Here is a 72089-nt window from a genome sequence, read left to right on the forward strand (position 1 = left end):
GGGTATCGACGTACTCAGGAGAAATTGCACAACAACTTTTGTGGTCTAATTTCTCCTGTTACCCTTGTGAAAATAAAAATTTGGGGGCAAAAAGATCATTTTTGTAGAAAAAATGAGATTTTTTATTTTCACGGCTCTACGTTATAAACTTCTGTGAAGCACTTGGGGGTTCAAAGTGCTCACCACACATCTAGATAAGTTCCTTAAGGGGTCTAGTTTCCAAAATGGTATCACTTGTGGGGGGTTTCCACTGTTTAGGCACATCAGGGACTCTCCAAACGCGACATGGCATCCGATCTCAATTCCAGCCAATTCTGCATTGAAAAAGTCAAACGGTGCTCCTTCACTTCCAAGCTCTGTGTTGCGCCCAAACAGTGGTTTACCTCCACATATGGGGTATCGACGTACTCAGGAGAAATTGCACAACAACTTTTGTGGTTTAATTTCTCCTGTTACCCTTGTTAAAATAAGAATTTGTGGGCGAAAAAATCATTTTTGTGAAAACAAATGCGATTTTTTATTTTCACGGCTCTACGTTATAAACTTCTGTGAAGCACTTGGGGGTTCAAAGTGCTCACCGCACATCTAGATAAGTTCCTTGGGGGGTCTAGTTTCCAAAATGGTGTCACTTGTGGGGGGTTTCCACTGTTTCGGCACATTAGGGGCTCTCCAAACGCGACATGGCGTCCGATCTCAATTCCAGCCAATTCTGCATTGAAACAGTCAAACGGTGCTCCTTCACTTCCAAGCTCTGCGGTGCGCCCAAACAGTGGTTTACCTCCACATATGGGGTATCGGCGTACTCAGGAAAAATTGCACAACAAAATTTGTGGTTAAATTTCTGTTTTTACACTTGTGAAAATTAAAAAAAATGGTTCTGAAGTAAAATGTTTGCAAAAAAAAGTTAAATGTTCATTTTTTTCTTCCACATTGTTTCAGTTCCTGTGAAGTACGTAAAGGGTTAATAAACTTCTTGAATGTGGTTTTGAGCAGCTTGAGGGGTGCAGTTTTTAGAATGGTGTCACACTTGGTTATTTTCTATCATATAGACCCCTCAAAATCACTTCAAAGGTGATGTGGTCCCTAAAAAAAACATGGTGTTGTAAAAATGAGAAATTGCTGGTCAACTTTTAACCCATATAACTCCCTAACAAAAAAAAAAATTGTTTCCAAAATTGTGCTGATGTAAAGTAGACATGTGATAAATGTTATTTATTAACTATTTTTTGTGACATATCTCTCTGATTTAAGGGCATAAAAATACAAAGTTTGAAAATTGCAAAATTTTAAAAATTTTCGCCATATTTCCATTTTTTTCATAAATAATTGCAAGTAATATCTAAGAAATGTTACCATTAACTTGAAGTACAACATGTCACGAAAAAACAGTCTCAGAATCAGCGGGATCCGATAAAGCGTTCCAGAGTTATAACCTCTTAAAGTGACACTGGTCAGAATTGTAAAAATTGGCTCGGTCAGTAAGTACCAAATTGGCTCTGTCACTAAGGGGTTAATGACCTGAACTCAGCACTTGTAAATACATGCGAAATGTTTCTGTGTGGTGGTGCGGTATGTTAGTTTCATAGTAAATATTAAGATCTCTGAAGCCACTAGTAAGGGGGGCATTCACCCCCTCCCTCCTCCTCTGTTTTGCAGTATGACAAGAGCTTGCAATCGAAGCTGCCTTGAAATAGAATTACCCAGTTGACAGAGGAAATTACATAATGTTGTGAAGTGACAATCCTAATTAAAATGCAGGCAACCTCTTTCAAACCAAAGGACCCCTGCAGTGCCAAAGAGGAAGTCTATTTTAGTAGGTGAATTACACAGTTTAACATATGGGAAATGAGGAAGACAGAGAATTATAGATTGGAGAGGAAGAGAAGTGACAGAACAAATTAAAATTCCTTTAGAAGTCCAGGCTCCCATGTGGGGACATGGTGAAGTCCATGTTCGGAGTCTGTGCCCGAACAGTAGGTGTCCGGTACAGACACCGAACTTTACTGTTCGGGTTCGCCCATCTCTATATATAACATAGTAACATAGTTAGCCAGGCCGAAAAAAGTCATGTGTCCATCCAGTTCAGCCTATATTCCGTCACAGATCTACGTCCTTCTACAGAACCTAATAACTGTAAGATACAATATCGTTACGCTCCAGGAAGACGTCCAGGCCTCCCCTGACCCCTTGACTGAGTTTGCCATCACTACCTCCTCAGGCAAGGAATTCCAGATTCTCACTGCCCTAACAGTAAAGAATCCTCTTCTATGTTGGTGGTAAAACCTTCTCTCCTCCAGACGCAAAGAATGCCCCCTTGTGACCGTCCCCTTGGTATAAACAGATCCTCGGAGAGATATTTGTATTGTCCCCTTATATACTTATACATGGTTATTAGGTTGCCCCTCAGTCGTCTTTTTTCTAGACTAAATAATCCTAATTTTTCTAATCTCTCTGGGTATTGTAGTTCCCCCATTCCCTTTATTAATTTTGTTGCCCTCCTTTGTACTCGCTCTAGTTCCATTATATCCTTCCTGAGCACCAGTGACCAAAACTATACACAGTACTCCATGTGCAGTCTAACCAGGGATTTGTACAGCCTGTTAAACAAAGTACATTGCTTCTGTAATTGACTTTAAAGCTAATCTCATCGCCTCTATAAGGGCCTGTAACATCAAGCTCATTGCCTTTATAAGAGCCTGTCACGATAATGTGAATATGCCATGTTTGAGTATCTACCTAAAAGTACATTGGCTTTTCAGGCACACGCTGTGGGCCTTTCAGACCCCCACTTCCCACTCTGCCTGTGTGTGTAACCCAAAACCCCTCATTTCTCCCCCTCCCTCAAGAATTTATATGGCTTCAAAGTGAAAGTACAAGTAGAAGCACATGGGAAAAAAAGTTTCTTTGTCTTTGCTAATGTAAATATCATAGCATCAATTATTGATAGAAGTGAGACAAATACATTTTTGACATGGGCTTCGGTAGAACTATCAGCCAGTGAGTTTTCTAGGTTCCAGAACCAGCACAATTGAGAAACGGATTACTACGTAACTAGGTCACCCAGCCACCCCATGTCTATACGTAAACGAATCCCTATAGCACGCTGAGCATAACGACAAGGGTGTCGTCTTTCTACGAGGTTCCTACGCCAAGATATGTGGGATGATGATTTTTCATACTGCTAAGACGGGAGTATCCAGCCTCTAAATGAGGTCACCACAGGGGCAGGGCTTTGGTTTTAGGCTAGAAAATAACTGAGTGAAGCAGCAGTCTTCACGTGTCTTTGTCTGGGGTCTAGCTGCTATACAGATGTTCTATGCATCTAGATGTGTCCCCTTCCCCACAGCACACGGTCAGCCATAAGATAAGATGACATTACAAAATGCAAGTGATTTTTCAACGTTAATCCCATTTTATTTGTAATTGTACTGTACATACGATATTCAACTTTATAATATCTTTTTATACCTCTGTAAATACTGCCTACCTTTTTTGGAGTAAAATATTTTAAATTACTAGCTTGTCTCTCCTTACTCTATTACATACGGTCACGTCCTCTGAAGTGAACTACGCTACTAATCTGGGTTGGCTCCGGACCCATTAATAATTATGAAATCAGAGCTGGTTGGAGCAGAATTTGACCTGTGCAATTGCGAGGTTTGGCAGCAACCGGCGGCGTTGATAATTATTGTTCCTGCCTGAGTGTGAGTATTTATATCGCCCTAGCTGCAGCGTGCCTAATAGACAGTACATAGCAGGCAGCCTTTCTGGCGTCTACTTACCCTAGGTGCAGTACCCTGACTGACCTGAGGGTAAGAGCCAGAGAGCTGCAAGTTCCAAACAGGGAAGTGGGATATAGATAAATCCCCTTCAGAAAGAACCAGGGGCAACCAAACAACCCCGGTTCATTAGAAATTGGTGTGAGTGGTGGGGATGATAAAGGTATCCTCCCAGTGAACTGTGACATATTGGTGACAGCACGGTGGGATTCCTGACAGAGCCTGTAACACCAAGCTCATCACCTCTGTAAGAGACTGTAACATCAAGCTCATCGCCTCTATAAGAGACTGTAACATCAAGCTCATTGCTTCTATAAGAACCTGTGAAACAAAGCTCATTACCTCTATAAAAGACTATAACACCAAGCTCATTGCCTCTATAAGAACCTGTTAAACAAAGCACATTGCCTCTGTAAGAGACTGTAACATCAAGCTCATCACTTCTATAACAGACTGTATCAGCAAACTCATTCCCTCTATATCAAGCTCATCGCCTCTGTAAGAGGCTGTAACACCAAGTTCATTGCCTCTATAAAAGACTATAACATCAAACTCATTGCCTCTGATAGCCTGTTAAACAAACCACATTGCCTCTGTAACAGACTGTAAAGCTAAGTTCATTGCCTCTATGAGAGCTTGTAACACCAAGTTCATCGCCTCTATAAGAGACTGTGACATCAAACTCATGGCTCCTATAAGAGACTGTAACATCAAGCTCATTGCCTCTATAAGAGACTGTAACACCAAGCTCATCGCCTCTATAAGAACCTGTGAAACAAAGCTCATTGCCTCTATAAAAGACTATAACATCAAGCCTCTGTAAGAGACTATAATGCCAAGCTGATCGCATCTATGAGACTGTAACATTAAGCTCATCCCTTCTATAAGAGGCTGTAACACCAAGCTCATCGCCTCTATAAGAGACTAATATCAAACTCATTGCCTCTGATAGCCTGTTAAACAAACCACATTGCCTCTGTAACAGACTGTAAAGCTAAGTTCATTGCCTCTATGAACGCCTGTAACACCAAGCTCATCGTCTCTATAATGGACTGCAACACCAAGTTCATCGCCTCTATAGGAGACTGTAACATCAAGCTCATAGCCTCTATAAGAGACTGTAACACCAAGCTCATTGCCTCCAGGAGAGCCTGTAATATCAAACTCATTGCCTCTATAATGGACTGCAACACCAAGCTCATCGCATCTATAAGAGACAGTAACATCAAACTTATCGCCCCTATAAGACACTGTAACATCAAGCTCATTGCCTCTGAGAGCCTGTAACATCAAGCTCTTCGCCTTTGTAAGGGATTGTAACACCAAACTCATTGCCTCTATGATAGCCTGTTAAACAAAGCACATCACTTCTTTAACAGACTGTATCAGCAAGCTGATTGCCTCTATAAGAGACTATAACATCAAGGTCATCACCCTATAAGAGACTGTAACATCAAGCTCATCGCTTCTATAAGAGACTGTAACACCAAGCTCGTCACCTCTACAAGAAACTGTAATATCAAGCTCATAACCTCTATAAGAGACTGTAACACCAAGCTCATCGCCTCTATAAGAGACTGTAACATCAAGCTGATCGTCTCTATAAGAGACAGTAACATCAAGCTCATTGCCTCTATAAGGGACTGTAACACCAAGCTCATTGCCTCTACAAGAGACTGTAACATCAAGATCATCGCCTCTATAAGAGACTGTAACACTAAACTCATTGCCTCTACAAGAGACTGTAACATCAAGCTCATCGCCTCTATAAGAGACTAACATCAAGCTCATTGCCTCTATAAGAGACTGTAACATCAAGCTCATCGCCTCTATAAGAGACTGTAACACCAAGCTCATTGCCTCTATAAGAGACTGTAACACCAAGCTCTTTGCCTCTATGAGAGCCTGTAACATCAAGCTCATCGCCTCTATAAGAGACTGTAACATCAAGCTCATCGCCTCTATAAGAGACTGTAACATCGAGCTCATCGCCTCTATAAGAGACTGTAACACCAGACTCATTGCCTCTATAAGAGACTGTTTCAGCAAGCTCATTGCCTCTTTAAGAGACTGTAACACCAAGCTTGTCCCCTCTATAAGAGACTGTAACACCAAGCTCATTGCCTCTATAAGAGACTGTAACATCAAGCTCATCGCCTCTATAAGAGACTGTAACACCAAGCTCATCGTCTCTATAAGAGACTGCAACATCAATCTCATCGCCTCTATAAGAGACTGTAACATCAAGCTCATCGCCTCTATAAGAGACTGTAACACCAAGCTCATCGCCTCTATAAGAGACTGTAACACCAAGCTCTTTGCCTCTATAAGAGACTGTAACATCAAGCTCATCGCCTCTATAAGAGACTGTAACACCAGACTTATTGCCTCTATAAGAGACAGTATCAGCAAGCTCATTGCTTCTTTAAGAGACTGTAACACCAAGCTCGTCACCTCTATAAGTGACTGTAACACCAAGCTCATTGCCTCTATAAGAGACTGTAACATCAAGCTCATCGCCTCTATAAGAGACTGTAACACCAGACTCATTGCCTCTATAAGAGACAGTATCAGCAAGCTCATTGCCTCTTTAAGAGACTGTAACACCAAGCTCGTCACCTCTATAAGAGACTGTAACACCAAGCTCATTGCCTCTATAAAAGACTATAACATCAAGCTCATCGCCTCTGTAAGAGACTATAATGCCAAGCTGATCGCATCTATGAGACTGTAGCATCAAGCTCATCCCTTCTATAAGAGGCTGTAACACCAAGCTCATCGCCTCTATAAGAGACTAATATCAAACTCATTGCCTCTGATAGCCTGTTAAACAAACCACATTGCCTCTGTAACAGACTGTAAAGCTAAGTTCATTGCCTCTATGAGCGCCTGTAACACCAAGCTCATCGTCTCTATAATGGACTGCAACACCAAGTTCATCGCCTCTATAGGAGACTGTAACATCAAGCTCATAGCCTCTATAAGAGACTGTAACACCAAGCTCATTGCCTCTAGGAGAGCCTGTAATATCAAACTCATTTCCTCTATAATGGACTGCAACACCAAGCTCATCGCATCTATAAAAGACAGTAACATCAAACTCATCGCCCCTATAAGACACTGTAACATCAAGCTCATTGCCTCTGAGAGCCTGTAACATCAAGCTCATCGCCTCTGTAGGGGATTGTAACACCAAACTGATTGCCTCTATGATAGCCTGTTAAACAAAGCACATCACTTCTTTAACAGACTGTATCAGCAAGCTGATTGCCTCTATAAGAGACTATAACATCAAGGTCATCACCCTATAAGAGACTGTAACATCAAGCTCATCGCTTCTATAAGAGACTGTAACACCAAGCTCGTCACCTCTACAAGAGACTGTAATATCAAGCTCATAACCTCTATAAGAGACTGTAACACCAAGCTGATCGTCTCTATAAGAGACAGTAACGTCAAGCTCATTGCCTCTATAAGGGACTGTAACACCAAGCTCATTGCCTCTACAAGAGACTGTAACATCAAGCTCATCGCCTCTATAAGAGACTGTAACACCAAACTCATTGCCTCTACAAGAGACCGTAACATCAAGCTCATCGCCTCTATAAGAGACTAACATCAAGCTCATTGCCTCTATAAGAGACTGTAACATCAAGCTCATCGCCTCTATAAGAGACTGTAACACCAAGCTCATTGCCTCTATAAGAGACTGTAACACCAAGCTCTTTGCCTCTATGAGAGCCTGTAACATCAAGCTCATCGCCTCTATAAGAGACTGTAACATCAAGCTCATCGCCTCTATAAGAGACTGTAACATCGAGCTCATCGCCTCTATAAGAGACTGTAACACCAGACTCATTGCCTCTATAAGAGACTGTTTCAGCAAGCTCATTGCCTCTATAAGAGACTGTAACACCAAGCTCTTTGCCTCTATGAGAGCCTGTAACATCAAGCTCATCGCCTCTATAAGAGACTGTAACATCAAGCTCATCGCCTCTATAAGAGACTGTAACATCGAGCTCATCGCCTCTATAAGAGACTGTAACACCAGACTCATTGCCTCTATAAGAGACTGTTTCAGCAAGCTCATTGCCTCTTTAAGAGACTGTAACACCAAGCTTGTCAGCTCTATAAGAGACTGTAACACCAAGCTCATTGCCTCTATAAGAGACTGTAACATCAAGCTCATCGCCTCTATAAGAGACTGTAACACCAAGCTCATCGTCTCTATAAGAGACTGTAGCATCAAGCTCATCGCCTCTATAAGAGACTGTAACACCAAGCTCATCGTCTCTATAAGAGACTGTAACACCAAGCTCATCGCCTCTATAAGAGACTGTAACACCAAGCTCTTTGCCTCTATAAGAGACTGTAACATCAAGCTCATCGCCTCTATAAGAGACTGTAACACCAGACTTATTGCCTCTATAAGAGACAGTATCAGCAAGCTCATTGCTTCTTTAAGAGACTGTAACACCAAGCTCGTCACCTCTATAAGTGACTGTAACACCAAGCTCATTGCCTCTATAAGAGACTGTAACATCAAGCTCATCGCCTCTATAAGAGACTGTAACACCAGACTCATTGCCTCTATAAGAGACAGTATCAGCAAGCTCATTGCCGCTTTAAGAGACTGTAACACCAAGCTCGTCACCTCTATAAGAGACTGTAACACCAAGCTCATTGCCTCTATAAGAGACTGTAACATCAAGCTCATCGCCTCTATAAGAGACTGTAACACCAAGCTCATCGCCTCTATAAGAGACTGTAACATAAAGCTCATCGCCTCTATAAGAGACTGTAACATCAAGCTCATCGCCTCTATAAGAGACTGTAACACCAAGCTCATCGCCTCAATAAGAGACTGTAACACCAAGCTCTTTGCCTCTATAAGAGACTGTAACATCAAGCTCATCGCCTCTATAAGAGACTGTAACATCGAGCTCATCGCCTCTATAAGAGACTGTAACACCAAGCTCATTGCCTCTTTAAGAAACTGTAACACCAAGCTCGTCACCTCTATAAGAGACTGTAACACCAAGCTCATCGCCTCTATAAGAGACTGTAATATCAAGCTCATAACCTCTATAAGGGATTGTAACACCAAGCACATCACCTCTATAAGGGATTGTAACACCAAGCTCATCACCTCTAAAAGGTATTGTAACACCAAGCTCATCGCCTCTATAAGAGACTGTAACATCAAGCTCACCACCTCTATAAGAGACTGTAACACCAAGCTCATCGCCTCTATAAGAGACTGCAACATCAAGCTCATCGCCTCTATAAGAGACTGTAACATCAAGCTCATCGCCTCTATAAGAGACTGTAACACCAAGCTCATCGCCTCTATAACAGACTGTAACACCAAGCTCTTTGCCTCTATAAGAGACTGTAACATCAAGCTCATCGCCTCTATAAGAGACTGTAACACCAGACTCATTGCCTCTATAAGAGACTGTATCAGCAAGCTCATTGTCTCTTTAAGAAACTGTAACACCAAGCTCGTCACCTCTATAAGAGACTGTAACACCAAGCTCATTGCCTCTATAAGAGACTGTAACATCAAGCTCATCGCCTCTATAAGAGACTGTAACGCCAAGCTCATCACCTCTATAAGGGACTGTAACATCAAGCTCATCACCTCTATAAGAGACTGTAACATCAAGCTCATCGCCTCTATAAGAGACTGTAACACCAAGCTCATCGCCTCTATAAGAGACTGTAACATAAAGCTCATCGCCTCTATAAGAGACTGTAACATCAAGCTCATCGCCTCTATAAGAGACTGTAACACCAAGCTCATCGCCTCAATAAGAGACTGTAACACCAAGCTCTTTGCCTCTATAAGAGACTGTAACATCAAGCTCATCGCCTCTATAAGAGACTGTAACATCGAGCTCATCGCCTCTATAAGAGACTGTAACACCAGACTCATTGCCTCTATAAGAGACTGTATCAGCAAGCTCATTGCCTCTTTAAGAGACTGTAACACCAAGCTCGTCACCTCTATAAGAGACTGTAACACCAAGCTCATCGCCTCTATAAGAGACTGTAATATCAAGCTCATAACCTCTATAAGGGATTGTAACACCAAGCTCATCACCTCTATAAGGGATTGTAACACCAAGCTCATCACCTCTATAAGGTATTGTAACACCAAGCTCATCGCCTCTATAAGAGACTGTAACATCAAGCTCACCACCTCTATAAGAGACTGTAACACCAAGCTCATCGCCTCTATAAGAGACTGCAACATCAAGCTCATCGCCTCTATAAGAGACTGTAACATCAAGCTCATCGCCTCTATAAGAGACTGTAACACCAAGCTCATCGCCTCTATAACAGACTGTAACACCAAGCTCTTTGCCTCTATAAGAGACTGTAACATCAAGCTCATCGCCTCTATAAGAGACTGTAACACCAGACTCATTGCCTCTATAAGAGACTGTATCAGCAAGCTCATTGTCTCTTTAAGAAACTGTAACACCAAGCTCGTCACCTCTATAAGAGACTGTAACACCAAGCTCATTGCCTCTATAAGAGACTGTAACATCAAGCTCATCGCCTCTATAAGAGACTGTAACGCCAAGCTCATCGCCTCTATAAGGGACTGTAACATCAAGCTCATCGCCTCTATAAGAGACTGTAACATCAAGCTCATCGCCTCTATAAGAGACTGTAACACCAAGCTCATCGCCTCTATAAGAGACTGTAACACCAAGCTCTTTGCCTCTATAAGAGACTGTAACATCAAGCTCATTGCCTCTATAAGAGACTGTAACATCGAGCTCATCGCCTCTTTAAGAGACTGTAACACCAGACTTATTGCCTCTATAAGAGACTGTATCAGCAAGCTCATTGCCTCTATAAGAGACTGTAATATCAAGCTCATAACCTCTATAAGGGATTGTAACACCAAGCTCATCACCTCTATAAGGGATTGTAACACCAAGCTCATCACTTCTATAAGGGATTGTAACACCAAGCTCATCGCCTCTATAAGAGACTGTAACATCGAGCTCATCGCCTCTATAAGAGACTGTAACATCAAGCTCATCGCCTCTATAAGAGTCTGTAACACCAAGCTCTTTGCCTCTATAAGAGCCTGTAACATCAATCTCATCTCCTCTATAAGAGACTGTAACACCAAACTCATTGCCTCTACAAGAGACTGTAACATCATGCTCATCGCCTCTATAAGAGACTGTAACATCAAGCTCATCGCTTCTATAAGAGACTGTAACATAAAGCTCATCGCTTCTATAAGAGACTGTAACATCAAGCTCATCGCCTCTATAAGAGACTGTAACACCAAACTGCCTCTACAAGAGACTGTAACATCAAGCTAATCGCCGCTATAAGGGATTGTAACATCAAGCTCATCGCCTCTGTAAGAGACTGTAACACCAAGCTCATCGCCTCTGTAAGAGACTGTAACACCAAGCTCATCGCTTCTATAAGAGACTGTAACATCCAGCTCATCGCCGCTATAAGGGATTGTAACACCAAACTCATTGCTTTTTAAGAGACTGTAACATCAAGTTAATCGCCTCTATAAGAGACTTTATCTATAATGGACTCTAACACCAAACTCGTTGCTTCTATAAGAGATTGTAATGTCATGCTCATTGCCTCTGACAGCCTGTAAAACAAAGCTCATTGCCTGTATAAACAAACACCATAAGAAGGCTGTTAGGGCTAGCGGAACACACCGAGAAAATATAGTTTTTTATTGTTATTGATGCGTTCGCAGCCCGGGGTCCACCGTGCAGGAGAACCTGCTGCTAGCAAATGGCAGCACTATATGGCGGTATTGGCTAGCTCTGTTAACTCACAGAGCAGCCGTGAAAGCAAAGCTCTGCACCCTGTTAGACTTCACAGGAGCACAGGCTATCTGCCCAACAGAGAGCAGTCAGTGGTCATGCATGCACACAAAACTCCTCGCCGGAGGTGCCAGCATTCTAGGGCCTTATTTCAGCCAGGTCCCTGAATACACACAAACTCCTCGCCGGAGGTGCCAGCATTCTAGGGGCTTATTTCAGCCGGGTCCCTGAACACAATCTTACATGACCACACTGGCACAAAGCACATAACTTAGAAAGATACTAGCGCATGGCCATGCGGCCATGCGAGCCTTTTATAGCTGCAGCCAGGACAGGACCTTCCTAGAAGGACCAATGAGAAGCTGCCACAGAGCCTGAGCACCTTCAGGACCTTCCTAGAGGACCAATGGGCTTTGCTGCAGTATCCAAGCATGTGACCCTCGATCTCCAATGAGAGATCTTACCCTGGGCATGCTCAGAAGGAGAAAAGCAGGACTTAGTCCCAAAAGTGTCTGCTCGCCGCTGCCCAGCACTGACGTCAATGGCAGAAGCTGGAGAAGCAGCAGTAATCCTCCTCACAGAGTCAGACTGAGCGAGACGCTGGGACTGACATCTCCACTGAGCAACCTCCACTGTGGCAGGAGAAGAATGGGAGACTGCAGCGGAGATGGCCTGAGATTCCCCCTGTGCAGATGCGGGAACTTGACCCCTAACATAGGCCTCCTGATGTAAGATGGAGGCTGATGTTAGTGACATAAACCAGAGGCCAGTGTGACTGAGAGGAGATGGTCATATAGTACTGCATTGTGGGTCTTGAGTTTCTTATGAGGTCACTGGGGACAGTGTTTGTCCTGTGAATGATGGTGTAGTTCTACTGATGTTCTGTCCCTCCATATAGAACATTCTGCGCTATGTCATGTGGGCACAGAACCTGCTAATCAGAAAACCAGTCTCCGGTCCTGAAGCTCCCAAGGGGTGAGAGCTTTATAAATATGGGGTTCAGTCTGGACGCCATATTCTACTGGTGATGTGAGGCCTCTGGGGGTTATCACTGGCCACCATTATTTACCTGTAGTGGATAAAACCACCATAAAGAAAGGAGCAGGAACGGCACTGTATCTAAAATACTTTTTAATCTTGCTGAAATACACAATTGATACAATGTTTCTTCTATTTGTAACATACTGTACAATCATGTCAGTCCAAGGCACGGCGCACTCCACTCATCCGGCCCAACGGAGACCTGTACAGTGCAGTCCGCCAGGACGCCGCAATGTAAAGAATCAATGGATGCCGTCAGATTTTATTTTGAAATATAAGATATAAAAAGAATAGACTCATTTGGTTGTAATAAATACTTTTCTCTCTGTCTCTATACAATAAATAACAGAAGGGCGCTAGCAATGGGTTAAAAATGCAAAACAAAAAAAAATGGGTCTTGGTTCAGATGCAGAACGGTTTTGTTTGATCTTCGTGATGTGGTGTTTTTGGAAGAAAGTTGAATTTTCATTTTCATGGCAATCTACAAAAAAGAAAAGAAAATTATATTTTAAAAAATGTAATAAAAAATAAAGAAATGTCTATGTGACATAAACGCTTGAGAGAGTGAAGTGCTAATAAAGTGACTGCAGCGTCACACTGCTGCTGAGCATGTCTCGTCCTTGCACAATGCTTCTCTGATCCACATGTGACATGGTGGGGGATAGTTACAGTACATCGGACGAGAGGCGCCATATTCTCTTCAGAGATTACATCCAGTACAATGTCATTGGCCAAGAACATCCACTGAGGGTGACGCCCAGGAGGACTCTGATCTGGAGCTCCGCCCCTGCAGAGCCCTCCACGATGTAATGACTCATTTCCATCCTTGATACGCTTGTGACTATTATACTATCGAAAGCCTCAAATGAGCGTGATCCCCAATCTGATGAGGGTTACTGGATCAGCCAAATATTACTGGCATTGTCAATGTCAAATTGTATAATGATTATTTCTTAATCTAGATGTAATTTGTATTAATATTATCAACTATTAATATTGCCGGGATAAGGAAACATTAGTAATGGTGGTTATATGGTTACGGTAGCTCAGTGTTAGTGACTATTCATTTACATTACTAATATTACTACAATAGGAGCCATTGTGTTAGATTAGTGGAAGGTTGGATCAGTAATAGTCGTTGTTGGGAGTAGTTACTATTGGGTTAGTTTAGTAACCATTGCTAATGAGATAATTTGTAACCAGGTTACTAATAGGGTAGATTCGTGTTAGCTGCATTATTAGGATGGGTTAGTAGATAATATTATTATTATTATACAGTAGTAGCCGTTATGTTAGATTAGCAGTCGTTATTAGTAGGGTAGATTGGTACGAATAGTCCTAGTCCTAGTTTATTAGGACCGCTTAGTTTAGATGAGTGTTAGTGACTGTGCTGTTAGTTTGGTAATAGTTTAATTGTATAAAGGGAGTCTGTCACCCACAAAGTAACACTTTTATTGCTCACCCCTTTATGTGGGGGGCACGGCCCCTAGAAATATCACACCAGACAGACATTTAATGGTGTATTTTCAGAAGAAAAGGGCCCAGGCTCTTGTCTTCATTGACAGGTAAGTGTGTCCGCTGTCTAAACTCACTTGTACACTGATACTGGAGGGCCCCATGGTCACACTCACATCCTGGCTGCGGACGCACTCTGACACCTGCCTGTCTGCAGCTGAGGACATTGAAGACTTGTGAGCTGCCACTGCTAACACTGTGCCCGCAGCCTGCACCGACACTGAGTGCACCGCCGGGCTCCTACAGTGTCAGTGCACAAGCGCATAAACAGAGATTGCTTCTAGCCAGCATTCACCATTACCAAGTGAGCGCTATGAATCAAGTTAAGGGACTGGGCTTAATATTGAAAAGAGTAAGAGTTCACCACGCCATAGGCCACGCCGGGGGTTCGCCACGCCATAGGCCACACCGTAGACCATTCCAAGGGTGCACCACACCATAAACCATTCCAAGGGTGCACCACGCCATAGACCATTCCAAGGGTGCACCAAGCCATAGACCGTTCCAAAGGTGCACCACGCCATAGGCCATACCATAGACCATTCCAAGGGTGCACCACACCATAAACCATTCCAAGGGTGCACCATGCCATAGACCATTCCAAGGGTGCACCACGCCATAGGCCACACCATAGACCATCCCAAGGGTGCACCACACCATAAACCATTCCAAGGGTGCACCACGCCATAGACCATTCCAAGGGTGCACCATGCCATAGGCCACTCCAAGGGTGTACCACGCCATAGGACACACAATAGACCATTCCAAGGGTGCACCGCACCATAGACCATTCCAAGGGTGCACCACACCATAGACCATTCCATGGGTGCACCACACTATAGACCATTCCAAGGGTGCACCACACCATAGACCATTCCAAGGGTGCACCACACCATAGACCATTCCAAGGGTGCACCACACCATAGACCATTCCAAGGGTGCACCACGCCATAGACCATTCCAAGGGTGCACCATGCTATAGGCCATGCCATAGACCATTCCAAGAGTGCACCATGCCATAGGCCACGCCAAGGGTGCACCACGCCATAGGCCACACCATAGACCATTCCAAGGTTGAACCACGCCATAGACCATTCCAAGGGTGCACCACGCCATAGACCATTTCAAGGGTGCACCACACCATAGGCCACACCATAGACCATTCCAAGGGTGCACCACGCCATAGGCCACACCATAGACCATTCCAAGGTTGAACCACGCCATAGACCATTCGAAGGGTGCACCACGCCATAGACCATTTCAAGGACCATAGGCCACACCATAGACCATTCCAAGGGTGCACCACCCCATAGGCCACACCATAGACCATTACAAGGCTGCACCACACCATAGGCCACACCATAGACCATTCCAAGGGTGCACCACGCCATAGGACACGCCAAGGGTGCACCACGCCATAGGCCACACCACAGACCATTCCAAGGGTGCACACACCATAGACCATTCCAAGGGTGCACCACGCCATTGACCATTCCAAGGGTACACCACACCATAGGACACGCCAAGGGTGCACCATGCCATATGCCATGCCAAGGGTGCACCACACCATAGGCCATGCCAGGGGTTCACAATGCCATAGGCCACACCAAGGGTGCACCATGCCATAGGCCACGCCAAGGGTGCACCACATCAAGGACCATTCCAAGGGTGCACCACGCCATAGGCCACACCATTGACCATTCCAAGGGTGCACCACACCATAGGCCACACCATTGACCATTCCAAGGGTGCACCACGCCATAGGACACACCAAGGGTGCACCACACCATAGGCCACGCCAAGGGTTCACAATGCCATTCCAGGGGTGCACCATGCCATAGGCCATGCCAAGGGTGCACCACGCCATAGGCTACACCAAGGGTGCACTGAAGCGCCCTCATTTGCATGTTAAATAAAAGTTTATATTTTTGCAAGTCTAACATTAAAATATAGATGCCTGATATAATTTGTACAGGTGCGAAGTCTCCTACATAAATGGTTACATTGTATAAGAGGATGACGGACTCCGCTTAATGTTAGCTGCTGTTCGGTCAGTAACCGTTGCTATTGGGGGAGATCAGCAGTAATTGATACTAAAACAGATTAATATCGGTAGAATTAGTTTCTATTAATTTTAGTAGTTCCTTTTGGGATACTGCAGTTCTGACTAGTCTGGGTGGATTCGTAGTAGTATTTGTTATTTGCAGTGGATTACTGATTATTATGAGGGAATAATCTGAGTGATTATAGGACTGATTACTGTCGGCCGTTCTTGGGGTTGGGGTAATTTTTAGACATTGTTTTTTATTCCAAGTCCTCATTATCAACTATTAATATTGCCGGGATAAGGAAACATTAGTAATGGTGGTTATATTATTACGGTGGCTCAGTGTTAGTGACTATTTTAATAGCCAATAAAGACTAATTATACAGTTGTGAGCTGATATCAATAGCCTGGGAAGCTCCATGGCTATTAACCCCTTCCCAGGCTATAAACACCGGCCCCCAGCCGTTGGCTTTCCCTCGGCTGGTTACGAAAATTACGCGGGAGCCCACGCCATTTTTTTCAGAAAAATAATCTTTTATTAATTAAATACACGTACAGTAAGCTGCACACACAATGTACAAACTGTATTTGTCAGAGATCTATATATGTACCTATTCTATATGTATTTACTGTATGTAATCCATCTCTTCTATCCTAGCGGCTCCTGCGGTGATTTTACAGAACTTGGCAGATGAATTACCAGCTTTTATTCTATCTAAGTAATAGAACAAGAAAAATGAAGGCAGCACACCAATAAATGAAAAAACTGTGTAGTTTATTGGCCCATTTATGACGTTTTGGTCCCAAGTGTGGACCTTGCTCAAGCCACAATTGGGACCGAACGTCGTACATGGGCCAATAAACTACAGTTTTTTTCATTTATTGGTGTGCTGCCTACATTTTTCTTGTTCTATTGTAAAGGTTTGGTATATACCTGTAAGGTGTTTGCACCCTTTTGTATGTGTGTGTGTGTGTGTGTATATATATATATATATATATATATATATATATATACACACACACACATATATATATATAAAATTGTCTAAGGGGTACTTCCGTCTTTCTGTCTGCAACTTCCGTCACGGAAATCCCGCGTCACTGATTGGTCTCGCCAGCTGCCTGTCATGGCTGCCGCGACCAATCAGTGACGGGCACAGTCCGATTAGTCCCTCCCCTACTCCCCTGCAGTCAGTGCCCGGCGCCCGCTCCATACTCCCCGCAGTCAGTGCCCGGCGTCCGCTCCATACTCCCCTCACCGCTCACACAGGGTTAATGCCAGCGGTAACGTACCGCGCTATGCCGCGGGTAACGTTACCGCTGCTATTAACCCTGTGTGTCCCCAACCTTTTACTATTGATGCTGCCTATGCAGCGTCAATAGTAAAAAGATATAAAGTTAAAAATAATAAAAAACCTGCTATACTCACCCTCCGTAGTTCGACAATGCGCTCGCGCCGGCCGCCATCTTCCGTTACCAGAGATGCTTTGAGAAATTACCCAGAAGATTTAGCGGTCTCGCGAGACCACTAAGTCATCTGGGTAATTTCGCAATGCATCCTGGGAACGGAAGATGGCGGCAGCCGAGCGCATAGGGACAGCTTTGCTGGATCCCAGGGGGTGAGTATATAACTATTTTTTGTTTTAATTATCTTTTTTTAACACGGATATGTGCCCACACTGCTATATACTATGTGGGCAGTGTTATATAGTGCGTGGGCTGCGTTATACACAGAATGGCTGCTATATACTACTTGGCCAGTGTTATATACCACGTGGGCAGTGTTATATACCGCGTGGGCTGTGTTATATACTGCGTGGGCTGCGCTATATACCACGTGGGCTGCGTTATATACCGCGTGGGCTGCGTTATATACCGCGTGGGCTGCGTTATATACCGTGTGGGCTGTGTTATATACCGCGTGGGCTGCGTTATATACCATGTGGGCTGCGTTATATACCGCGTGGGCTGCTATATACTACGTGGGCAGTGTTATATACTACGTGGGCAGTGTTATATACTGCGTGGGCAGTGTTATATACCGCGAGGGCAGTGTTATATACCACGTGGGCTGCGTTATACACAGCGTGGCTGCTATATACTACTTGGCCAGTGTTATATACCACGTGGGCAGTGTTATATACCGCGTGGGCTGTGTTATATACTGCGTGGGCTGCGTTATATACCACGTGGGCTGCGTTATATACCGCGTGGGCTGCGTTATATACCGCGTGGGCTGCGTTATATACCACGTGGGCTGCGTTATATACCGCGTGGGCTGCGTTATATACCGCGTGGGCTGCGTTATATACCGCGTGGGCTGCTATATACTACGTGGGCAGTGTTATATACTACGTGGGCAGTGTTATATACTGCGTGGGCAGTGTTATATACCGCATGGGCAGTGTTATATACTGCGTGGGCTGTGTTATATACTGCGTGGGCTGCATTATATACCACGTGGGCTGCGTTATATACCGCGTGGGCTGTGTTATATACTGCGTGGGCTGCGTTATATACCACGTGGGCTGCGTTATATACCGCGTGGGCTGCGTTATATACCGCGTGGGCTGCGTTATATACCACGTGGGCTGCTATATACTACGTGGGCAGTGTTATATACTATGTAGGCAGTGTTATATACTGCGTGGGCAGTGTTATATACCGCGTGGGCAGTGTTATATACCACGTGAGCTGCGTTATATACCGCATGGCTGCTATATACTACGTGGCCAGTGTTAGATACTATGTGGGCTGTGTTATGTACTGCGTGGTCTGTGCTATATATTACGTGGCCACTGTTATATACTGCATGGCCTGTGTTATATACTACGTCGCCTGTGTTATATACTGCGTGGCTGCTATATACTGCGTGGGCTGTGTTATATACTATTTGGGCTGTGTTATATACTGCGTGGCCACTGTTATATATTGCGTGGCCTGTATTAACGCATCGGGTATTCTACAATATGTATGTATATATATATATATATATATATATATATATATATATAGCAGCCACATAGTATATAGCACAGGCCACATAGTATTTGTCTGCTATATACTACATGGCTCCTATATACTACGTGGCCTGTGCTATATACTATGTGGCTGCTATATACATACATACATACATATTCTAGGAGACCCGATGCGTTAGAATCGGGCCACCATCTAGTATATACAGGGGTTGGACAAAATAATGGAAACACCTAACGTTTTGGCATTATAATCTTCGAACATGTTATAAACATGCAAACCGTGACATATGGTAATGTTTTGTAGTTGATTATTTGTGTTATGTGATACGTGTATGTAAATTAACTGTTTGTTTTGCAGAATTGTAAGAACATTGATGAGAACCTGATACCAATGGCAGACCTCTCGGATTTTCAAAGAGGCCAAATTGTTGGTGCTCGTATGGCAGGCGCTAGTGTAACAGAAAGTGCCCGAATGCTTGGCGTGTCAAGAGGTACTGTCTCCAAAGTAATGACTGCGTTTGAAAGAGAAGCAAAGCACAGGTCCGGAGTCGAAGTCGACTGAGAGAGACTGTTGGACTCTAAAGCGAATTGTGAGAGAGGATTGCAAGACCACGGCTCTGAAAATCACTGCTGAGCTCAATGAACACCTACAGAACCCAGTTTCCATGAAAATTGTTCGTCGGGAGCTGCACAAATCTGGATTCCACAGAAGAGCTGCAATTAGAAAACCGCTGCTCTCAATGACAAATGTTTCCAAGCGTTTAGAGTGGTGTAGAAACCTCCAGAAGTGGTCCCTCGAGCAGTGGAAACGTGATATTCTCATCGTTTACCCTATTTCCGACCTCCGGCAGAGTGTACATTTGGAGACAGCCGAAAGAAGCATTCCATCCAGACTGCCTTCTCCCAACCGTAAAACATGCCGGAGGGGAATGCCATCTTTCAGGATGATAGTGCACCAATTCCTACGGCTAGATTCATTAAAGCATGGCACGAGGAACATTCAAATGAAGTTGAGCATCTCATCTGGCCCCCACAATCCCCAGACCTCAACATTATTGAGCATTTATGGTCGATTTTAGAGATTCAAGTTAGACTGGAGGGTGCTTTAACTGCAGAATGGGCTAAAATTCCTTTGAAAACAATTCACACCTTGTATGAATCCATACCTTGGAGAATTGAGGCTGTATTTGCCGCAAAAGGTGGCCCTACACCATATTAAACTAACTTTTGTTGATGTTTCCAGGTGTTTCCATTATTTTGTCCAACCCCTGTGTGTGTGTATATATATATATATATATATATATATATATATATATATATATATATATATATATATATATATATATATATATATATATAGTACAGACCAAAAGTTTGGACACACCTTCCCATTTAAAGATTTTTCTGTATTTTCATGACTATGAAAATTGTACATTCACACTGAAGGCATCAAAACTATGAATTAACACATGTGGAATTATATACTTAACAAAAAAGTGTGAAACAACTGAAAATATGTCTTATATTCTAGGTTCTTCAAAGTAGCCACCTTTTGCTTTGATAACTGCTTTGCACACTCTTGGCATTCTCTTGATGAGCTTCAAGAGGTAGTCACCAGGAATGGTCTTCCAACAATCTTGAAGGAGTTCCCAGAGATGCTTAGCACCTGTTGGCCCTTTTGCCTTCACTCTGCAGTCCAGCTCACCCCAAACCATCTCGATTGGGTTCAGGTCTGGTGACTGTGGAGGCCAGGTCATCTGACGTAGCAGCCCATCACTCTCCTTCTTGGTCAAATAGCCCTTACACAGCCTGGAGGTGTGTTTGGGGTCATTGTCCTGTTGAAAAATAAATGATGGTCCAACTAAACGCAAACCGGATGGAATAGCATGCCGCTGCAAGATGCTGTGGTAGCCATGCTGGTTCAGTATGCCTTCAATTTTGAATAAATCTCCAACGGTGTCACCAGCAAAGCACCCCCACACCATCACACCTCCTCCTCCATGCTTCAGGATGGGAACCAGGCACGTAGAGTCCATCCATTCACCTTTTCTGCGTCGCACAAAGACACGGTGGTTGGAACCAAAGATCTCAAATTTGGACTCATCAGACCAAAGCACAGATTTCCACTGGTCTAATGTCCATTCCTTGTGTTCTTTAGCCCAAACAAGTCTCTTCTGCTTGCTGCCTGTCCTTAGCAGTGGTTTCCTAGCAGCTATTTTACCATGAAGGCCTGCTGCACAAAGTCTCCTCTTAACAGTTGTTGTAGAGATGTGTCTGCTGCTAGAACTCTGTGTGGCATTGACCTGGTCTCTAATCTGCGCTGCTGTTAACCTGCGATTTCTGAGGCTGGTGACTCGGATAAACTTATCCTCAGAAGCAGAGGTGACTCTTGGTCTTCCTTTCCTGGGGCGATCCTCATGTGAGCCAGTTTCTTTGTAGCGCTTGATGGTTTTTGCCACTGCACTTGGGGACACTTTCAAAGTTTTCCCAATTTTTCGGACTGACTGATCTTCATTTCTTAAAGTAATGATGGCCACTTGTTTTTCTTTACTTAGCTGCTTTTTTCTTGCCATAATACAAATTCGAACAGTCTATTCAATAGGACTATCAGCTGTGTATCCACCAGACTTCTGCTCAACACAACTGATGGTCCCAACCCCATTTATAAGGCAAGAAATCCCACTTATTAAACCTGACAGGGCACACCTGTGAAGTGAAAACCATTCCTGGTGACTACTTCTTGAAGCTCATCAAGAGAATGCCAAGAGTGTGCAAAGCAGTCATCAAAGCAAAAGGTGGCTACTTTGAAGAACCTAGAATATAAGACAATTTCAGTTGTTTCATACTTTTTTGTTAAGTATATAATTCCACATGTGTTAATTCATAGTTTTGATGCCTTCAGTGTGAATGCACAATTTTCACAGTCATGAAAATACAGAAAAATCTTTAAATGAGGTGTGTCCAAACCTTTGGTCTGTACTGTGTTTATATATATATATATATATATATATATATATATATATATATATATATATATATATATTGTGTGTCACTGATGTGTGTATGTATGTGTGTGTATATATATATATATATGTATATACAATGTGTGTCACTGACATGTGTGTGTATATACTGTATATATATATATATATGTATATACTGTATATATATATATACAAATACACACACACACACGTCAGTGACACACATTATATATATACAGTCATGGCCAAAAGTATTCACACCCCTGCAATTCTGTCAGATAATACTCAGTTTCTTACTGAAAATGATTGCAAACACAAATTCTTTGTTATTATTATCATCATTTAATTTGTCTTAAATGAAAAAACACAAAAGAGAATGAAGCAAAAAGCAAAACATTGATCATTTCACACAAAACTCCAAAAATGGGCCAGACAAAAGTATTGGCACCCTCAGCCTAATACTTGGTTGCACAACCTTTAGCCAAAATAACTGCGACCAACCGCTTCCGGTAACCATCAATGAGTTTCTTACAATGCTCTGCAGGAATTTTAGACCATTCTTCTTTGGCAAACTGCTCCAGGTCCCTGATATTTGAAGGGTGCCTTCTCCAAACTGCCATTTTTAGATCTCTCCACAGGTGTTCTATGGGATTCAGGTCTGGTCTCATTGCTGGCCACCTTAGAAGTCTCCAGTGCTTTCTCTCAAACCATTTTCTAGTGCTTTTTGAAGTGTGTTTTGAGTCATTGTCCTGCTGGAAGACCCATGACCTCTGAGGGAGACCCAGCTTTCTCACACTGGGCCCTACATTATGCTGAAAAATTTGTTGGTAGTCTTCAGACTTCATAATGCCATGCACACGGTCAAGCAGTCCAGTGCCAGAGGCAGCAAAGCCACCCCAAAACATCAGGGAACCTCCGCCATGTTTGACTGTAGGGACCGTGTTCTTTTCTTTGAATGCCTCTTTTTTTCTCCTGTAAACTCTATGTTGATGCCTTTGCCCAAAAATCTCTACTTTTGTCCCATCTGACCAGAGAACATTCTTCCAAAACGTTTTAGGCTTTTTCAGGTAAATTTTGGCAAACTCCAGCCTGGCTTTTTTATGTCTTGGGGTAAGAAGTGGGGTCTTCCTGGGTCTCCTACCATGCAGTCCCTTTTCATTCAGACGCCGACGTATAGTACGGGTTGTCACTGTTGTACCCTCGGACTGCAGGGCAGCTTGAACTTGTTTGGATGTTAGTTGAGGTTCTTTATCCAACATCCGCACAATCTTGCGTTGAAATCTCTTGTCAATTTTTCTCTTCTGTCCACATGTAGGGAGGTTAGCCACAGTGCCATGGGCTTTAAACTTCTTGATGACAGTGCGCACGGTAGATACAGGAACATTCAGGTCTTTGGAGATGGACTTGTAGCCTTGAGATTTCTCATGCTTCCTCACAATTTGGTTTCTCAAGTCCTCAGACAGTTCTTTGGTCTTCTTTCTTTTCTCCATGCTCAATGTGGTACACACAAGGACACAGGACAGAGGTTGAGTCAACTTTAATCCATGTCAACTGGCTGCAAGTGTGATTTAGTTATTGCCAACACCTGTTAGGGGCCACAGGTAAGTTACAGGTGCTGTTAATTACACAAATTAGAGAAGCGTCACATGATTTTTCAAACAGTGCCAATACTTTTGTCCACCCCCTTTTTTATGTTTGGTGTGGAATTATATCCAATTTGGCTTTGGGACAATTCTTTTTGTGTTTTTTCATTTAAGACAAATTAAATGAAGATATTAATACCAAATAATTTTTGTTTGCAATTATGTTCAGGAAGAAACTGAGTATTATCTGACAGAATTGCAGGGGTGTGAATACTTTTGGCCATGACTGTATATATATATATATATATATATATATATATATATATATATATATATATATGTATTCTGTGTGTATTCTGTGTGTATATACATCCATTTAATCTATTCTATTCTAACCTGTCACTGTGATATTACTGTATGCTGCACATGAATTGTCGGCTTTTCAAAGGACACCGATGCGTAATAATTGGACAGCACTCGCATGCTCCGAGTGTTGTATGATTTTTTTTCTCGCACCCATAGCCTTGCATTGGCAAGTCTCAGTGACATTCGCAGTAAATCGCAGCATGTTATGATATTACACGCACGCTGAATACTTCCGAGAACATAAATAGTGATGTGAGCTGCCCATAGATTAACACTGGTCCGAGGGCTGTGATGTTTTTTTGCATAGCGCTCGTCAGTATTCTACGGTGGTGTGACCCGGCCTTATCCGTATATCACGGGGCTCTACGGTTACATTATAATTATCCATGTTGTGGAGTGAAGCTCGCTGCGTACACAGATACAGCACCGGGACCAGGCATGCGGATGCAGCCGGTGCGCTGGGTTAGGTTTTCCTTGTGTATGTGGCGTCTTTCTTTCCGTGCGCTCGTTATCACTCCGTTATTTCTCTTCCCTTTCTGACTATCCGTGTCTCAGTCTCTGCTCTGATCATTGACAGCAGCTCGGAAATGTAATAAACACAGGATTTGGATAAAATAAGTGTAACATCTGATGTAAAGGAAAAAAACTACGTTGTGGGGTTCTGGTGAGGAGAGCGCTGCAGATAATCTGGCGTCTAATCTTCCTTCATATTACGGTCCAGTGTTTGATATTACACTATATTAGTGGCTGATACATTTCATGCTGAATTACATTAGATTAGGGAATTGTATTAGAGGCAATCCTATTAGTTCATGTTACAGATTAGGGTGTATTACATCCTCGCTCATCCTATCAGCGGTATTTTGTATCATCTATGACATTACATGCCTTGTCTATGCTCAGGTATTGCAGCCATATTACACTATGCATCAGTGACTGACCGGCTCTGACCATTACCATATTCCTGTTGTCATGGCTGGCTTTAGACGTGGAGGCTTCGTCTTCTCCTGCCAAATGCTTTGGAACCGACATTTGTGGGCACAAAATTACTCTTCACCATTCCCCCTGACCGGCTGAGGAAGTCCGCCAGGCGGTGGGTGACGCAGGTCGCCGTGTTGCACGCTCTCTTCTGTGCTGTCACGTTGCTTCTGGGGTCAAGTAAGAAAAAAACTAATTATCATCTGTGATATGGGCTGAATGTCTGGAAACATGCTGAGACTTGTAGTCCCCCAGCTCCCTACTCCATCAGTCTATTCTTGGTACATAGGGATCTGATGGTCATCATACAAATTGTGAAATTCACATAAATCATAAGAAAATATCTAAAAAGTTACATCAGCGGCAAAATCCTAAGAAACCTCAGATGTGTCATCTGCTGAGCACAGGAGGGAGACGGCTAGTGAATTCCTGATATTGGCCACTAATCAGGCTTATAGAAGCCGGCACAGATCTGCAGAACGATCTACTCAATGCAGAAAATGTATCAACACGACTGTTACATTGTATCACTACAATGAGACACGAACCAGGCAGCATGACGGGAAGCACTAGATTGTGCAAACAGGACCCCAAACCTACAAATATACCAACTCCATAATAAGAAGGAAAGACAGAGAAAATGGAGTATGGAGGTAGAAAGATGCTTACAGTATTAATAGATATACAAAAGAAAATAATCTAGACAATAAAAGCCCAGAGTAAAGTGCACAAGGATAATGCTGACGGATTACCGATGCTGTGCACCCGCCAACAGTGAGCAGGGGGCGCTTATCTAATAAGATCAGTAGTAGCAGGAATTGTGACCAAATAGTCCAAACATAGTATGCAGAGATGCAGATAAATTGTGCTTACCAGTATATAAGCTGGAGGATTAGCAGCACCGGACAGGACCCGAAAAGAACCTTCTATACAAAAAAGCGAAACCTACGTTGGGGTTCCTTTCTACCTACATACTCCATTTTCTCCGTATTTCATTGTATCACTACAAGTATTCCAATCACAGGTTACAATGTATCAAGGAGGAAATAGTGTCTTACCTTCATGGATTAGTGTGTTACCTGCGTTCTTCTCCTGCAGTCCGCTGTTAACCCCTCACCCGCCCTGCGCTATCTGATCTCCCTCACTACAGAGCTGACCTTCTAGTCTACAGAACACTATTAAACCACAAAACTTCTCCTTGTAGAAAAATAGGTTTATTAATTGAGTACGGAGCAGGCGGATGAGAGGATTTTATTTGTACATAAGCAGCAATGAAAAGGGACAAAGCGCTGTGAGCTGGAATCTGAAGTAATGATGGGGGTCCAGCGCGCTCGTGTTCTAGGGTGGGGGCTCCTGCGCCTAGCTAACTGGCTCTAGTAATATATGAGGTTGGTTGTGCGCTGCGCTCCAGCTGAGGGGCCCTGGCCATGTTATCTCCACATGCATCAGCCTTGCGTTAGTTATTAATATCAAACTGCTCGCCATAGTTGGCGTAATGTTCATTGTCCATGGCGGCCAGGGCGCTTCTCTTCTTGCCAGGCGTGCCAGCACCGACATCAGTGCGAGGATAAGAGTTTAATTTGTGCAAATCCTGAGAGAGTTTCCACAGCGTGCAAGTACTCAGACCTGAGCAACGTTTGGACATGGGTCTATCCAAGCTGCAGGGGGGGAAACAGAAAAAAGAGACATGCCAAAAAACAGCCAAACTAAAGTGGTCAAGACACATGCACCCTCATGCACCTCTGCACGTCCATATGTCATGCGGTAACCAGACGGCGGTGAGAAGTGAGAGCTGCCTGCTGTAGCATGCTGAGTGTGAGTGGTAGATGGGGTGCAGGCATGCGGAGTGTGAGCACTAGACTTGGGGTACGGTCCCCGCTGCAGTATGAGGTGCAGGCATGCGGAGTGTGAGAACTAGACTTTGGGTACAGTCCAGCTGCAGTACGGGGTGCAGGCATGCGGAGTGTGAGCAGTAGACTTGGGGTACAGTCCCCGCTGCAGTACAAGGTGCAGGCATGCGGAGTGTGAGCACTAGACTTGGGGTACAGTCCCCACTGCAGTATGAGGTGCAGGCATGCGGAGTGTGAGCAGTAGACTTGGGGTACAGTCCCGCTGCAGTACGGGGTGCAGGCATGCGAAGTGTGAGCACTAGACTTTGGGTACAGTCCCGCTGCAGAGCGAGGTGCAGGCATGCGGAGTGTGAGCAGTAGACTTGGGGTACAGTCCCGCTGCAGTATGAGGTGCAGGCATGCGAAGTATGAGCACTAGACTTGGGGTACAGTCTGGCTACAGTATGAGGTGCAGACTTGCGGAGTGTGAGCAGTTGACTTGGTACAGTCCCGCTGCAGTACGGGGTGCAGGCATGTGGAGTGTGAGCACTAGACTTGGGGTACAGTCCCGCTGCAGAGTGAGGTGGAGGCGTGCGGAGTGTGAGCAGTAGACGTGGGGTACAGTCCCGCTGCAGTACGGGGTGCAGGCATGTGGAGTGTGAGCAGTAGACGTGGGATACAGTCCCGCTGCAGTACAAGGTGCAGGCATGCGGAGTGTGAGCAGTAGACGTGGGGTACAGTCCCGCTGCAGTACGAGGTGCAGGCATGCGGAGTGTGAGCAGTAGACTTGGGGTACAGTCCTGCTGCAGTATGAGGTGCAGGCGTGCGGAGTGTGAGCAGTAGACTTGGGGTACAGTCCCGCTGCAGTATGAGGTGCAGGCATGCGGAGTGTGAGCACTAGACGTGAGGTACAGTGCCCACTGCAGAGCGAGGTGCATGTGTGCGGAGTGTGAGCAGTAGACTTGGGGTACAGTCTCGCCGCAGTACGGGGTGCAGGCATGCGGAGTGTGAGCAGTAGACGTGGGGTACAGTCCCGCTGCAGTATGAGGTGCAGGCATGCGGAGTGTGAGCACTAGACTTGGGGTACAGTCCCCGCTGCAGTACCAGGTGCAGGCATGCGGAGTGTGAGAACTAGACTTTGGGTACAGTCCCGCTGCAGTACGAGGTGCAGGCATGCGGAGTGTGAGCAGTAGACTTTGGGTACAGTCCCGCTGCGGTACGAGGTGCAGGCATGCGGAGTGTGAGCACTAGACTTGGGGTACAGTCCCGCTGCAGTATGAGGTGCAGGCGTGCGGAGTGTGAGCAGTTGACTTGGGGTACAGTCCTGCTGCAGTACAATGTGCAGGCATGTGGAGTGTGAACACTAGACGTGGGGTACAGTCCTGCCGCAGTACGGGGTGCAGGCATGCAGAGTGTGAGCAGTAGACGTGGGTACAGTCCTGCTGCAGTACGAGGTGCAGGCATGTGGAGTGTGAACACTAGACTTGGGGTACAGTCCTGCTGCAGTATGGGGTGCAGGCATGCAGAGTGAGCAGTAGACGTGGGGTACAGTCCCGCTGCAGTATGAGGTGCAGGCATGCGGAGTGTGAGCACTAGACTTGGGGCACAGTCCCCGCTGCAGAGCGAGGTGCTGGCATGCGTAGTGTGAGCAGTAGACGTGGGGTACAGTCCCGCTGCAGTACGGGGTGCAGGCATGCGGAGTGTGAGCAGTAGACGTGGGGTACAGTCCCGCTGCAGTGTGAGGTGCAGGCATGCAGAGTGTGAGCACTAGACTTGAGGTACAGTCCCGCTGCAGTACGAGGTGCAGGCATGTGGAGTGTCAGCACTAGACTTGGGGTACAGTCCCGCTGCAGAGCGAGGTGGAGGCGTACGGAGTATGAGCAGTAGACGTGGGGTACAGTCCCGCCGCAGAACGGGGTGCAGGCATGTGGAGTGTGAGCACTAGACTTGGGGTACAGTCCCGCTGCAGAATGAGGTGGAGGCATGCGGAGTGTGAGCAGTAGACGTGGGGTACAGTCCCGCTGCAGTACGGGGTGCAGGCATGTGGAGTGTGAGCAGTAGACGTGGGATACAGTCCCGCTGCAGTACAAGGTGCAGGCATGCGGAGTGTGAGCAGTAGACGTGGGGTACAGTCCCGCTGCAGTACGAGGTGCAGGCATGCGGAGTGTGAGCAGTAGACTTGGGGTACAGTCCTGCTGCAGTATGAGGTGCAGGCGTGCAGAGTGTGAGCAGCAGACTTGGGGTACAGTCCCACTGCAGTATGAGGTGCAGGCATGTGGAGTGTGAGCACTAGACGTGGGGTACAGTCCCCGCTGCAGAGCGAGGTGCAGGCGTGCGGAGTGTGAGCAGTAGACTTGGGGTACAGTCCTGCTGCAGTATGAGGTGCAGGCGTGCAGAGTGTGAGCAGCAGACTTGGGATACAGTCCCACTGCAGTATGAGGTGCAGGCATGTGGAGTGTGAGCACTAGACGTGGGGTACAGTCCCCGCTGCAGAGCGAGGTGCAGGCGTGCGGAGTGTGAGCAGTAGACTTGGGGTACAGTCCCGCCGCAGTACGAGGTGCAGGCATGCGGAGTGTGAGCAGTAGATGTGGGGTACAGTCCTGCTGCAGAGCGAGGTGCAGGCATGTGGAGTGTGAGCAGTAGACGTGGGATACAGTCCCGCTGCAGTACAAGGTGCAGGCGTGCGGAGTGTGAGCAGTAGACGTGGGGTACAGTCCCGCTGCAGTACGAGGTGCAGGCATGCGGAGTGTGAGCAGTAGACTTGGGGTACAGTCCCGCTGCAGTACGGGGTGCAGGCATGTGGAGTGTGAGCAGTAGACGTGGGATACAGTCCCGCTGCAGTACAAGGTGCAGGCATGCGGAGTGTGAGCAGTAGACGTGGGGTACAGTCCCGCTGCAGTACGAGGTGCAGGCATGCGGAGTGTGAGCAGTAGACTTGGGGTACAGTCCTGCTGCAGTATGAGGTGCAGGCGTGCAGAGTGTGAGCAGCAGACTTGGGGTACAGTCCCACTGCAGTATGAGGTGCAGGCATGTGGAGTGTGAGCACTAGACGTGGGGTACAGTCCCCGCTGCAGAGCGAGGTGCAGGCGTGCGGAGTGTGAGCAGTAGACTTGGGGTACAGTCCCGCCGCAGTATGAGGTGCAGGCATGCGGAGTGTGAGCAGTAGATGTGGGGTACAGTCCTGCTGCAGAGCGAGGTGCTGGCGTGTGGAGTGTGAGCAGTAGATGTGGGGTACAGTCCCGCTGCAGTATGAGGTGCAGGCATGCGGGGTGTGAGAACTAGACTTGGGGTACAGTCCCCGCTGCAGTACGAGGTGCAGGCATGTGGATTGTGAGAACTAGACTTTGGGTACAGTCCCGCTGCAGTACGAGGTGCAGGCATGCGGAGTGTGAGCAGTAGACGTGGGGTACAGTCCCGCTGCAGTACGAGGTGCAGGCATGCGGAGTGTGAGCAGTAGACTTGGGGTACAGTCCTGCTGCAGTATGAGGTGCAGGCGTGCGGAGTGTGAGCAGCAGACTTGGGGTACAGTCCCACTGCAGTATGAGGTGCAGGCATGTGGAGTGTGAGCAGTTGATGTGGGGTACAGTCCTGCTGCAGAGCGAGGTGCTGGCATGTGGAGTGTGAGCAGTAGACGTGGGGTACAGTCCCGCTGCAGTACCGGGTGCAGGCATGCGGAGTGTGAGCAGTAGACGTGGGGTACAGTCCCGCTGCAGTATGAGGTGCAGGCATGCGGAGTGTGAGAACTGGACTTGGGGTACAGTCCCCGCTGCAGAGCGAGGTGGAGGCGTGAGGAGTGTGAGCACTAGACTTGGGGTACAGTCCCGCTGCAGAGCGAGGTGGAAGCGTGCGGAGGGTGAGCAGTAGACGTGGGATACAGTCCCGCTGCAGTACGGAGAGCAGGCATGTGGAGTGTGAGCACTAGACTTGGGGTACAGTCCCGCTGCAGAGCGAGGTGGAGGCGTGCGGAGTGTGAGCAGTAGACGTGGGGTACAGTCCCGTTGCAGTACGGGGTGCAGGCATGTGGAGTGTGAGCACTAGTCTTGGGGTACAGTCCCGCTGCAGAGCAAGGTGGAGGCGTGCGGAGTGTGAGCAGTAGACGTGGGGTACAGTCCCGCTGCAGTACGGGGTGCAGGCATGTGGAGTGTGAGCACTAGACTTGGGGTACAGTCCCGCTGCAGAGTGAGGTGGAGGCGTGCGGAGTGTGAGCAGTAGACGTGGGGTACAGTCCCGCTGCAGAGCGAGGTGGAGGCGTGCGGAGTGTGAGCAGTAGACGTGGGGTACAGTCCCGCTGCAGTATGACATGCAGGCATGAGGAGTGTGAGCTCTAGACTTAGGGTACAGTCCCGCTGCAGAGCGAGGTGGAGGTATGCGGAATGTGAGCAGTAGACGTGGGGTACAGTCCCGCTGCAGTATGAGGTGCAGGCATGTGGAGTGTGAGCAGTAGACTTGGGGTACAGTCCCAGCTGCAGAGCGAGGTGCAGCCATGCTTACATCATGCTGTAGTGGCGTTATTACAATGCAGTCCATGCGCTGCTATTGATCTCTCTGCTCGGAGGGTGATGTCATCGCTCGGTGCATTATGTGAACGCCCAGTTATATTATTAATCCTCTCACTGCAGACAAAGCAACTGTCATTACACTACATGCCTGACTGGGGGAGCATGCAGGACTGTGAGCGAGGACACCCCCAGACCCGGGTCCTCCCGTCTCCATGGTACCATACCTCACGCTCACATCCCATGGTCTCTCCACGGGATCATTGCTTCTCTTTATGACTAATGGACATGGGGCAGACACTATTGCTCGGCGGACACCTGCTGCATGGAAACAGTTATGGACTCTGAGGATGATGAGGGTGATAAATCACAGTTGTCAGGACACAGGTGAGAGGAGATCAACAGGTCAGTTCTATGCCCAGTGCGAGCTGTGACAGGCAAATACCCGGGCATCACTGTGGATCTGTGCTGCCCCCTATGTGTGGGGTCAGACATGACACGAAGATGTGCTCTGTGCTTTATGGCTCCTGAAAATTGGTATCATATATATCCCCCACATATAAAGCCTGCATTCTACTCTATGCTGTGCAGTGGTCCCTACACATAGAGGCTGCAGTCTACTCTGTGCTGTGCAGTGGTCCCTACACATAGAGCCTGCAGTCTACTCTGGGCTGTGCAGTGGTCTCTACACATAGAGCCTGCAGTCTACTCTGTGCTGTGCAGTTGTCCCTACACATAGAGCCTGCAGTCTACTCTGTGCAGTGGTCCCTACACATAGAGCCTGCAGTCTACTCTGTGCAGTGGTCCCTACACATAGAGGCTGCAGTCTACTCTGTGCTGTACAGTGGTCCCTACACATAGAGGCTGCAGTCTACTCTGTGCTGTGCAGTGGTCCCTACATATTGAGGTTGCAGTCTACTCTGTGCTGTGCAGTGGTCCCTGCACATAGAGCCTGCAGTCTACTCTGTGCTGTGCAGTGGTCCCTACACACATAGCCTGCAGTCTACTCTGTGCTGTGCAGTGGTCCCTACACATATAGCCTGCAGTCTACTCTGTGCTGTGTAGTGGTCCGTACACATATAGCCTGCAGTCTACTATGTGCTGTACAGTGGTCCCTACATATTGAGGCTGCAGTCTACTCTGTGCTGTGCAGTGGTCCCTACACATAGAGCCTGCAGTCTACTCTGTGCTGTGCAGTTGTCCCTACACATAGAGCCTGCAGTCTACTCTGTGCAGTGGTCCCTACACATAGAGGCTGCAGTCTACTCTGTGCTGTACAGTGGTCCCTACACATAGAGGCTGCAGTCTACTCTGTGCTGTGCAGTGGTCCCTACATATTGAGGCTGCAGTCTACTCTGTGCTGTGCAGTGTTCCCTACAAATAGAGCCTGCAGTCTACTCTGTGCTGTGCAGTGGTCCCTGCACATAGAGCCTGCAGTCTACTCTGTGCAGTGCAGTGGTCCCTACACATAGAGCCTGCAGTCTACTCTGTGCTGTGCAGTGGTCCCTACACATATAGCCTGCAGTCTACTCTGTGCTGTGCAGTGGTCCCTACACATATAGCCTGCAGTCTACTCTGTGCAGTGATCCCTACACATAGAGGCTGCAGTCTACTCTGTGCTGTGCAGTGGTCCCTACACATAGAGGCTGCAGTCTACTCTGTGCTGTGCAGTGGTCCCTACATATTGAGGCTGCAGTCTACTCTGTGCTGTGCAGTGGTCCCTACACATAGAGCCTGCAGTCTACTCTGTGCTGTGCAGTGGTCCCTACACATAGAGCCTGCAGTCTACTCTGTGCGGTGCAGTGGTCCCTACACATAGAGCCTGCAGTCTACTCTGTGCTGTGCAGTGGTCCCTACACATATAGCCTTCAGTCTACTCTGTGCTGTGCAGTGGTCCCTACACATATAGCCTGCAGTCTACTCTGTGCAGTGGTCCCTACACATAGAGCCTGCAGTCTACTATGTGCTGTACAGTAGTCCCTACATATTGAGGCTGCAGTCTACTCTGTGATGTGCAGTTGTCCCTACACATAGAGCCTGCAGTCTACTCTGTGCTGTGCAGTTGTCCCTACACATAGAGCCTGCGGTCTACTCTGTGCAGTGGTCCCTACACATAAAGGCTGCAGTCTACTCTGTGCTGTGCAGTGGTCCCTACACATAGAGGCTGCAGTCTACTCTGTGCTGTGCAGTGGTCCCTACATATTGAGGCTGAAGTCTACTCTGTGCTGTGCAGTGTTCCCTACACATAGAGCCTGCAGTCTACTCTGTGCTGTGCAGTGGTCCCTACACATAGAGCCTGCAGTCTACTCTGTGCAGTGGTCCCTACACATAGAGGCTGCAGTCTACTCTGTGCTGTGCAGTGGTCCCTTCATATTGAGGCTGCACTCTACTCTGTGCTGTGCAGTGGTCCCAACACATATAGCCTGCAGTCTACTCTGTGCTGTGCAGTGGTCCCTACACATATAGCCTGCAGTCTACTCTGTGCAGTGGTCCCTACACATAGAGGCTGCAGTCTACTCTGTGCTGTGCAGTGGTCCCTACACATAGAGGCTGCAGTCTACTCTGTGCTGTGCAGTGGTCCCTACATATTGAGGCTGCAGTCTACTCTGTGCTGTGCAGTGGTCCCTAAACATAGAGCCTGCAGTCTACTCCGTGTTGTGCAGTGGTCCCTACACATAGAGCCTGCAGTCTACTCTGTGCGGTGCAGTGGTCCCTACACATAGAGCCTGCAGTCTACTCTGTGCTGTGCAGTGGTCCCTACACATATAGCCTGCAGTCTACTCTGTGCTGTGCAGTGGTCCCTACACATATAGCCTGCAGTCTACTCTGTGCAGTGGTCCCTACACATAGAGCCTGCAGTCTACTATGTGCTGTACAGTAGTCCCTACATATTGAGGCTGCAGTCTACTCTGTGATGTGCAGTTGTCCCTACACATAGAGCCTGCAGTCTACTCTGTGCTGTGCAGTTGTCCCTACACATAGAGCCTGCGGTCTACTCTGTGCAGTGGTCCCTACACATAAAGGCTGCAGTCTACTCTGTGCTGTGCAGTGGTCCCTACACATAGAGGCTGCAGTCTACTCTGTGCTGTGCAGTGTTCCCTACATATTGAGGCTAAAGTCTACTCTGTGCTGTGCAGTGGTCCCTACACATAGAGCCTGCAGTCTACTCTGTGCTGTGCAGTGGTCCCTACACATAGAGCCTGCAGTCTACTCTGTGCAGTGGTCCCTACACATAGAGGCTGCAGTCTACTCTGTGCTGTGCAGTGGTCCCTTCATATTGAGGCTGCACTCTACTCTGTGCTGTGCAGTGGTCCCTACACATAGAGCTTGAAGTCTCTGTGCTGTGCAGTGGTCCATACACATAGAGCCTGCAGTCTACTCTGTGCTGTGCAGTGGTCCCTACATGTACAGACTCCAGTCTACTCTGTGCTGTGAAGTGGTCCCTACACATAGAGGCTGCAGTCTACTCTGTGCTGTGCAGTGGTCCCTACATGTAGAGGCTGCAGTCTACTCTGTGCTTTGCAGTGGTCCCTACATGTACAGATTGCAATCTACTCTGTGCTTTGCAGTGGTCCCTACATGTAGAGGCTGCAGTCTACTCTGTGCAGTGGTCCCTACATGTAGAGGCTGCAGTCTACTCTGTGCTTTGCAGTGGTCCCTACACATAGAGGCTGCAGTCTACTCTGTGCTGTGCAGTGGTCTCTACACGTAGATGTTGCAGTCTACTTTGTGCTGTGCAGTGGTCCCTACATGTACAAGCTGCAGTCTACTCTGTGCTGTGAAGTGGTCCGGACACATAGAGCTTGCAGTCTACTCTGTGCTTTGCAGTGGTCCCTACATGTACAGGCTGCAGTCTACTCTGTGCTGTGCAGTGGTCCCTACACATAGAGGCTGCAGTCTACTCTGTGCTGTGCAGTGGTCCCTACATGTAGAGGCTGCAGTCTACTCTGTGCTGTGCAGTGGTCCCTACACATAGAGGCTGCAGTCTACTCTGTACTGTGCAGTGGTCCCTACATGTAGAGGCTGCAGTCTACTCTGTGCTATGCAGTGGTCCCTACGTGTAGAGGCTGCAGTCTACTCTGTGATTTGCAGTGGTCCCTACATGTACAGGCTGCAATCTACTCTGTGCTGTAGTCCCTACATGTAGAGGCTGCAGTCTACTCTGCTTTGCAGTGGTAACTACACATAGACTGCAGTCTACTCTGTGCTGTCCAGTGGTCCCTACATGTACAGGCTGCAGTCTACTTTGTGCAGTGGTCCCTACATGTAGAGGCTGCAGTCTACTCTGCTTTGCAGTGGTCCCTACACAGAGGCTGCAGTCTACTCTGTGCTGTGCAGTGGTCCCTACATGTAGAGGCTGAAGTCTACTCTGTGCTGTGCAGTGGTCCCTACATGTACAGGCTGCAATCCACTCTGCTTTGCAGTGGTCCCTTCACGTAGATGCTGCAGTCTACTCTGTGCTTTGCAGTGGTCCCTACATGTAGAGGCTGCAGTCTACTCTGCTTTGCAGTGGTCCCTACACAGAGTCTGCAGTCTACTCTGTGCTGTGCAGTGGTCCCTACATGTAGAGGCTGAAGTCTACTCTGTGCTGTGCAGTGGTCCCTACATGTACAAGCTGCAGTCTACTCTGTGCAGTGGTCCCTACACGTAGATGCTGCAATCTACTCTGTGCTGTCCAGTGGTCCCTACATATAGAGGCTGCAGTCTACTCTGTGCTGTGCAGTGGTCCCTACATGTAGAGGCTGCAGTCTACTCTGTGCTGTGCAGTGGTTGCTACATGTAGAGGCTGCAGTCTACTCTGTGCTGTGCAGTGGTCCCTACACATAGAGGCTGCAGTCTACTCTGTGCTGTGCAGTGGTCCCTACACATAGAGCCTGCAGTCTACTCTGTGCAGTGGTCCCTACACATAGAGGCTGCAGTCTACTCTGTTCTGTGCAGTGGTCTCTTCATATTGAGGCTGCACTCTACTCTGTGCTGTGCAGTGGTCCCTACACATAGAGCTTGAAGTCTCTGTGCTGTGAAGTGGTCCCTACACATAGAGGCTGCAGTCTACTCTGTGCTGTGCAGTGGTCACTACATGTAGAGGCTGCAGTCTACTCTGTGCTTTGCAGTGGTCCCTACATGTACAGACTGCAATCTACTCTGTGCTTTGCAGTGGTCCCTACATGTAGAGGCTGCAGTCTACTCTGTGCAGTGGTCCCTACACATAGAGGCTGCAGTCTACTCTGTGCTGTGCAGTGGTCTCTACACATAGAGCCTGCAGTCTACTCTGTGCAGTGGTCCCTACACATAGAGGCTGCAGTCTACTCTGTGCTGTGCAGTGGTTGCTACATGTAGAGGCTGCAGTCTACTCTGTGCTGTGCAGTGGTCCCTACACATAGAGGCTGCAGTCTACTCTGTGCTGTGCAGTGGTCCCTACACGTAGAGGCTGCAGTCTACTCTGTGCTGTGCAGTGGTCCCTACATGTAGAGGCTGCAGTCTACTCTGTGCTTTGCAGTGGTCCCTACATGTACAGACTGCAATCTACTCTGTGCTTTGCAGTGGTCCCTACATGTAGAGGCTGCAGTCTACTCTGTGCAGTGGTCCCTACATGTAGAGGCTGCAGTCTACTCTGTGCTTTGCAGTGGTCCCTACACATAGAGGCTGCAGTCTACTCTGTGCTGTGCAGTGGTCTCTACACGTAGATGCTGCAGTCTACTTTGTGCTGTGCAGTGGTCCCTACATGTACAGGCTGCAGTCTACTCTGTGCTGTGAAGTGGTCCGGACACATAGAGCTTGCAGTCTACTCTGTGCTTTGCAGTGGTCCCTACATGTAGAGGCTGCAGTCTACTCTGTGCTGTGCAGTGGTCTCTACATGTACAGGCTGCAGTCTACTCTGTGCTGTGCAGTGGTCCCTACACATAGAGGCTGCAGTCTACTCTGTGCTGTGCAGTGGTCCCTACATGTACAGGCTGCAATCTACTCTGTGCAGTGGTCCCTACATGTAGAGGCTGCAGTCTACTCTGCTTTGCAGTGGTCCCTACACAGAGGCTGCAGTCTACTCTGTGCTGTGCAGTGGTCCCTACATGTAGAGGCTGAAGTCTACTCTGTGCTGTGCAGTGGTCCCTACATATACAGGCTGCAATCTACTCTGTGCAGTGGTCCCTACACGTAGAGGCTGCAGTCTACTCTGTGCAGTGGTCCCTACACGTAGATGCTGCAATCTACTCTGTGCTGTCCAGTGGTCCCTACACATAGAGGCTGCAGTCTACTCTGTGCTGTGCAGTGGTCCCTACATGTAGAGGCTGCAGTCTACTCTGTGCTGTGCAGTGGTCGCTACATGTAGAGGCTGCAGTCTACTCTGTGCTGTGCAGTGGTCCCTACACATAGAGCCTGCAGTCTACTCTGTGCTGTGCAGTGGTCCCTACATATAGAGGCTGCAGTCTACTCTGTGATTTGCAGTGGTCCCTACACATAGAGGCTGCAGTCTACTCTGTGCAGTGGTCCCTACTTGTAGAGGCTGCTGTCTACTCTGTGCTGTGCAGTGGTCCCTACATGTACAGGCTGCAATCTACTCTGTGCAGTAGTCCCTACATGTAGAAGCTACAGTCTACTCTGTGCAGTGGTCCCTACATGTAGAGGCTGCAGTCTACTCTGTGCTGTGGTCCCTACACGTAGATGCTGCAGTCTACTCTGTGCTTTGCAGTGGTCCCTACATGTAGAGGCTGCAGTCTACTCTGCTTTGCAGTGGTCCCTACACAGAGGCTGCAGTCTACTCTGTGCTGTGCAGTGGTCCCTACATGTAGAGGCTGCAGTCTACTCTGTGCAGAGGTCCCTACACGTAGATGCTGCAGTCTACTCTGTGCTTTGCAGTGGTCCCTACATGTAGAAGCTGCAGTCTACTCTGCTTTGCAGTGGTCCCTATACAGAGGCTGCAGTCAACTCTGTGCTGTGCAGTGGTCCCTACATGTAGAGGCTGCAGTCTACTCTGTGCTGTGCAGTGGTCCCTACATGTACCGGCTGCAATCTACTCTGTGCAGTGGTCCCTACACGTAGATGCTGCAATCTACTCTGTGCTGTCCAGTGGTCCCTACATATTGAGGCTGCAGTCTACTCTGTGCTGTACAGTGGTCCCTACGCATAGAGCCTGCAGTCTACTCTGTGCTGTGCAGTGGTCCCTACACATAGAGGCTGCAGTCTACTCTGTGCAGTTGTTCCTACATGTAGAGGCTGCAGTCTACTCTGTGCAGTGGTCCCTACATGTAGAGGCTGCAGTCTACTCTATGCTGTGCAGTGGTCTCTACATGTAGAGGCTGCAGTCTACTCTGTGCTGTGCAGTGGTCCCTACATGTAGAGGCTGCAGTCTACTCTGTGCTGTGTAGTGGTGCCTACATGTACAGGCTGCAGTCTACTCTGTGCTGTTCAGTGGTCCCTACACGTAGAGGCAGCAGTCTACTCTGTGCTGTGCAGTGGTCCCTACATGTAAAGGCTGCAGTCTACTCTGTGCTGTGGAGTGGCCCTTACACATAGAGGCTGCAGTCTACTCTGTGCTGTGCAGTGGTCCCCTACACATAGAGGCTGCAGTCTTTTCTGTGCTGTGCAGTGGTCCCTACATGTAGTGGCTGCCGTCTACTCTATGCTTTGCAGTGGTCCTTACACGTAAAGGCTGCAGTCTACTCCGTGCTGTGCAGTGGTCCCTACACATAGAGGCTGCAGTCTACACTATGCAGTGGTCTCTACACATAGAGGCTGAAGTCTACTCTGTGCTGTGCAGTGGTCCCTACATGTAGAGGCTGCAGTCTACTCTGTGCTTTGGAGTGGCCCTTACACATAGAGGCTGCAGTCTACTCTGTGCTGTGCAGTGGTCCCTACACATAGAGGCTGCAGTCTACACTATGCAGTGGTCTCTACACAGAGGCTGCAGTCTACTCTGTGCTGTGCAGTGGTCCCTACATGTAGTGGCTGCAGTCTACTCTGTGCTGTGCAGTGGTCCTTACACATAGAGGCTGCAGTCTACTTTGCTATGCAGTGGTCCCTACATGTAGAGGCTGCAGTCTACTCTGTGCTTTGCAGTGGTCCTTACACGTAGAGGCTGCAGTCTACTCTGTGCTTTGCAGTGGTCCCTAAATGTTGAGGCTGTAGTCTACTCTGTGCTGTCCAGTGGTCCTTACATGTAGAGGCTGCAGTCTACTCTGTGCTGTGCAGTGGTCCCTACATGTAGAGGCTGCAGTCTACTCTGTGCTGTGCATTGGTCCTTACACGTAGAGGCTGCAGTCTACTCTGTGCTTTGCAGTGATTCCTACATGTAGCGGCTGCAGTCTACTCTGCACTGTGCATTGGTCCTTACATGTAGAGGCTGCAGTCTACTCTGTGCTGTGCAGTGGTCCCTACATGTAGAGGCTGCAGTCTACTCTGTGCTGTGCATTGGTCCTTACATGTAGAGGCTGCAGTCTACTCTGTGCTGTGCAGTGGTCCTTACATGTAGAGGCTGCAGTCTACTCTGTGCTTGTGCAGTGGTACCTACATATAGATGCTGCAGTCTACTCTGTGCTGTGCAGTGGTCCCTACATGTGGAGGCTGCAGTCTACTCTGTGCTGTGGTCCCTACATGTAGAGGCTGCAGTTTACTCTGTGCTGTGCAGTGGTCCTTACATGTAGAGGCTGCAGTCTACTTAGTGCTGTGAAGTGGTCCTTACATGTAGAGGCTGCAGTCTACTCTGTGCTGTGCAGTGGTCCCTACATGTACAGGCTGCAGTCTACTCTGTGCTGTGCAGTGGTCCTTACATGTACAGGCTGCAGTCTACTCTGTGCTTGTGCAGTGGTCCCTATATATAGATGCTGCAGTCTACTCTGTGCTGTGCAGTGGTCTCTACACATAGAGGCTACAGTCTACTCTGTGCTGTGCAGTGGTCCCTACATGTACAGGTTGCAGTCTACTCTGTGCTGTGCAGTGGTCCCTACATGTAGAGGCTGCAGTCTACTCTGTGCTGTGCAGTGGTCCTTACACGTAGATGCTGCAGTCTACTCTGTGCTGTGCAGTGGTCCCTACACGTAGAGGCAGCAGTCTACTCTGTGCTGTGCATTGGTCCTTACACGTAGAGGCTGCAATCTACTCTGTGCTGTGCAGTGGTCCCTACACGTAGAGGCTGCAGTCTACTCTGAGCTGTGGTCCCTACACATAGACCGTGCAGTCTACTCTGTGCTGTGCAGTGGTCCCTACATGTAGAGGCTGCAGTCTACTCTGTGCTGTGGTCCCTACACATAGAGCCTGCAGTTTACTCTGTGCAGTGGTCCCTACACGTAGAGGCTGCAGTCTACTCTGGGCTTTGTAGTGGTCCCTACATGTAGAGGCTGCAGTCTACTCTGTGCAGTGGTCCTTACACGTAGAGGCTGCAGTCTACTCTGTGCTGTGGTCCCTACACGTAGAGGCTGCAGTCTACTCTGTGCTTTGCAGTGGTCCCTACACATAGCGGCTGCAGTCTACTCTGTGCTTTGCAGTGGTCGTTACACGTAGAGGCAGCAGTCTACTCTGTGCAGTGGTCCTTGCACGTAGAGGCTGCAGTCTACTCTGTGCTGTGCAGTGGTCCCTACACGTAGAGGCTGCAGTCTACTCTGTGCTCTGCAATGGTCCTTACACGTAGAGTCTGCAGTTTACTCTGTGCTGTGCAGTGGTCTCTACACGTAGAGGCTGCAGTTTTCTCTGTGCTTTGCAGTGGTCCGTACACGTACAGGCTGCAGTCTACTCTGTGCTGTGCAGTGGTCCCTACACGTAGAGTCTGCAGTCTACTCTGTCCAGTGGTCCCTACATGTACAGGCTGCAGTCTACTCTTTGCTGTGCAGTGGTCCCTACACGTAGAGTCTGCAGTCTACTCTGTGCAGTGGTCCCTACATGTAGAGCCTGCAGTCTACTCTGTGCTGCGTTCAGTGTCAGCATTTTATAGGAAGGCTCCGCTCTTACCTGTTCCCGTCATTCGCCTGCTCCATTTCTTCTGCTGTCATCTGCACAAACTCTTTGACCAGTGCATTGAGTAACCTCCGCGCCTCATAGTCACTGACTGTGACCCGGTCTGGTAATGACTCCAAGCCCGATCTTCATGGAAAGAAAGCAGGTGGTGACTAGTCTGCGGGGTCCGCACGGAGCCATCCCGACTGACACTTACCTGACTGGAGCCGCCTGTGAGCTGCACATCTGGCAAACCAGCAACCCCAGGACAGCAAGGAGAGATGAGATCTTCAGCACGACCATAATGTCCTTCCTACAGAGATTTAAGGGAGAAGCGTTGGCCGTCTGCCAGCAATGCCATCAGCATTAAGAGAGTCCTGAGTAATGATGTGAGAGCAGCCTGGACCCCGGTACCCTGCAAACGCTCCACATTCATCACACACAACTCCCAGCCGCTCAGACACCATCCGAGCAAACAGGCTTATTACAAGAAGAGTCAAGTCAATGAACCGCCGCGTACTACTAGCCACAGGCGGCCAACGGCGACTCTGAGACTGGTAGTACGCCTAATGCAGAGCAACAGGTCTTCGCGTGGGTTCCCTCCAAGGCTCCAGTCAACTGATGGCAAAGCATCTCGCATCCAAAACTGGAGACTGGGTGGAAGGAGTGGAGGGTCATCCTGTGCCCACCGCTGTATGGACCGCTCATCAGCTACTCACCAGCCAGTGGTCCTTGTGTAGAGTGCAGATCACAGAGACTTCTCACAAACTAGTCAAATCTCAGTGTTCTCCAATGGGGGAGGCTAGGCTTTTATATGTAGCTCCTGGCTGCCAGTGTGTAGGCGTTGGATGAGTGGTGCCCAGCCAATAAGCTCCACCCGGGGCTTCCAGTGGCCAATCCCCATTAGTGCACGGACCCCAAGCCTTCCAATGACGTCATCACAGTCACTGAGTATTCCATTCACAAAATGTGCCAGTCATTTTGGCCACTGACAGACTCATTTGCATTGATGTCATTGAAAAAAAAAGTCAAAATAAAAAAAAAACTTAAAACGTTAATGAAAAGTAAAAGAAAGACTCTCCAGCCATTAATAATTTATCCTTTCCTTACACGGCTCCCCCTCCTTCCAAAAATGACTGTATTTTCTGCTAGAAGACAGCTAAGTGAATGAGCAGCGTTTATTAGAAGCGACATCTACTGCAAACACCACTGCATTGCAGACACTCACCCAGGGACCATCGGATCGCTGACTACCAAATCCTCCAGAGTTGGGCAGCCTGGAGTAGTCGGGACGACTTCCTGCCTCCACAGCAGCTGGACCGTGGTGGAGAGATCCCACCTATACAGGGCAGCCCTCATATCTCGCCTGCCCCGACCAAGGCTAATGTCCAGGGGTTCTCTCTGTCTCAGAGGAGGAGAAAGCCTCAAAGAAGATCAAACTGAAGAAAGACATGAAATGGCGGAGAGAAAGAGAAAGCAAGAAACTAAGAGTAAGAAACTAAGGAAGATCAAGAAACTAAAGAGAGAGCAAGAAACAAAAGAGAGCAAGAAACTAAAGAGAGATCAAGAAACTAAAGAGAGATCAAGAAAGTAAAGAGAGAGCAAGAAACTAAGGGAGATCAAGAAACTAAAGAGAGAGCAAGAAACTAAGAGTAAGAAACTAAAAGAGTAAGAAACCAAGAGATCAAGAAACTAAGAGAGTAAGAAACTAAAGAGAGATGAAGAAACTAAGAGAGTTAGAAACTAAGGGAGATCAAGAAACTAAGAAAGCAAGAAACTAAGAGTAATAAAATAAGAGAGTAAGAAACTAAGAGAGTAAAAAACAAAGGGAGATTAAGAAAAAGAGAGATCAAGAACTAAAGAGAGATCAAAAAACTAAAAAAGAGCAAGATGCTAAAAAAGAGCAAGAAACTGAGAAAACAAGAAACTAAGGGTAATAAAATAAGAGAGCTAGGAACTAAAGAGATAAATACTCTAAAGAGGGAGAAAGAAACTGAGAGAGCAAGAAACTAAGAGAGTGGGCAGAGAGGAGGGTGGAGAAAGAGACAAATTAAGAGACCGAGTGAGATGACACAGGAGGGAGAACAGAGAGTGAAGGACATGAGAGAAAGAGAGATCAGCTCAGAGAGGGAATGAGAAACTACATGAAGGAGAGGCGAGCTGCATAGGAAAGCGAAAAAAACACTACCGGGAATCACTGAACGAGTGGAGATGTAGAGAGGGGAAGAGGAAAGAGGAGGGAGGGAGATACAATACATAGGAGATCCACTGATAAATGGAAAGATTCAAAACACAGATAGAAGGCTGCAGAGACAGTCACCACAGAGGAATGAGGACAGCAGAGATGGAAATACAGAAAACCAGGGAGGTTCCTACATACAAAGGTACATAACATTCTACCTGCCCCCACCAGTAAAGGGAGCTGTACTCTGAGCTCTATCCCTGTATACAGGGAGCTCCCCCTAGTGGTGACTGCAGACAGGATCTTATCATGTATCTATGTATACAGGGAGCTCCCCCTAGTGGTGGCTGCAGACAGAATATTATCATGCATCTCTGTATACAGGGAGCTCCCCCTAGTGGTGACTGCAGACAGGATCTTATCATGTATCTCTGTATACAGGGAGCTCCCACTAGTGGTGGCTGCAGACAGGATCTTATCAGGTATCTCTGTATACAGGGAGCTCCCCCTAGTGGTGACTGCAGACAGGATCTTATCATGTAGCTCTGTATCCATGGAGCTCCCCCTAGTGGTGACTACAGACAGGATCTTATCATGTTTCTCTGTATACAAGGAGCTCCCCTAGTGGTTGCTGCAGACAGGATCTTATCATGTATCTCTGTTTACAGGGAGCTCCCCCTAAGTGATGGCTGCAGGCAGGATCTTATCATGTATCTCTGTATACAGGGAGCTCCCCCTAGTGGTGACTGCAGACAGGATCTTATCATGTATCTATGTATAAAGGGAGCTCCCCCTAGTGGTGGCTGCAGACAGAATATTATCATGCATCTCTGTATACAGGGAGTTCCCCCCTAGTGGTGGCTGCAGACAGGATCTTATGTATCTCTGTATACAGAGGGTGCTCCCCCTAGTGGTGACTTCAGACAGGATCTTATCATGTATCTCTGTATACAGGGAGCTCCCCCTAGCAGTGGCTGCAGACAGGATCTTATCATGTATCTCTGTATGCAGGAAGCTCCCCCTAGTGGTGGCTGCAGACAGGATTTTATCATGTATCTCTGTATACAGGAAGCTCCCACTAGTGGTGGCTGCAGACAGGAGCTTATTATGTATCTCTGTATACAGGGAGCTCCCCCTTGTGGTGGCTGCAGACAGGATTTTATCATGTATCTCTGTATACAAGGAGCTCCTTCTAGTGGTGGCTGCAGACAGAATCTTATCATGTATATCTGGATACAGGGAGTTCCCCCTAGTGGTGACTGCAGACATTATATTAACATGTATCTCTGTATACAGTGAGCTCCCCTAGTGGTGACTGCAGACAGGATCTTATCATGTATCTGTATACAGGGAGCTCCCCCTAGTGGTGACTGCAGACAGAATCTTATCATGTATCTCTTTATAGAGGGAGCTCCCCCTAGTGGTGGCTGCAGACAGGATCTTATCATGTATCTCTGTATGCAGGGAGTTCCCCCTAGTGGTGGCTGCAGACAGGATCTTATCATGTATCTCTGTATACAGGGCGCTACCCCTAGTGGTGACTGCAGACAGAATCTTATCATGTATCTCTGTATACTGGGAGCTCCCCCTAATGATGACTGCAGACCTAGTATTATCTTTTATCTCTGTATACAGGGAGCTCCCCCTAGTGGTGACTGCAGACAGGATCTTATCATGTATCTTTGTATACAGGGAGCTCCCTCTAGTGGTGGCCGCAGTCAGGATCTTATCATGTATCTCTGTATACAGGGAGCTTCCCCTAGTGCTGGCTGCAGACAGGATCTTATGTATCTCTGTATGCAGGGAGCTCCCTCTAGTGGTGACTGCAGACAGGATCTTATCATGTGTCTCTGTATACAGGGAGCTCCCTCTAGTGGTGGCTGCAGACAGTATCTTATCAAGTGTCTCTGTATACAGGGAGCTCCCCCTAGTGGTGACTGCAGACAGAATCTTATCATGTATCTCTGTATACAGGGAGCTCCCCCTAGTGGTAACTGCGGACAGGATCTTATCATGTGTCTCTGTATACAGGGAGCTCCCTCTAGTGGTGGCTGCAGACAGTATCTTATCAAGTGTCTCTGTATACAGGGAGCTCCCCCTAGTGGTGACTGCAGACAGAATCTTATCATGTATCGCTGTATACAGGGAGCTCCCCCTAGTGGTGACTGCAGACAAAACCTTATCATGTGTCTCTGTATACAGTGAGCTCCCCTAGTGGTGACTGCAGACAGGATCTTATCATGTATCTCTGTATACAGGGAGCTACCCCTAGTGGTGACTGCAGACAGGATCTTATCATGTAGCTCTGTATACGGGGAGCTCCCCCTAGTGGTGACTACAGACAGGATCTTATCATGTATCTCTGTATACAAGGAGCTCCCCTAGTGGTGGCTGCAGACAGGATCTTATCATGTATCTCTGTATACAGGGAGCTCCCCCTAGTGGTGACTGCAGACAGGATCTTATCATGTATCTATGTATACAGGGAGCTCCCCCTAGTGGTGGCTGCAGACAGAATATTATCATGCATCTCTGTATACAGGGAGTTCCCCCTAGTGGTGGCTGCAGACAGGATCTTATGTATCTCTGTATACAGGGCGCTCCCCCTAGTGGTGACTTCAGACAGGATCTTATCATGTATCTCTGTATACAGGGAGCTCCCCCTAGTGGTGGCTGCAGACAGGATCTTATCATGTATCTCTATACAGGGAGCTCCCCCTAGTGGTGGTTGCAGACAGGATCTTATCATGTATCTCTGTATACAGGGAGCTCCCCCTAGTAGTGGCTGCAGACAGGATCTTATCATGTATCTCTGTATACAGGGAGCTCCCCCTAGTGGTGGCTGCAGACAGGATTATATCATGTATCTCTGTATACAGGAAGCTCCCACTAGTGGTGGCTGCAGACAGGAGCTTATTATGTATCTCTGTATACAGGGAGCTCCCCCTTGTGGTGGCTGCAGACAGGATTTTATCATGTATCTCTGTATACAAGGAGGTCCTTCTAGTGGTGGCTGCAGACAGAATCTTATCATGTATATCTGGATACAGGGAGTTCCCCCTAGTGGTGACTGCAGACATTATATTAACATGTATCTCTGTATACAGGGAGCTCCCCCTAGTGGTGGCTGCAGACAGGATCTTATCATGCATCTCTGTATACAGGGCGCTCCCCCTAGTGGTGACTGCAGACAGGATCTTATCATGTATCTGTATACAGGGAGCTCCCCCTAGTGGTGACTGCAGACAGAATCTTATCATGTATCTCTTTATAGAGGGAGCTCCCCTAGTGGTGGCTGCAGAAAGGATCTTATCATGTATCTGTATGCAGGGAGTTCCCCCTAGTGGTGGCTGCAGACAGGATCTTATCATGTATTTCTGTATACAGGGCGCTCCCCCTAGTGGTGACTGCAGACAGAATTTTATCATGTATCTCTGTATACTGGGAGTTCCCCCTAATGATGACTGCAGACCTAGTATTATCTTTTATCTCTGTATACAGGGAGCTCCCCCTAGTGGTGACTGCAGACAGGATCTTATCATGTATCTCTGTATACAGGGAGCTCCCCCTAGTGGTGACTGCAGACAGGATCTTATCATGTATCTCTGTTTACAGGGAGCTCCCCTAGTGGTGGCTGCAGAGAGGATCTTATCATGTATCTCTGTATACATTGAGCTCCCCCTAATGGTGACTGCAGACAGGATCTTATCATGTATCTTTGTATACAGGGAGTTCTCCCTAGTGATGACGGCAGACAGAATATTATCTTGTATCTGTATACAGGGAGCTCCCCCTACTGGTGGATACAGACATGATCTTATCATGTATCTCTGTATACAGGGAGCTCCCTCTAGTGATGAATGCAGACAGGATCTTATCATGTATCTCTGTATACAGGGAGCTCTCCCTAGTGGTGGCTGCAGACTGGATCTTATCATGTATCTCTGTATACAGGGAGCTCCCCCTAGTGGTGACTGCAGACAGGATCTTATCATGTATCTCTGTATACAGGGAGCTCCCCCTAGTGGTGGCTGCAGACAGGATCTTATCATGTACCTCTGTATATAGGGAGCTCCCCCTAGTGGTGACTGCAGACAGGATCTTATCATGTATCTCTGTATAGAGGGAGCTCCCCCTAGTGGTGACTGCAGACAGGATATTATCATGTATCTCTGTATACAGGGAGCTCCCCCTAGTGGTGACTGTAGACACAATCTTATTTATTTTGTGGTTCTAAATAGTTTGAAGATGTCATAAGAAATTTATCGGTGCAGAATTTTGAGCTGCAACTCAATTTGATGCTTGTAAAATGTGGACATTTCTTCTAGTCTGAAGAGGTCTCGAAATCATCTGGAATAGATCAAATCTGCCTGATGCTTATTAGCAGGAATAGGAGATAATTGGCAGTGGACGGACAACCTGAATAGATGTTGGTGTTTTTTAGGAGCGAGAATATGGGATGAGACAGTGGATTCTTATTGACGTTGAATTAAGCAACTTTTATGTTTTTTTTTCTATTATAAGTTTAATGAGTTTTATTTTCCACAAAATTGAAAAAAAATGTTGAACGTCATTTGCTGAAGCAGGAAAACATTGGAGGGGTCCACATTTGAGGGGCAGAAGTCCTATTTTGCTCTGCTGATTTGCGTATTTGCTGGAAGTGATTGATGCCTCCATCCAGTTCAGTGTGATGATCAGTAGGAGGAGATGGAGCCATCAGGCAGTGTACACAGCTCTGTGCTGAGTGTTTACTCCCTGCTCTAATGGACAAACACTGGAGCAGATGCCTTCCGGGGACCCACAGAGGACATCAGAAGCCCCATGTTTACTCAGCTGGGGCCACACATCACCTGGGGCGTCAGCACTCACTACAACTCAATATATCACTCGATGCAGGGGCGAGGAGGTGCACCTGTATACATGTGAAGGCACGGTGAGTGCCCGGAAATATTGATATATGTGAATAAAGAACACTCCTCATGTACTGCGCACCATGCACAGATTATACATGGTGGTGCTACCCAGAGAGCAGACAGTGACCACATTAAGGGAAATGATGCATTGCCCAACAATTACTTACATTGGCCTGTGAAGCTGAACTGTGCACCTATACTGCAAAGCATTGCCAAGAGAAGGCTTCCATGGCCCAGATAAGTAGTGTGCGCCGAAAGCGGCAACCACTGACCTCAGCCTTCTAGAGACTCATACTGTCCTCTGCTGGCAGCTGCCATAAGACTAGGGAAGTCGCAATGAAATGGCTTCTTCTATATTACTGCTAGAAAGACCCCTATAAAAATGAGTCTTTTCACCAGTAGTGGCCACAATGTGATATGGAAGAGGCATCCTGACCCCCAACATGTGCTGTCTGCAGAGAATTCACCTTCTTCTCCTGGGTGTTCCCTGTGCTGCAGGAGACTAATGGGGACAGTGGAGTCTGGGGTGGTGCGAGGCTAGAGGAGGACAAGGTATTGTGTAGGGCACAGAGGTGTTTGTAAGCGGCAAAGGATTCCTAAAAGACAAAGGAGTCTATGAGGGATGTTTTCACAAAATACATGTGTATGGAAACCTCCTGAATATGACAGTTAATGTAAGATAGAATTCAAACGTCTTATCACTTTATAGACGAATCCGGGGGGCGATAGAAGAGTCTGGAGGTAATAGAAGAGTCCTGAGCGGATGGAGGAGTCCAGAGGTAATAGAAGAGTCCAGAAGAGATGGAGGAGTCCGGTGCGGATAGAAGAGTCCAGAGGTAATAGAAGAGTCCGTAGCGGATGGCAGAGTCCGGAGGGCAATAGCAGAGACTGGAGTGGATAAAAGAGTCCAGAGGTATTAGAGGAGTCCAGAAGAAATGGTAGAGTGCAGAGCGGATGGAAGAGTCTGGAGTTAATAGAAAAGTTCGGAGGCGATAGAAGAGACTGAAGCGGATAGAAGAGTCTGGAGTGAATGGAATAATCTGGAGGGGACAGAAGAGATCAGAGGGGGGTAGAAAAGACTGGAGCAGATGGAAGAATTCAGAGGGGATTCAAGAGAACAAAGGGGAGGATTCCAGAGTGGATGGAAGAGTCTGGATCAGATAAAAAATTCCAGGTCGGATAGCAGAATCCGCAGAGGATAGAAGAATCCAGAGGTGACAAAACAGTCAGAAGGGAATAAAAGAGACTGGAGCATATGGAAGAATTCAGAGGGGATACAAGAGAAGGGGATGGAGGAGTCCGGAGTGGATGGAATAGACCGGAAGGGATGAATGAGATCAGAAGAGTCCGGAAGGAATAAAATAAACAGGAGGGATAGCAGAGACCAGAGTGGATAAAAAAATCCAGAGGGGATAGAAAAGACCAGAGAAGAGATTGGAGGCGTTAGAAGATACTGGAGGAGATAGAAGACTCCTGAGGGGATAATGGAGTCTAGAGGTGATTAAAATAGATCAGAGGGGATAGAAGAGTATGGCAAACTTAGCAGAAAAGACTAGTGGGACAAGTGGGTTCTAAGGGGGGACATAGAAGGTTGAAGTGGACGGAAGTGCCCAAGTGGACAATGGACTTTGCAGTGGTACAGTGATGTTGGAGGGTACAGAGGTGTCTGGAGGAGGACAGAGCAGTTTAGAGGAAAAACAGGAGTTTGGAGGAGAACAAGTGTGACTGGTGGGGACAGAGATTTGGAGGCAATAAATGAGTCTGTAGAGGACTTAAGGGTACGGATGGGGGACACAGAGCCCTGGGTAGGATAGAGGATATGCAAGGTGAAATAATAGGAGTCTGGTGAAAGAGGAATCTTTATGCAATAGAAGAGTCTTGGGAGGGATAGAGGGATAGAGGTGTTAGGGGTCAAAGGATCTTGGGGCGACTCTTGTTTTTCTGGATGGTTATTGAGATCCTTAACTTCTATAAGATCTCACTTTCCAGAATTAGTTCAGGACTTTGATTATGTTTTTCTGAGACTGAGTGTAATGTTCTTCCACAGCATAAGACATTTTTAGTGTGCTACTGACTTCATACCAGATGCTAAAATGCCTAAATCTTGGTTAACCTCTCTCTTCTTGAGAGCGAGACATTTAAAGATTTGATTAAAAGAAGCCTGGCCAAAGGTCATATATGGCCATCCTCCTCTCTAGTCACCGTGTGGTTCTTGCTTGTTAAAAAGAAAGATGGAGGGCTGTGTCCATGCTTGGATTTTAGAGAGATTAATAAGATCACAATCACTAGCCTTTACCCCTTATATCGGACTTGTTTAATCAATTCACTGGAGGCAAATGGTTTTCTAAACTTGACTTGAGAGGGGCAAACAACCTCATACGTGTTCGGCAGGGTGACGAATATAAGATCGCAGTCAATACGCCTGAAGGTCATTTCCAAAATTTGGTGATGCCATTCGGATTACCCAAAGCTTCAACGTTTTTTCAAAATTTCATAAGACATTTTTCATTCTCTGTAAGGCCGGTTTCACACGTCAGTGATTCCGGTACGTGAGGTGACAGTTTCCTCACGTACCGGAGACACTGACACACGTAGACCCATAAAAATCAATGCATCTGTGCAGATGTCATTGATTTTTTGCGGACCGTGTCTCCGTGTGCCAAACACGGAGACATGTCAGTGTTCGTGGGAGCGCACATAGATCTTTATTTTAAACACTATTCTTCATATTTTCTCTACAGCAAACGTTGCTACAGGGAAGATATGAATCGCAGCTTCAGCACCATGCAGAGTGGGTACCACACGCTCCGTGTGTTACCCACTCGCCATACGGGCGGCACACGTGTGCCGCACGTATGGCCTCCGTGAGTTCCCAGGCACACGGACACGGATAACTCCGGTACCGATTTATTCCGGTACCGGAATTATCTGGACGTGTGGGACAGCCCTAAGGTACAGTAGATTCGTAGTAGTTTATCTGGATGACTTTTTCTACTGATTAGCAGAGGTGGGAAAATGCTTTTTCTGCCCTCAAGATAGCTTTAAGGCTTCTGTTCTCAGCCAACCCGAGGTCCATCTTCCTTTCGTGATTGAGGTGGACACTTCTGGTGTGGGGATGGGGGCTCTGCTTTCACAAATAAAGAATGGGTACTTACATCCTTGTGCTTTTATTCCCTGAAGTTCTCTCAAACAGAGTCTAACTATGATATTGGTAACAAATTACAGTCGCATTCTGAAATGCTATATGTAAATGCAGCACCCCAGAGTCCTGGTCGTTGCAGTAATGTCGCTCTTCCACCAGGGGGAGTGATGTTACGTCTGATGGTACTAAAGGAGTTCACCTGACCAGGTATCACAGTCACACACTACACTTCACACTCCAGTCCACCAGGGGGAGCAAAGGTTCTATTTACTAGGCCACTCCTCACACACAGGTAAAACTGGTGGGTTGGATAGGAAGTCAGTCAGAAGCTGCCTGGGTTTGACCCAGAGAGGACCTGTCAGGCAGACAAGGGGAGAAGGAGGAAGATCTGAGCTGCAGACAGAGGGTCCTTGTCAGGGGTGGGATCCTGACAGAGACCAAGCACGAGATAGAAGGTTACGAAGCTGCGCCTGCACCCATTGCGGCAGAATCCTAAGAAAGGACACGAAGCGAATTGTATTGTGGAGAGTGAGAAACAAAGTCACAGCACAAGGAGATAATACCGGGAGGAGTCCTGCCCCAAGATCGGCAGCCTCCTTCTGAGGCGCGTAGCCGGTGGCCGGAACACCGAGGGAGTAATAGGCTCTATGCATTACTTCAGAGACCGGCAGGGCAGTTGATTCCAAGTTGGCTGCCCGACCTTAATACCTATAAAGACACGGAGGCAAATTGTGGGAGGGGCGTCTCTAGGGTCCCTATAAAATAGCTCCAGGCCTACCCCGTCATACGGGTTGTCCTATCCATATCATCTGGGGGACAGAGAGAGAGAGAACATCAGAAACATCCACGAACGTTGTGAGGACTATCCCGTGGTGCTCAGCAGGGAGGTACTACAACACACAGGCGCTAGTAGGAAGGCTACTGATTTCCACCTGCATAAGGGAACTCTGGATGTGCCTTCGGACCGGCCGGACTCAGCCTGCCCTGTGAATGGTGCTCTGGTCTGTGGACTCTAAAGTCTTCAGTAAAAGGTAAAGAGACTGCAACCTTTGTGTCCTCGTTATTCATTGCGCCTTACGACGTCCACCATCACCACCTATACAACTGGGAAGCCCTGGGGACATACTTCACCTGTGGGAAGGTACACCATCTAGCTGCCATTCCATCACCCCAGCGGACCCCTAGCAGCATCGGTCACCCTGACCGAATACCACAGGTGGCGTCACGAACACCGTACAAACAACTACACCTTTAAGTGGACGCCCCTCAGAAGGGCCACGGACCGGGTCGAGCCACCGTGACATTCCCAGAACCGATAGAGATAGACCCGGTACCGAGTACCCCATTGCCCTTGCACGTGGGGGCGCTCCATAAACATTTATGCCACACCAGCCAGGCCGCTGCGGTAGTGGTACTGGGTCACAGCGATCTGAGTGTTAGTTGAGTCCAACCGGCGGCGCGCGCCAATGTTTGTCAATTGTGGGATTAATAATAATACTGATAAAAAGGTTTGTGATTCCAGTTGGTATGGCCGGGTACTGATGAAGGTCCCTGGGAGTTAGGTGGTGATGGACAATGCCAGATGATTAACTCCTTCCCAACTGTGGCTGGCTCCCAGGGGAGTTGAAGCAGGAATGGTGCAGCAGAGAATAATCGGCATTAGACAGGGTGATGATCAGTGTGCACCTGTTACTGAAGTTCTGCAAACAGTTCCATAAGTTTCCATACAATTTGCATACAGGGTTTTGGTTCGGCCTGCATGGTGAGCGTTCAGTTTCTATGCTGTGACATAGTATAGCCTTCCTGCTGCTAATTATACCTCTGGTAAACGATTCCTTGGACCCCCAGGGGTCCAAGATAAATAGTTGCTGGATCTGTGATCCCTTCCAGTGAGCTGGCAGCTTGAATCCTGTGGAAAACCCTCTCTCTTGCAGCAGTGTCCTTGATTCTATGCACTGCTGAGCTCATGGGCAAAAGCACAAAACTGCTCGTTAAATGAAAACTGAGCAGTCTTTCAGTTTAGCACAGACCCTGTAAGTCTCTGTGCTCTAGGGACTGATACCCACCACCCCCGGGTTAGCCCCCCCTTATTGAGAATTTGGGTAAAAAATTATTCCATTCGTTAGATCTTTGTTAGATCCGGTTTGATCAACCAAAACTAACGTTAGATCTCCCCTACAAAATTAGATATTTACGATTTATTTCAGGGGGGGCTAACCCGTAGCTAACCCCCCCTACTTTGAAATTTGCCATTTTTTGGATGGATTCTAATAGATATTCGTTAGATCCGGTTTGATCAGCAAAAATTAACGTTAGATCTCCTTTCCTTCCCGAGATATTGGGGGTGTCAGGTGGGGGGTTAGCTACGGGTTAGCCCCCCCTACTTTGAAATTTGCCATTTTTTGGATGGATTCTCATAGATATTCGTTAGATCCGGTTTGATCAGCAAAAATGAACGTTAGATCTCCTTTCCTTCCCGAGATATTGGGGGTGTCAGGTGAGGGGTTAGCTACGGGTTAGCCCCCCCTACTTTGAAATTTGCCGTTTTTTGGATGGATTCTAATAGATATTCGTAAGATCCGGTTTGATAAGCAAAAATTAACGTTAGACCTCCTTTCCTTCCCGAGATATTTACGATCTTTTTCTGGGGGAGGGGGCTAACCCGTAGCTGTCTGAATGAAAAATCCTACAGAGACAAGTAGCGGCTGGGAAAATTCATTGTGGCGGTCTGGACTAGAAATAGGAAAAGCAAATGACCCCAGTAACAGCAAACATCGCATGTGGCCATTGGATAAAAGGCCTCTTTCACATGATCTTAGTTTTGTTGTGTAATACGCTGTGTTTTTCACGCATGTGTATTTCACGATGAAATGTACCCATTGAAACCGATGCATTTATTCTCGTGTTATTTTCACGCATACGCAAATGTGTGTAAAAAAAAAATCCAGCATGTTCTATTTTGTAGCATATTACATGATTAGCCCATTAATACAATTCACTGGGCTGCGTGAAATACGACGGTAAATACGCAGTGAGAACGCTGTATTTTTAACGTGCGCAATACGCATGTGATCGTGTGAAAGAGGCCTAAAGGTAACAATCCCTAGTGCGGTCTGCAGAGCGCCTGTGGAGCTAGGTTCTGCCTATCTATGGTCACTGTATGGGGGTAATATTGGGCTTTGCATGGTGTTTTATTTAGTCACAGTATGGCAATATTATTTCATTACTACGTTGGTGTAACTCTCATCAGAGTGGGGGCAAGTAGGAAATCTTGGGTGAGTTCCCACACTTTTTTCCCAGAACTTGACCCCTGGTAGTACCTGATCTGTAATCCAATGTGAGCATGTGATGTATGGTGCTGAAGGGGTTCCCTGGGATTTCCCCAGGCTGCAGAATGCTGGTGAGGTGACGTCACCCTGCCAGCAGGAAAGCTCAGGTAATCCTTACACTGCCACAACAGAGGGATGCCGGTGAGCAGTGCTCCCCTGCATATCGTCCTACCGCTTCACTGCAGCGGCACGGGTACTCACGGCCTCCCTTGCTGTCGGCTACCTGTGGGTCTTGTACTGCAGGGCTTGTCTGTGGTTCCCTGGCGTTTCCCCGACATAGGACACTGGAGGGGCGACGTCACCCCGCCAGCAGGAGACACCAAGGAACCCCTGCAGTACCACATTCAGAGTTTAACCCCTTTCTGACCTCGTACGGGATAGTACGTCCGAGATCAGAACCCCCGCTTTGATGCAGGCTCCGACAGTGAGCCCGCATCAAAGCCGGGACATGTCAGCCGTTTTGAACAGCTGACATGTGCCCGCAATAGCGGCGGGTGAAATCGCGATTCACCCGCCGCTATTAACTAGTTAAATGCCGCTATCAAACGCTGACAGCGGCATTAAACCGGCGCTTCCGGCCAGGTGGCCGGAAATGAGCGCATCGCTGACCCCCGTCACATGATCGGGGGTCAGCGATGCTTCTTTATAGTAACTATAGAGGTCCTTGAGACCTCTATGGTTACTGATCCCAGCTAGCTGTGAGCGCCACCCTGTGGTCGGCGCTCATAGCACACCTGCATTTCTGCTGCATAGCAGCGATCTGATGATCGCTGTTATGTAGCAGCGGCGATCGAGTTGTGTCAGATTCTAGCCTCCTATGGAGGCTATTAAAGCATGGCAAAAGTAAAAAAAAAGTTAACAAAAATGTGAAAAAAGTAAAAAAATTCAAAATAAATCAATAATAAAAAAAATCAAACCTACACATATTTGGTATCGCCGCGTTCAGAATCGCCCGATCTATCAATAAAAAAAGCATTAACCTGATTGCTAAACAGCGTAGCGATAAAAAAATTAGAAACGCCAGAATTACTTTTTTTGGTTGCCGCGACATTACGTTAAAATGCAATAATGGGCGATCAAAAGAACGTATCTGCACCGAAATGGTATCATTAAAAACGCCGGCTCGGCACACAAAAAATAACCCCTCAGCCGACCCCAGATCATGAAAAATGGAGACGCTACAGGTATCGGAAAATGGCGCAATTGTTTTTTTAGCAAAGTTTGGAATTTTTTTTCACCACTTAGATAAGAAATAACCTAGTCATGTTAGGTGTCTATGAACTCGTACTGACCTGGAAAAACTGCATCCGCTGCCCCCGTTGTGCGGCGCTTCCACAGTATGCGTCGGTACGTCGTGCCGACGCAGCGCGACGGCCCCGTACCGATGCTAGTGTGAAAGTAGCCTAAAGGTACCTTCACACTCAGCAACTTTACAACGAGAACGACAACGATCTGTGACGTTGCAGCGTCCTGGATAGCGATCTCGTTGTGTTTGACACACAGCAGCGATCTGGATCCCGCTGTGATATCGCTGGTCGGAGCTAGAAGGCCAGAACTTTATTTGGTCGTCAGATCGGCGTGTATCGTGTTTGACAGCAAAAGCAACGATGTCAGCAATGTTAAACATGGAGCTAACGACCTGTGAGAACGATAAGTGCGTCATCGTTACGTCACAGGATCGCTCCTGCATCGTTCTGGAGCTGCTGTGTTTGACGTCTCTACAGCGACCTAAACAGCGACGCTGCAGCGATCGGCTCGTTGTCTATATCGCTGCAGCGTCGCTGAGTGTGACGGTACCTTAAGTCAGCAGATAAACTTTGATATGCCACTATGACATATCAAAAGTTACCTGAAAGTTAACAACAGGTGGGATAGCAGCGGAACAGAGGAACACAGCATGATATCTCGAGAAGGAAGGGAGATCTAACGTTAATTTTTGCTGATCAAACCGGATCTAACGAATATCTATTAGAATCCTTCCAAAAAAGGCAAATTTCAAAGTAGGGGGGGCTAACCCGTAGCTAACCCCCCACCTGACACCCCCAATATCTCGGGAAGGAAAGGAGATCTAACGTTAATTTTTGCTGATCAAACCGGATCTAACGAATATCTATTAGAATCCATAAATAAAAACGGCAAATTTCAAAGTAGGGGGGGCTAACCCGTAGCTAACCCCCCACCTGACATCCCCAATATCTCGGGAAGGAAAGGAGATCTAACGTTAATTTTTGCTGATCAAACCGGATCTAACGAATATCTATGAGAATCCATCCAAAAAACGGCAAATTTCAAAGTAGGGGGGGCTAACCCGTAGCTAACCCCCCCACCTGTCACCCCCAATATCTCGGGAAGGAAAGGAGATCTAACGTTAATTTTTGCTGATCAAACCGGATCTAACGAATATCTATTAGAATCCATCAAAAAAACGGCAAATTTCAAAGTAGGGGGGGGCTAACCCATAGCTAACCCCCCACCTGACACCCCCAATATCTCGGGAAGGAAAGGAGATCTAACGTTAATTTTTGCTGATCAAACCGGATCTAACGAATATCTATTAGAATCCATCCAAAAAACTGCAAATTTCAAAGTAGGGGGGGTTAGCTACGGGTTAGCCCCCCCTGAAATAGATCGTAAATATCTAATTTTGTAGGGGAGATCTAACGTTAATTTTGGTTGATCAAACCGGATCTAACAAAGATCTAACGAATGGAGTCATTTTTTACCTAAATTCTCAATAAGGGGGGGCTAACCTGGGGGTGGTCTGATACCCTGCCTTGTGCAGCTTGTCGTGGCAGGTAGAGCACGCTCCTCCGCTGCCTGCATACCTCCATGTTTTTACCTCTTCCTACATCTTCACTGCTCTGCACATTGCAACCTATGAGAAGCACCTCCTCCCCCCTGAGGGATCGTGCACACTTCCTGGTTCAGGCAAAGGTGCACAATCTTCCAATAAGTGATGGGGTAAAATGTGTGGATGCAGTTTTTCCAAGCAGCGAAACCAGCCCCCACCATAGCTGGCAATACATATATAAGTATATCACACATGCAGCCATTTTGTGGCGCTACAGGCACGGGCACCACACTTTGAATATATGAAATTGAAACTGCATTACTGCTGTAGAGAACAAGTTAAAAAATGAAAGTACTTAGCGTACAAATTGGCCAATTCATGTGAGCCCAACAGCCAGCGACAAGGTGTACTTCTTTGTTGGAACCCTAAACCCAACATGACCTCTCTCCCGTGCTAGAAGCACTCTGCCTCTAACTGAGCATCCTCCCATCAGCCTAAGGCAGCTTCAGATAGAGCTTCATCCTACCTGCCCATATAATTGTCTTTAAGTGTGTAGTTTCTTACCCTGGGTCCTGGTGTCTCCCTGCACGCTCTCCTTTCCCCTTGTAGGATATGTGTGCAGCCTTCCATCTGGTTCCTCAGAAGGTACAAGAAACCCCTCTGTGGCCTTTTAGGGAGCCAGGTCCGAGGTGGTGTTTTTTAGTTGTGTGGCTAGGGACCTTTTTAGTCTGTACAGGACCAGTTGGATGTAGGTGCGGCATCATCCTTTATTAGTCCTTTACTCCCTCCATTAATTACAGGGTGTGAACATTTTCATAACAAATACTGCTTATATTCTTTCTTTCCTCCCCTCAGGGTGCAGGTCAGGGCTGGGAGCTTTCCTGCAGCTCTGCTGCTGGCAATAGAGAGTAGCAGAATAGCTGTAAAACACCGCTCCCAATTTCCTGATCAGCACCTTCCTGATGATGCAGACGGCGTGATGGCAAATCTCTCCCGTCAAGTCAGAAGGGCATGGAAGCAGAACTGCCAAAGATCATCTGGAGAGGAGAAGGAAAGTACAGTGAAGGGACACTCAATAGAGGGACTTATAATGAATCAGGGAGGGAGAGAGGACACAGTACAGGGACTTATAATGAATTAGGGAGGGAGAGAGGACACAGTACAGGGACTTATAATGAATTAGGGAGGGAGAGGGGACACAGTACAGGGACTTATAATGAATCAGGGAGGGAGAGAGGACACAATACAGGGACTTATAATGAATTAGGGAGGGAGAGGGGACACAGTACAGGGACTTATAATGAATTAGGGAGGGAGAGGGGACACAGTACAGGGACTTATAATGAATTAGGGAGGGAGAGAGGACACAGTACAGGGACTTATAATGAATTAGGGAGGGAGAGAGGACACAGTACAGGGACTTATAATGAATTAGGGAGGGAGAGAGGACACAGTACAGGGACTTATAATGAATTAGGGAGGGAGAGAGGACACAGTACAGGGACTTATAACAACTTGTGAGGGTGAGAGGACACAATACCGGGACTTATAATGAATTAGGGAGGGAGAGAGGACACAGTACAGGGACTTATAATGAATTAGGGAGGGAGAGAGGACACAGTACAGGGACTTATAATGAATTAGGGAGGGAGAGAGGACACAGTACAGGGACTTATAATGAATTAGGGAGGGAGAGAGGACACAGTACTGGGACTTATAATGAATTAGGGAGGGAGAGAGGACACAGTACAGGGACTCATAACAACTTGTGAGGGAGAGAGGACACAGTACAGGGACTTATAATGAATTAGGGAGGGAGAGAGGACACAGTACAGGGACTCATAACAACTTGTGAGGGAGAGAGGACACAGTACAGGGACTTATAATGAATTAGGGAGGGAGAGAGGACACAGTACTGGGACTTATAACAACTTGTGAGGGAGAGAGGACACAATACAGGGACTTATAATGAATTAGGGAGGGAGAGGACACAGTACAGGGACTTATAATGAATCAGGGAGGGAGAGAGGACACAGTAAAGGGACTTATAACAACTTGTGAGGGAGAGAGGACACAGTACAGGGACTTAGAATGAATTACGGAGGGAGAGAGGACACAGTACAGGGACTTATAACAACTTGTGAGGGAGAGAGGACACAATACAGGGACTTATAATGAATTAGGGAGGGAGAGGACACAGTACAGGGACTTATAATGAATCAGGGAGGGAGAGAGGACACAGTAAAGGGACTTATAACAACTTGTGAGGGAGAGAGGACACAGTACAGGGACTTAGAATGAATTAGGGAGGGAGAGAGGACACAGTACTGGGACTTATAATGAATTAGGGAGGGAGAGAGGACACAGTACTGGGACTTATAATGAATTAGGGAGGGAGAGAGGACACAGTACAGGGACTTATAACAACTTGTGAGGGAGAGAGGACACAATACAGGGACTTATAATGAATTAGGGAGGGAGAGAGGACACAGTACAGGGACTTATAATGAATTAGGGAGGGAGAGAGGACACAGTACAGGGACTTATAATGAATTAGGGAGGGAGAGAGGACACAGTACAGGGACTTATAATGAATTAGGGAGGGAGAGAGGACACAGTACAGGGACTTATAATGAATTAAGGAGGGAGAGAGGACACAGTACAGGGACTTATAATGAATTAAGGAGGGAGAGAGGACACAGTACTGGGACTTATAATGAATTAGGGAGGGAGAGAGGACACAGTACAGGGACTTATAATGAATTAGGGAGGGAGAGAGGACACAGTACAGGGACTTATAATGAATTAGGGAGGGAGAGAGGACACAGTACAGGGACTTAAAACAACTTGTGAGGGAGAGAGGACACAATACAGGGACTTATAATGAATTAGGGAGGGAGAGAGGACACAGTACAGGGACTTATAATGAATTAGGGAGGGAGAGAGGACACAGTACAGGGACTTATAATGAATTAGGGAGGGAGAGAGGACACAGTACAGGGACTTATAATGAATTAGGGAGGGAGAGAGGACACAGTACTGGGACTTATAATGAATTAGGGAGGGAGAGAGGACACAGTACAGGGACTCATAACAACTTGTGAGGGAGAGAGGACACAGTACAGGGACTTATAATGAATTAGGGAGGGAGAGAGGACACAGTACAGGGACTCATAACAACTTGTGAGGGAGAGAGGACACAGTACAGGGACTTATAATGAATTAGGGAGGGAGAGAGGACACAGTACTGGGACTTATAACAACTTGTGAGGGAGAGAGGACACAATACAGGGACTTATAATGAATTAGGGAGGGAGAGGACACAGTACAGGGACTTATAATGAATCAGGGAGGGAGAGAGGACACAGTAAAGGGACTTATAACAACTTGTGAGGGAGAGAGGACACAGTACAGGGACTTAGAATGAATTACGGAGGGAGAGAGGACACAGTACAGGGACTTATAACAACTTGTGAGGGAGAGAGGACACAATACAGGGACTTATAATGAATTAGGGAGGGAGAGGACACAGTACAGGGACTTATAATGAATCAGGGAGGGAGAGAGGACACAGTAAAGGGACTTATAACAACTTGTGAGGGAGAGAGGACACAGTACAGGGACTTAGAATGAATTACGGAGGGAGAGAGGACACAGTACAGGGACTTATAACAACTTGTGAGGAGAGAGGACACAATACAGGGACTTATAATGAATTAGGGAGGGAGAGAGGACACAGTACAGGGACATAATGAATTACGGAGAAAGAGGGGACACAGTACAGGGACTTATAATTAATTAGGAAGGGAGAGAGGACACAATACAGGGACTTATTATGAATTAAGGAGGGAGAGAGGACACAGTACAGGGACTTATAACAACTTGTGAGGGAGAGGGGACATAGTACAGGGACTTACAATGAATTAGGAAGGGAGAGGACAAAATACAGGGACTTATAATGAATTAAGGAGGGAGAGAGGACACAGTACAGGGACTTATAATTAATTAAGGAGGGAGAGAGGACACAATACAGGGACTTATAATAAATTAAGGAGGGAGAGAGGATACAGTACAGGGACTTACAATGAATTAGGAAGGGAGAGAGGACACAATACAGGGACTTATAATGAATTAGGGAGGGAGAAAGGACACAGTACAGGGACTTATAATGAATTAGGGAGGGAGAAAGGACACAGTACAGGGACTTATAACAACTTATGAGGGAAAGGGGACACAGTACAAGGACTTATAACAACTTGTGAGGGAGAGGGGACACAGTACAGGGACTTATAATTAATTAGGAAGGGAGAGAGGACACAGTACAGGGACTTATAATGAATTAAGGAGGGAGAGAGGACACAATACGGGGACTTATAATGAATTATGGAGGGAGAGAGGACACAGTACAGGGACTTATAATGAATTAAGGAGGGAGAGAGGACACAGTACAGGGACTTATAATGAATTAGGGAGGGAGAGAGGACACAGTACAGGGACTTATAATGAATTACGGAGGGAGAGAGGACACAGTACAGGGACTTATAATGAATTAGGGAGGGAGAGAGGACACAGTACAGGGACTTATAATGAATTAGGAAGGGAGAGAGGACACAGTACAGGGACTTATAACAACTTATGAGGGAAAGGGGACACAGTACAGGGACTTATAATGAATTAGGGAGGGAGTGAGGACACAGTACAGGGACTTATAATGAATTAGGAAGGGAGAGAGGACACAGTACAGGGACTTATAACAACTTATGAGGGAAAGGGGACACAGTACAGGGACTTATAATTAATTAGGAAGGGAGAGAGGACACAGTACAGCGACTTATAATGAATTAAGGAGGGAGAGAGGACACAACACAGGGACTTATAATGAATTAAGGAGGGAGAGAGGACACAGTACAGGGACTTATAATGAATTGGGGAGCGAGAGGGGACATAGTACAAGGACTTATAATGAATTGGGGAGGGAGAGAGGACAAAGTACAGGGAATTATAATGAATTGGGGAGGAAGAGAGAGCACAATACAGGGTGTAAGATTGTAGTAGCATCGTACGCAGTGAAGAGGCAGTGACCCACAAAGTTCCAACAGAAAAGTCTCTTTAATGTATTTCCTCACAGCATTAAAGTCCAATTCACACAAACGCATATAACTTCAGTGTATATTATCAGTGTTCAGTTCACACCAGCTCATAGCAATACATATCATATGGCTTTAAACTGCAGTCCCTAAACAGGCCAGATGTCCCTTGTCCAGTTTCCCTGGGCGACCGCACGCCATATTACAGTCTCCATACACACAGCCTCATATGTTGCAGACATTACACACACCAGCCCCCTCTGACTAGTTCTCGTGGGTGTCCTGCATCACTGTATCACAGTTTCTTAGGCGATGTGCACACGTTGCGGATTGGGGTGCAGAATTTTCCGCACAAAATCCGCATCTCCTTGCGGAAACCGCAGGTGCGGATTTGCCTCAGATTTTGTGCGGTTTTGATGTGGAATAGATGCGGATTTTGTGCTGATTTTCTGCATTTTTTACCCCTGCGGATTTCTATTATGGAAGGGGTCAGAAACACTGCAGATCCGCACAAAAGAAGTAGCATGCTACTTCTTTTGTTCCGCAGCGGTTTTAATGCGTATTTTTCCGCACCATTAGCACAGCTTTTTTTTTCCCAATTGATTTACATTGTACTGTAAATCACTGTGCAGAACTGCAGCGTTTCTGCGTGGAAAAATCCGCTGCGGATCCGCACAAATTCCGCATTGTGTGCACATAGCCTTACTGCCTCTTTACTCACACAGCCGTACACAGCCCAGGATATCTGCCAGATAGCAGCCGGGCACCATATCCACCTGCAATTGTTACACATGCCAGTCCTCTTTAGGCACAGGACATCCACCTCCGGACATAGGACTGTCCACATCCGACTCCTTCGGGCACAGGACACCCACATCAGGGCACAGGACTGTCCACATCCGACTCCTTCGGGCACAGGACATCCACCTCAGGGCACAGGACTGTCCACATTCGAGACCAGTACCATGGACGACTTGCATCGCTGTATACGCTGTGGGTGCCAGGCTATTCAGCTGCCTGGGTGCTGACTCCGCTGGCCTGTGCCTCCATGCACTCAGCCAGTGCTCTGCAGGCCTCTACTCTGCACACCAGCACACACCAGACTGACACTGACATGCACCTCACACACCTGACACCCCCATACCCCTTACTGCAGTGCTTTTAACACACACAAACCTGTGGCCTTCAGCCACATGGAAAACCTGGATCGGAAATCCGTCACTCCCATGCACACCTATGGACTTCATCCGTCTGCATGCACAACCTGGGGAGTACAAACAGCGACCCCTAGCTGTAACGGGTCACTGCCTCACAAGGGACTTATAATGAATTGGGTAGGGAGAGAGGACACAATACAGGGACTTATAACAAATTGGGGAGGGAGAGAGGACACAGTACAGGGACTTATGACAAATTGGGGAGGGAGAGAGGACACAATACAGGGACTTATAATAAATTAGGAGGAAGAGAGGACACAATACAGGGACTTATAATGAGTTGGGGAGGGAGACAGGACACAATACAGGGACTTATAACAAATTGGGGAGTGAGAGAGGACACAATACAGGGACTTATAATGAGTTGGAGAAGGGAAAAAGAGGACACAATACACAGATTTGTAATGAATTGGGGGAGAGGCCCCTATGGCTAATGTACTATAGGGCTTCACTATCTCGGGTAGCCTCTTGGAACACAAAGCCACTGGGTTTTTTTATAACACAAGGAATAGTGTTTATTTCCACTGGTTGTTCAGTCCACTTAGGGCGCTGTCCAGGGGCTGCCCCTCATTTCCGACACTTTTGATTGTTGAATCTACTCCAATAAGGAGCCATGGGCTTAGGTGTTGAGGATATCGGTTATCATGTGGCAAATTAAGGAAACCTTGATGAACTTTCTACTGAACCTAATTTCCCCTCTATTATAAAGGTATCTGCTTGCTGTCAGTGAATATAGCAATGACTACATCCAAAGGCTCGAAACAGTTTTGATAAATTTCTGCTCATTCAGCTTAGGGTTTAGGTTTTTTTTACAATTATCTAGGAAATCTCCTCTGAGCTAAAAAAGTCAGCACAACTACTCTCCTATGTAGGTGTTTGCTACAATGTATCAGTGCAGGTAGACTCTGCAGCAATTGACTAGACTGGACCTATCTAAAGCGAAAAACAAATATATCTACAGCTGTGACTACAAGGTTAGGATAGATTTTTCGCCACCAGGTATAAACAAGAATGGTTCTATTCACTGACAGCATGCAGTCACGAATACAATTCTTGTCCAGACAATGTGTTGATGAGGACGTTTCTCCAGTTTGAGCGACACATGATGCAGAGCGGAGTAAAACGAGCAGCGGTGTTTGTCCTCACACTCAATTCTCCTCTATAACACAGAATATGGGCTGAGATCAGGGCTGAGTGCCATTACATTTCACAACAGAAGGCGTGTGCTCACATTCTGGGGGGGTGTTCTTTTATTCATCTGTGTGTTGGTAACTGCTCTGATTGAACAAAATTACAGAGGGGAATAAGTAAACGAACTGCTCTGATTGGACAAAGTTACAGAGGGGAATAAGTAAATGCTGCATAGACATTTGTGCAAAATCCAGCAGGAAAGCGAAGTCGACACCAAAATACCCCCAATGTTGGACCCCCAAGTACTTCAGGCATATGATTTCGTTCTGGGCCCTTCATCTATTCTTTCGACTAGTTTCACTGATGAGCCTATGCATAGGGGCATGTGCAATATTGTTCCCATGTGGGGGTAGTAGTATTCCTGGTAAAATCATGAGTTAAACGTTCTGATCGTAAACGTTCTATGGCTTAAGATGCAGCTCAGATAAAGGGAAGAAAGAGGAATGAGACGTCCATTAGTCAGGAATTATAGTCATCCATCTGTGATTGTCATGCGCTAATCAGGTTACAGGGATTGTCATCTCTTAAAGGGATACATCAGATAAACTGGGGATGTGATCATTGGTACCCACCCGGGGAAGCACGGCAGGATCATGGCCAGAGAAGCTGAATGCGGTGACCAGTCACTCAACTACGAGCTCCGGCTCCTGGACGTTTTATTGTTTCCCTATTCTGGCCACTGGTGAAGCCCCCAGTATTTGGACCTGCACCAATCTAACAATCATCACCAATGTGGTGTGTTATGGTAAATATTCATTGATTATTATTCAGACACTTAAATCTACCTATATATCTTTTAATACATTTGTATTTTAATATTAACTTTATAAAAGCAATCACCCAGGGTGTTGTATCTTATAGAGAGGTGTCTTTGTGTTAAGCTTTCTTTTTGTTTTTGAAAGTCTAGGTAGGCTGTGTGCACACGATGCGGATTTAGTGCGGATCCGCAGCGTTTTTTTCCACGCAGAAACGCTGCAGATCCACAAAGTGATTTACAGTACAGTGTAAATCAATAGGAAAAAAAATGCTGTGCTAATGGTGTGGAAAATTCCACATGAAAAACGCTGCGGATCAAGAGAAGGAGCATGTCATTTCTTGTGTGCAGATCTGCAGCATTTCTGCACCCTTCCATTATAGAAATCCGCAGTGGTAAAAAACGCATCAAATCCGCAACAAAAACGCACATAATCCGCATAAAAAAATGTGTCAAATCTGCACTTGCATTTTCTGCCAAGAGATGCGGATTTTGTGCAGAAAATTCTGCATCCCAATCCGCAACTCGTGCACATAGCCTTAGGTGGACAGAGCTAGTTAAGGACTTCTGCGGCATGCATAGTTTACTTCTTAGATGGATAGGGCTAGTCAATGATTTCTGCGAAATGCATAGTTTGCTTCTTAGTTGATAGGGCTAGTCAATGACTTCTGCGGCATGCGTAGATTACTTCTTAGATGGACAGAGCTAGTTAATGACTTCTGCGGCATGCATAGTTTACTTCTTAGTTGGATAGGGCTAGTCAATGACTTCTGCGGCATGCATAGTTTACTTCTTAGTTGGATAGGGCTAGTCAATGACTTCTGCGGCATGCATAGTTTACTTCTTAGTTGGATAGGGCTAGTCAAGGACTTCTGCGGCATGCATAGTTTACTTCTTAGTTGGATAGGGCTAGTCAATGACTTCTGCGGCATGCATAGTTTACTTCTTAGTTGGATAGGGATAGTCAATGACTTCTGCGGCATGCCTAGTTTACTTCTTAGTTGGATAGGGATAGTCAATGACTTCTGCGGCATGCCTAGTTTACTTCTTAGTTGGATAGGGCTAGTCAAGGACTTCTGCGGCATGCATAGTTTACTTCTTAGTTGGATAGGGCTAGTCAATGACTTCTGCGGCATGCATAGTTTACTTCTTAGTTGGATAGGGCTAGTCAATGACTTCTGCGGCATGCATAGTTTACTTCTTAGTTGGATAGGGCTAGTTAATGACTTCTGCGGCATGCCTAGTTTACTTCTTAGTTGGATAGGGCTAGTCAAGGACTTCTGCGGCATGCATAGTTTACTTCTTAGTTGGATAGGGCTAGTCAATGACTTCTGCGGCATGCATAGTTTACTTCTTAGTTGGATAGGGCTAGTCAATGACTTCTGCGGCATGCATAGTTTACTTCTTAGTTGGATAGGGCTAGTCAATGACTTCTGCGGCATGCATAGTTTACTTCTTAGTTGGATAGGGCTAGTCAAGGACTTCTGTGACATGCGTAGTTTACTTCTTAGATGGACAGAGCTAGTCAATGACTTCTGCGGCATGCATAGTTTACTTCTTAGTTGGATAGGGCTAGTCAAGGACTTCTGTGACATGCGTAGTTTACTTCTTAGATGGACAGAGCTAGTCAATGACTTCTGCGGCATGCATAGTTTACTTCTTAGTTGGATAGGGCTAGTCAATGACTTCTGCGGCATGCATAGTTTACTTCTTCGTTGGATAGGGCTAGTCAATGACTTCTGCGGCATGCAGGATTCATCATTTATGACCTTGTTATTCCCAATTAAAATACTTTATTTCCCCAATTAAAATGTCTTCTGTCTTAGGTAAAGTAAGAAGCCATTCCTATTTTTCTTGTCTCTTCGGTTGTAATAAAGACTTGTGCCTGGGCATCTGAGATCAGACAAGCCCTTACACGGACAGACACTGGTTGTGAGCTCTTGTCTCCGATCCATCAACTTCCTGATTTGATCAAAACTGACAAATGTGTGAAACATTTTGAGTTTCTCCTTAATATTCCATACAGGTTTCCACATCAGATGTATAGGTAATATGTTCAATTTGGAATCCCAGCTCCATGATCTGTCCTAGAAATACACACAATGTCATTTAAAAGACAATCAGCAGCATTCACTCTACTTGTTGATGGTTTCCAGATGGAAGAGAAATAATAATTTTCTGAAATATTGCTAAAACCAGCAATAAAAAAGCCTGAAAATGAATGATACAGATGCCGGAGATTACATATCTTACTAGACGGTCAATGTAACTCCCTCACTTACAGGGTAGTGTTGGCAGAACGACAGGATTGAATAGGAACCTTCCGTAATATATGCCAAGACCTCCCAGGATTAGAGACCTCTGCATTCATTCAGGGCATGAGATCATTGGACCTGCCAATCACAGCGAACCATCAGACAACTAACCCAAACCATAGCCAATCAGAACCTCAGATCACAAGAGCCTAACATTGGCTGCAGTGTAATCGACTATGCAATCAGAGACTTGGAACATACAAGTTGTTACATTTGTATTTTCTGGGCAGTTGCTATGGTGGCGCTTGTGGCTGTTGTTCCCTAGGATGATAGGAGTTGTGATGTCTATATATTCTGATGTAATTATGGTCTCTTGTGTAATTGAATTGTCACGTGTCGCCTCCGAGTTCTGGATTTCTGGACATCCTCAGTTTGTGTCCAGGACTGTTTTGGAGTTTTCCAGCAGATCCTGTTCAGGCAAGGAAGTGAAGGAAACAGACTTCCTATACATTAATTTAGACTGGAACAGAGACCAGCGACCCTGGCACGCAACCGGCCCGAGCTCTGCCGCAAGGGGGAAGGGCTCCGACATACACAGCGGCGCTGCGACACTCGGGTCAATAATGGACAAGTCTCTACTGCACTACTTGATCCGAGGAAAAAGTCTGACATGGGTCCAGCCCCATGGACTGTCATAGGCACAAGTGCTGCCCGAGAAAACGGACGTGTGAATGAGCCCTAACAGAGAGCGTTGCAAGTGGTAAGAAATCGAGCCGCAGTGGGCAGATGTATCACCTCTGTAATTCGTAGACGGTGCAGACTTAGATTATTGCATTTGTGCCTTCTTCTTCTAACTTGCATCTCTTCTCTAGTCGGATCACCTGGTTTATTCATGAAGTTTGGGGTTTCCAGTTTTCCTGACTCATCAATTGCAAATTTGTAAAAAGTTGCAACTTTTTTGTTTTTGGATAAAAGTCCTCGAGTCCCTGAGTTCTGGCATACATACCATCACTACAGGGCAGTCTGCACAAGTTTTGCAACATTTTAGTGGAGCATGCGACTTTTTGCTCTATAAAGTTACAAAAAGGTTAAACGCATAAATAAAGAGCAGCTTTGAATTTGCACAAAATTCATGAACCATGTACGCCATTTAGGTGCAAATACTTTCAACGAAAACTACAGGACAAAAAAAGAGACTTAAAAAAATACAAATGATTAATCCGGCCCCTTGTTTATTAGAAATCATATTGGACTTTTCTGCTCGACCATCATTTATGATGTGATTGGGCTTTATGGGCGGCGCCTTGACCCCTGTATTTAAAGGGATTGTCCGGTCTTAAGCCACGAGGCTGCAGTTATTCCATGTGACTGCAGACTTGTGAATCGTCGCATCACGCCCTGTGACGACTCTGATTGTGAATACAGACTTGTAGCATAAGATCGGACAACCCCTTTAAGTGGCGAAAAATTACAGAGAGTTGTAGAAACACAATGTTTTGGTTTGTGTCGCCATATTCTAAGACCTGTAACATTTTGTTTTCCATCCATTGAGCTCGGTGAGGGCTCATCTATTGCCTGTCGAGCTGACAGTTTTTTTATACCATTTTTTGCTGTATATTTTATTGTTTTTTTTTTATTTTAGGGTGGATGATGTAAAAAAACACATTTCTGGTGTTTTGAGTCTTTTTCTTGTTCCGGCATTTACAGATCAGGTTAGTTAATTCTAAACAGGATAGAATATGAAAGCTGCAATTCCAATTATGTGTTATCATTTCTTTATGTTCAATCGGAGGCGGGGAGTGATTTAAACATTTATTTTTTTAATGGTTTTAAAATTTTTTTTTCCTTTATTTTTTAGTCCTCTTAAGGGACTTTAAGCTGTGATTGTTTGATCGCTACGTGGTGAAATACCGCAGCATTGTAGTATAAAGTATACATCTTGGTCTCCTCTGAACCCAACATACAGCTGAGCTTCAGCGGCAGGGGTAGACATAGCGTCTGCATCTGGTCCAGCGCACAGGGGCCTTTGGGGGACAGGGACCCCACCAAGAAAGCTAAATGTGTGCGGATGCGATATGCACTTGTGTATTGTATGCGGCGGCCATCATGCAGAAAGTTCAGTAGTCGGGATGGGAGGGAGAATGGAGTTGTTTGCAGCCAGGCTCCGTGTAGGCAGTGTCTCCTGCTCATTCTCTGTGCTCCTCTGGGGACGTCCAGCTCTCATTGTGGAAGCACAGTCTGTGTCATGCATCTGTGATCATGGATATGGCCGTGTGTACCTGGGAAGATGACTGTGCTGATGCTCCTCTATCAACAACCAAAGGAAAAAGAAGCAGCATAAAGTCCAGATAAATATGTAAACAAACTTTATTAACAATTTATTACAGGTTTAAAATGAGCAGAGGGAAGTGGTCCCCGTGCTGTACTCAGCACGCACCTACAGAAACAGGGGGTATGTGCCCGTAGTATATATATGCCCACATTATAGCCAAGGCTAGTATAGCAGAAAATTAAAGTGACTGTGCATAGAATTCAAAGAAGCCTGCATTGGACACACAGGTCCATAAGATTAGCTGACAAGCATATTTCATACTAAGTATATAATACTATACATACCAGGTAATGTGGAAACAAGTCACGGCGTGGATTGGCACTTCACCCCTGTATCCCCCGACGCACGTTTCGGCTATCGCCTTTCTCAAGGGGTAATGCTCCTCTATGTAATTGATGAAAGGTGTGTGCATGGTTTACTTTTAGGATAAGTCATCAATATCTGATCGGAGGGGGTGTTACAACCGGCACCACGATGATCAACTCTTCCCGGTGTTGGCAAAAATCAAAAGTGAAGACTGCAAAACTCCATATCTATACAGTGACCACGGCCGGGTGACATCCAGCCACTATTCCAATCAATAGGGGCGGATCTGCAGTACCCGGCCACAGCCATGGTACAGTTGGCAGAACTGTGCGCCCCCAACCCTGGTCCTTCTACAAAAGAACAGTCAGGGAAGAATAAAGCTGTGGAGCAGCCGAGTCTCAGTCCTGACCGTAATCCTAGAGATGTTGTGGAAGGACGTGAAGCTCAGAGCTCATGGAGAAAACCACCAACATCACAGGTGAAGCAGATTTGTAGGGAGGAATGGGCTAAAATCCTCCGTCCGATGAGCAGGACTAATCAGCGATAACCGGAGACCTTCAGATGGAGCTCCTGCTGCCCGAGAGCTCACACCAGATACTGAGAGCGAGGGTTCACAAATTTTACCATTTAGACATGTGGTACTGGAAAATGTTCCTCATTTAAAAAAAATTATAAAGTGTAAGATTTTTGACTTGTGTTTAATTTGGTTCTTCATCCACTTTGAAGACCTTAGTAAAAACATTCTGTAGTTGTAGGTCAAATGTTTGCAAAACTCAGGAGAATTCTGAAGGATCAAGAAAGTATCAAGCACCAATGTATAATATATCACAAGGACAAAAGAAGATGTGCTGCTGAGTAACGTGGAGAAAAGCAGAATGTGATCATCTGGGATCTCTTTTATTGGATCTCGGAGAACAGATCAGACGTTGGACATTTCACGATTTCATTTGAACAAACTACCTCATATACAGCTCTGGCAAAAATGAAGAGACCACCACATCAAACCCCTGTCATGGCTGCCCAATCTCCAGACCTGAACCCTACTGAAAACCTCTGGAATATAATCAGGAGGAAGATGGATAGTCACAAGTCATCACACAAAGAAGAGCTGCTGACATTATTGTACCAGGAGTGGTATAAGGTCACCCAGGAGCAGAGCGAGAGACTGGTGGAAAGCTGCCAAGATGCAGGAAAGCTGGGATCAACAATCATGGTTATTCCACACAATATTGATTTCTGAACTC

General features: G+C 46.7%; 1 protein-coding gene across 3 annotated transcripts; it reads right to left on the minus strand.

Moving 5' to 3' along the window:
- Positions 1–12719: 12719 nt before the first annotated feature.
- On the minus strand, positions 12720–43909 carry LOC143806321 (calcitonin gene-related peptide 1-like). Of its 3 annotated transcripts, none has more exons than XR_013221435.1 (5): positions 42066–42562; positions 41564–41659; positions 41362–41493; positions 25080–26758; positions 12720–13127 (listed from the first exon to the last, which is right to left on the minus strand). XR_013221435.1 is itself a non-coding variant. In XM_077286599.1 (5 exons), exons 1-4 carry the CDS (start codon positions 42703–42705, stop codon positions 25105–25107), a joined length of 525 nt encoding a protein of 174 aa, XP_077142714.1. In that variant the 5' UTR covers positions 42706–43898; the 3' UTR covers positions 12720–13127; positions 25080–25104. The 3 variants fall into 3 exon arrangements, 2 of the variants coding, with proteins under 2 accessions (XP_077142714.1, XP_077142713.1); XM_077286599.1 differs by lacking the exon at positions 42066–42562 and adding an exon at positions 42575–43898 and having other exon boundaries at positions 25080–25270; XM_077286598.1 differs by lacking the exons at positions 12720–13127; positions 42066–42562 and adding an exon at positions 42575–43909 and having other exon boundaries at positions 25280–26758.
- Between the last annotated feature and the right edge of the window lie 28180 nt (positions 43910–72089).

The sequence above is a fragment of the Ranitomeya variabilis genome, chromosome 2, assembly GCF_051348905.1.
Source record: "Ranitomeya variabilis isolate aRanVar5 chromosome 2, aRanVar5.hap1, whole genome shotgun sequence".
Lineage (NCBI taxonomy): Eukaryota > Metazoa > Chordata > Amphibia > Anura > Dendrobatidae > Ranitomeya > Ranitomeya variabilis.

What these genes read in the sequence shown, in the direction of transcription:
- LOC143806321 (XM_077286598.1), bottom strand. Translation starts at nt 42,705, where the DNA reads ATGAGGGCTGCCCTGTATAGGTGGGATCTCTCCACCACGGTCCAGCTG. An exon ending in AGCGATCCGATGGTCCCTGG is followed by an intron (nt 41,660 to 42,574) that starts GTGAGTGTCTGC and finishes AAATCTCTGTAG; the next exon opens with GAAGGACATTATGGTCGTGC. An exon ending in TCACAGGCGGCTCCAGTCAG is followed by an intron (nt 41,494 to 41,563) that starts GTAAGTGTCAGT and finishes CTTTCCATGAAG; the next exon opens with ATCGGGCTTGGAGTCATTAC.